General features: G+C 36.3%; 1 protein-coding gene across 2 annotated transcripts; it reads left to right on the top strand.

Annotated features, from left to right (window-relative positions):
- The first annotated feature begins 9,822 nt into the window (after positions 1-9,822).
- LOC104225374 (protein ILITYHIA) lies at positions 9,823-51,614 on the top strand. Of its 2 annotated transcripts, none has more exons than XM_009777149.2 (59): positions 9,823-10,152; positions 12,732-13,108; positions 13,197-13,328; positions 13,458-13,839; positions 13,933-14,079; positions 14,199-14,510; positions 14,682-14,755; positions 15,253-15,329; positions 15,459-15,495; positions 15,585-15,751; positions 22,151-22,379; positions 23,494-23,571; positions 24,115-24,234; positions 24,320-24,379; positions 25,644-25,769; positions 25,858-25,957; positions 26,055-26,233; positions 28,206-28,502; positions 28,634-28,750; positions 28,838-28,939; positions 29,018-29,167; positions 30,254-30,418; positions 30,504-30,680; positions 31,182-31,304; positions 31,519-31,599; positions 31,694-31,810; positions 32,922-33,094; positions 33,908-33,985; positions 34,124-34,271; positions 34,840-34,962; positions 35,057-35,113; positions 35,202-35,312; positions 35,419-35,610; positions 35,689-35,862; positions 36,514-36,624; positions 36,719-36,788; positions 36,982-37,060; positions 37,278-37,380; positions 37,448-37,618; positions 37,732-37,854; positions 37,940-38,053; positions 41,897-42,003; positions 42,094-42,145; positions 42,240-42,346; positions 42,431-42,490; positions 42,577-42,691; positions 42,773-42,883; positions 42,972-43,109; positions 43,179-43,301; positions 43,424-43,495; positions 44,231-44,343; positions 44,509-44,667; positions 44,846-44,942; positions 45,033-45,215; positions 46,751-46,945; positions 47,674-47,853; positions 47,953-48,085; positions 48,560-48,638; positions 51,241-51,614. In XM_009777149.2, exons 1-59 carry the CDS (start codon positions 10,038-10,040, stop codon positions 51,281-51,283), a joined length of 7,935 nt encoding a protein of 2,644 aa, XP_009775451.1. In that variant the 5' UTR covers positions 9,823-10,037; the 3' UTR covers positions 51,284-51,614. The 2 variants fall into 2 exon arrangements, with proteins under 2 accessions (XP_009775451.1, XP_009775453.1); XM_009777151.2 differs by having other exon boundaries at positions 22,196-22,379.
- The last annotated feature ends 20,475 nt before the right edge of the window (positions 51,615-72,089 follow it).

A 72,089-nucleotide genomic window follows, 5' to 3' on the forward strand; every position in this document is an offset into this window, starting at 1 on the left:
GGACGAGAGACATGCATTATGTTGTGATATCTTTTCCTTGTGTATATATATTCAAGCCTTTTATCTTGAGCTATTATTGTTGTACCTAATTTTATATGTGACATTGTCGTTGGTGTTTTGTCTTTGTGCTCTACCTCAAATTGTAGTTGTATTATCCATGGCTTCTATCTACTTAACTTGCAAATATCATGTTTTTCCTTCTTGTTTTTCATACCTACATCTATGTCGTTCCTCACTTGTTGCACTTTCGTATAAGCCTTCTACCGTGTTAGTTATTCATGCCTTCTATTTGTTAGCTCATAAAGATCATGCTTTCCCTCTTTTTCTTATATCTACATCTAGGCCTTCTACCATGTTAGTTAGTGAAATTTATGTTCTTCTTTCCTAATTGTTGTCTTTACTTCTATGCCTTCTACCTAGTCTGTTACCGTTGTCTATATGTAACACCTTATTCCTTATCGCTACATGTGTATTTCCATTTTGTCATTACTGTTATTGGTATTCACCTGATTGGTACTGTTATACAAATACTCGATGAGAATGAGATAAATACACGAAGGGTGTTGCCTTGCCATTTGATTTGATATCTTGAGTACATGTCTCACACTATGAAAGTTATGGATTTACTACCATGGTTTATTGGTTATCGCTCTAAGTAAAGGATTGGTCGTGATATTGAGGAATATAAATCGTGAATTCTTCTAGTAATCATTTATTGCTTCGCATATTTGTTTCTTGTACTCTTTTCGGTTATGTTCTAGCATTGTTCTATTGCTAGTCTTCTACACAGGTTATATCAGTAAGTATCTTTTAACTAAAAAGCATCGCCAGTACTTCACCGAGGTTAGTCAAGATACTTATTGAGTACATTGGTTCAGTTGTACTCATACTATACGTATGCACCTTGCGTACAAATCTTGGAGCGGAGCTGTGGTGGATGGCGAGAGCCGACTCTAAAGATGTATGTGCCTTCCGAGTGTGGCTGCCACTTATCCATGTGTAGTTTTTGACTTGAATTCTGTTTATGTACATTTCAAATAGAAGTTGTATTTATTTCATATCAGTTTTTGCAATGATCCAGTCTTAGTAGCTCATGACTTGTATTACCAGTCCTTGGAATATTGTATGGAATCCAGATATATCGTTTTATTAGAATTATGTTAAATTGTTAATTGGTTGATCTAACGGATTGGGTTAGGTTCCATCACGATTAGTGAACTTTGGGTCGTGACAACAATAACCATTCATCTTTATCCTTATTCAAAAAACCCTAGTTTATAATTACCCATTTTAAAAACTAGTATTATTCCTTAACCAAATGGTAATTTCTATCTCATAATACATCACAATTACTTATCCAGTTGTTTTCTAGCATTGAATAGAGATTTTACCTCTTGGGGTCAAAACCCTAGCTTGAAAACTTTTTTTTTAAAGATTAGAGAAATTCCTATGGATTTTGATCCATTACAGTTTTAGCTATTGCATTAAATGATGTTACATAATCATTATTGCACCATAACCTTGAGGTGTATTTTTATTGAATATCCTTGGATGAGAGCTTCTATCTCTAGAGTCTTGCCTTTTAACATGGGAATTTATTTTCTCTTTCCCTGACCTCAGAGGCATTTTATAGGCCAAATCTTAATTTTGGCTTTTAGGCGATACAATTGGGGCAACCTTTGGGAGCATGCGACACAATTGGTGATACAGTCGGGGAAACCATGAGGTATGTGAAACAAATTTCCAGTAGCCAAATGTGCTGGGTAAACATATTGACCGGAAGTTAATTTTCATGGTTGTCAGGTATGTGGAATAAATTGACAGCAACCACTTTCGATTTTTGTATGAATCTGCTTGTGTAGTAGATAAATCAAATCAATAAAATTTATTTAGAGAACTCTTACAAAGAGTTATGGACTCCAATGTGAAGCTCAATTATGCTCGACATTGTGCTGCGAAGGGAACCAAGTGATTCGAAATATATGCGTGAGATTGGGTTGCATATTTGGTTACTTTGGTATGACGACCCTATAGGTCATATTTGGTTATTTCGGTATTATGAGGTCTCCATTATCTTCATTTGATATTTTTGGATTTGTGTGTGTGGTCCATGTCACTTTTTGATAAAGTTTTATGTGAAAATTTGAAAAAAAAACATGATTTTTTTACTTTAAAAATAAATTGAGTTGACTACGATCAATATTTTATGTAAACATTTTATGTAAACAACTCGTGATTTTGGACTTGGGCGTATGCACGAAATTGAATTCGGAAGTCCCTAACTTGATTTGACTTGTTTTGCCGAAAGCTAGTAACTTGAAGGTTTAAAAATTTCCTAGGTTTGACCGTAGGTTAAATTTATAGATATCGGGTTCTAATTTTGATTTTGGTACTTGGTATAAGTCCGTTTTGCTATTTGAAACTTGTCTACAAATTTTGGTGCAAACCGGAGTTGGTTTGTTAGGATTCGAACGCTGAGTTGTGATTTTTGAAGTTTTTGAGTTTCTTTGAAAATTTCATACATTTTGATGTACGATTCATAATTCTAGATGTTATTTTAATGTTTTAATCATGCGAGCAAGTTCGTATAATGTTATTACACTTGTGTGCATATTTGGTTTGGAGCCCAAGGGGTTCGGGTGAGTTTCAGAGGCGTTTCGGATGAGTTTGGATGGTTGAAGTCGACTGGTGTCTTTCCAGCTCTGGTGTTCTATTTTAGATCTCGCATTTGCGAGGTCTGGCTTGTGCGAGCCTCGCTTTTGCAGATAAAATTTGGCATTTGCGATCAAGGCCTGAGATTGGGTAACCTCGCATTTGCGAGGATTTTGTTCGCTTTTGCGAACTATGGCCCTTCGCTTTTGCGAAGGAAGTGGTCGCATTTGCTATCACATGCAACTTGAGTCTGCTTCACATTTGCGAAGCTTTTGGCAGCATTTACTATGGGTGGTTGTCCGCATTTGCGAACATTATGTCGCATTTGCGATATTTAGGCTTCTGAGGCAGGGTTTGCATTTGCGACCTTTGTCTCGCGTTTGCGATGCTCAGAGTTGCAAAGAAGACTCCGCAATTGCGACATCCGCAACTGGGTAAAAGAGGGAAAAGTCGAGACGTAGCTCATTTTACACTATTTCTCAACCCTAAGCATTTTGGAGGCGATTTCTCAAGAGAACTTTCTTCCCAAAATCATTGGTTATCAACTTTAATCCATTTCTTTTCAATTACCCATTACTTTTCATGTGTTTTCCATATCAAAACTAGGATTTTCATGGTAGAAATGAGGGATTTGGATATAAATTGAGAGATTTTGTAAAATTGAGATTTAGACCTCAAATTGAAGTCATATCTCAAAATAAATCACATAATCAGGCTCGGGGGGGGTGAATGAGTAATCCGGTTTTGGTCCAAACCTCAGGTTTGACCAAGTGGGCCCGAGGTTGTCTTTTGTTGAATTCTTCAAAAATGATCAAAATTGAACTTTTTTTTGTTAATGGGTAGTTTCTAAAGCTTATTTTGAATTGTTTGATTAATAATTTACTAGATTTGGTTGGTTTAGAGGCTTGCTCAAAAGGCAAAGCCTTGGTTGATTGATTGATTTGGTTGCAGAGTGAGATAAGTATCGAGGTTAACCTTGAATTAAGGGTTTAGGACATGTTAGCCTATTTTCTACGTATATTATGTGTGGGAATGACTTACATGTGGGGTGACAAGTAAATACGTGTTGTTATTTGGTTAAAACATGCAGGTGGAAATAATTTCTTTGTTCTAAGTTATTTCATTGACTATGTTTTTCATGCTTCGGTTAGATTATTAATTCTTTAATTAGTCGCCTAGTATTTATCGTTTTATTTTGAAGATATTGGTAATTTCCGCAAGTTGAATTGGTTACCATGGCTTTATAATTGAAGTGAAATTGCTTTTCGCCTCACATTATTAATTTGTATTTATATTGTTGCTTGGTGAGGAAGAGTAAAGAGCACGAAGGGTGTTGCGATGCTTTATTTACATTCATTATCATATATTGAGAGGTTGTGAGGATTAAAACACGAAGAGTGATGCCGTGCCATTTTATTTATGATAGTAAATAGTGAGGACAATAGTAAAAGCATGAAGGGCGATGCCATGCCATCTTTATTTCATTGCCTTATTTGATTTCTCGATTGGTGAATTACTTGGTTTCATTGTATCTTATTTCGAAAGGTGTTATTTGGTGATTTCGTACTTTCCGTACTTATGATATTTTACCTTTTGCATGCCCCCTCCCAGTTAATATTTTTATTGTTTTACTTGTTATTTTGTTATTTTCTATATATATCTGTTCAGAATTTTATGTAGGTGTCTTGTCATAGCCTCGTCACTACCTCGTCGGGGTTAGGCTCAACACTTATGGAGTACATTGGGCCGGTTGTACTCATGCTATACTTTTGCACTTCTTGTGTAGATACTAGTGTTGATCCTAGGAGTGTCAAATGGTTTTCTTCTCGGATTCAGCTACAATTGGAAACTTGAGGTAAAGTTGCACGGCGTCTGCAACCCTGAAGTCCCCTTTTTTATATATCCTACTGCTTATCTAGTTTCAAACGATTGTATTTTGTTTCAGACTATATATGTAGTATTCTAGTCATTTATGTACTTGTGACTAGGGATTTTTGGGAGTAGTTGGCATCGGATTACTTTTATTCACACCGTGTTAAATTATGAGTTTATTTCCTTTTAAATGACATTACTTTTTATTAATTGTTAAAAATTAGTTAATTATTTTATTAGCGTCGGCTTGCCTAGTAAGCGGGTATTAGGCGCCATCACGGATTCGAGGTTGGAAATTTCGAATCGTGACATTTGGTGAGAGATGGATTGATAAGCAGAAGCAAGCAATAAAAATTAGTTTACTCATCTTGTGTTCAAGGACAATATGACACATGTACATGATATCACTATTTCTTCGGGCAAATTTTTAATCAATTTTATATAAGATGTATATTTTTCTTCAAACTTCAAACAATTATTTTTTCTCTTGAAATAGCAGACATTATCTTTTCCCCTTTTGTTCTTTGTTGCCCCCAGAACATGGAAGATTAAGGAGAAGATCAGTACAATCGGTGAAACAAAAACTTCTTTCCCTGAGTAAATAACTTTAATTGCAAAACAAAATGTTCAAAAATTGAGCAAAAATACAATAAGCTATGTTGGGAAAAAAACTGCTAAAATGCAATGCGATATGGAAAGAAATTAGCTGAAACATTGAAGAAAAGGCACTAGTTGCTGGCTGGGGAGCTGCACAAGTATGACACCTTGAACGGGATACATCATTTAGTGCAAAAGTTAATGAAAATATTGGATCTTTCCAACATGAGCAACAATGATGATTGGTTATGTTTTGGATGATGGGAAGGGTATTGAATAAGTTTGACGTAAAAACTTTTAGTATCCTTATTTTACGAGGGAAAGAAACTTCAATCACTCCAAGGGGAAATGTAAGACTGCTCTTTTTTTTTAATTATCTACACTAATTTTATTTTGAATTTGAGACAGTTTTATTTTTGACCTTTACGTTAGTGCATAAGATTGGTATGAAATTCAAATATTTATTTTTTTGGTTTAATTCTTCTCAATGTGATTGCTAAATTTAGTCTCCAATACAGACATGTTTATATTATATTATTTTTTTCTTTGAAACAATTCGCGCACCGGACGAGTACGTATAGTAGTAGAATTGTTATTGGATAGAAATATAATGAAATCAAATATTATTATAGTTACAATTAAACATGTAAAACTTGGGATGAATTAATATTAAGATTTTTTTATTGCAATAAATAAGTAAGTTGTTGAATCAAGCAATTAGTTAAAAATCCAATTTAACCCAAACGCAAACTTGAAACAATAAGGATGAGACGAAGAAAATATGTATTCTAATGGGGTTGCCATTAATTACTGTTGATTATTTTGCATTCATTCCAACAAATATTTTTATTCATGTTATCTAACAAATCTTTGAATAATTGTGGTAAAACTTTTTTGTGTCACTTGTTTGTTTTCAATATTAAGTCACGTATATAATAATAAAATTTATAAGATATTTTCACATAAATCCTCAGAAATCACAATAACGGTATATGAAAGACTTCTTGTCACGACCCAAAACTAACCTTGTCGTGATGGCGCCTAACGTGGTACTAGGCAAGCCGACACACTACCAAAACTAATCAATATTTTTATTTTTAAGACAAAACCAAAGCTATTTAACAATAAACCTGCATAAGGAGTTTAAATCAAAACAACAATGCGGAAAGAAAGCCCGACATCGGAATGTCACTAGTCATGAGCATCTACTATAACCGTCTGACAACATCAAGACTAACATAGCTTGAAAATAACTGAATACAACTAAGGGAGGATAAGGAGGGAGAAAAGCAGGGCTGCAATCGTCAGGCAGCTACCTTGCTAACTCCGATGGACCTGCCACTGAGTAATTAACACCCGCTACCGGGTTCAGAAATACCTGGATCTGCACACAAGGTGCAGGGAGTAATGTGAGTACACCAACTCAGTAAGTAATAAAAGTAAATAGAGACTGAGCAGTAGTGACGAGCAATAAAAGATATACAGTTCATATCATGAAATCTCAGTAAAATACATCAGGCTTTTAAAATCAGGATTTTGAATCAACTCAACTCATTTAAATCCAGTTTCAATAAAACCATTTAAAATATCTTTCAACAGTTTTCAACGAAGTGATGAAACAATAAGTAAAAATGATGAAAACATAAACAACCCCTCAGGCAAAACTCACTCGTATACAGCCCCTCGGGCAACATAAATCAAAAGCAGCCCCTTGGCGAACATCACTCGTGAACTGCCCCTCGGGCAAACATGAATCATAAATAGCCCATCGGGCAAACCTCACAGTTACTCATATACACCCCCTCGGGCATTACCTCACAATCGCTTGTAAACAGCCCGTCGCGCACAACATGAATCAAGAACAGCCCTCGGGCAAAACATCGTATCACTCACTCAGGGTACCCGTGCTCACTGAGGGTGTACAAACTCCGGAGGGGCTCCTACAGCCCAAGCAATATAACAAGCCACCTCGTGGCATATATCAATCAGGACCTCGGCCTCATAACAAGCCACCTCGTGGCATAAATCAATCAGGCCCACGGCCTCATAAAAATCATAAATCAATAACAATATGCTGCGGCGTGTAGCCCAATCCCATAATATCCTCACAACACAGACCCTCGACCTTACTTAGTCAGAAACATCTCGAGCCACTCGGGCTATCAGTAAAACAGGGTGCTCGGCCCAAAATATCATTTTATGCATCAAAACGGAGTGATAAAGACTAAGTTATGAAATCAGTAAACATGACATGACTGAGTATAGATCTTAAATAAAAAACAGTGAGAGGATAATAAGAAAAATCCCCTAAGGGTCCAAACAGCTATGGCACAAGGCCCAAATATGACATTCAACCCAATTTATAGGAAATTATTTCTAAAACACATAAGTATCATATATTTTAAGTCAAATATGCAATTTTATAGTTGCTACGGGACGGACCAAGTCACAATCCCCAACAGTGCACGCCCACACGCCCGTCACCTAGCATGTGCGTCACCTCAAAATAGTAAAGCAATGTGAAATTCGGGTTTCATACCCTCACGACAAGATTTACAATCATTACTTACCTCAAACAAGCCAATTCCAATACCGAGCAAGCCAAGTGATGCTCCAAAAATGCCATCTCGCACGTTCTTACCTCTTAACAGCTCGAAACTAACAAAAAACAACTCAAATACATCAAACAGTTCTAAAGCAACCAATCCCAATCGAAAATGGTCGAATCTTTAATCAAAAGCCCAAAATCGACCAAAAAGCCCAACCCGGGCCCGCATCTCGAAACCTGACAAAACTCACAAAATCCGACAACCCATTCACTTATGAGTCCAACCATACTAGTTTCATCCAATTCCAACTCCGAATCGATGCTCAAAACTTAAAAATTCACTTTATGAAACTTTAGGCATAAACCCCCAAAATTCACTTTGAAATCATCAATCAAATACCAAAAATGAAGTTGGATTCATGAAATATAAGCAAAATCAAGTAGGAAACACTTACCCCAATACATACGGTGAAAATCGCCTCCAAAATCGCCCAAATCCGAACTCCCCAACTCAAAATATGATCAAATGAACAAACCCTTATTTTATATATTTTTTGTCAACTATTCTGCCTCGATTCTCGTACCAAATAATCCCGAAACTCATTTTTGATACCTCCAATAGATTACTTGTGAAATTTTAGTCAAGCTAGGCTCTTGAATCACTCTATTTGACCTTATATTGAAGGAGATATGTTGGTTTCAATATTTGAAAATAATGCATATTTTTAAATACGAATTCAATGGCAATTTCGTAATTAATCTGAAAAAAATGTAGTAATCCAATTCTTAGTAAAATGATGATAAAATACTCATACGATATCCAAATTCAATGATTCTTTTTTTTTTCTATGGCTCTGTAATTACGATACAGATCTAATGCTTAAATAAAAACAGAAATCGGTGCTAATTTGCTTAATGTAGTACCATTTATGCTTGAAAAACGGCGTCGAAACATAAAAAGCGATCGCAACACAACCCAAACCTATCCGAAACTCACCCGAGCCCCTCGGGACCTTATTCGAACATACCAACAAGTCTCATATCATAACACGAACCTACTTGAGGCCTCAAAACACATATAACAACATCGAAACGTCGAGTCACACCTCAATTCGAAATCAATGAAGTTGAAACTTCAAACTTCCACAACCGATGTCAAAACCTATTCAAATCATGCCGGATTGGCCTCAAATTTTGCACACAAGTCACATTTGATATTATGGACCTGTTCCAACTTCCGGAATCGAAATCCACCCCGATATCAAAAAGTCCACTCCCGATCAAACTTTCCAAAATTCCAACTTTCGCTATTTCAAGCCAAATTCTACTACAAACCTCCAAATCACAATCTGGACGCGTTCCCAAGTCCAAATCACCCAATGGAGCTAACAGAACCATCATAAATCCAATCCGAAGTCAAATTCTAAAAAGTCAAAACTTGGTCAAACCTTTCAAGTTTAAAGCTTCTAGTTGAGAATCATTCTTCCAAATCAATTCCGAATAACTTGAAACCAAAACCGACGATTCACATAAGTCATAATACTTCCTACGGAGCTGCTCATCCCCTCAAACAACCAAGCGAAGTGCAATTGCTCAAAACGACCGGTCGAGTCGTTACACTTCTAAAGGGCAAGATTTCTTCTTTATTGAGTTAGCTAAATGGAAGCAATATTCATCATTTTTAGGAACTTACACTTTCTAAAATTTTAATTTATAACTTAAATATATTATTTATTACTATCTATATAATTCTTAAAAACTATGCACTTATTAATATAGGGCACACAAGCATATCCTAATACTAGTTAAATGATCTCGCACAATAATTATACATTACTATTCAAGGTATAACAGTCTCTATATTATTATTTCTATATATTAATACCTAATTCACAGTATGTTATTACTTTTGGATAATAACCAGTACTATAATAACTGCATAGCTAATATGTGAAACAAATGACCCTAATTGTTTTTTTTTGTTGCTAATTCCATTTTGAAAAAGAATTTTAAAAACACTATTATGCAAACTACTACTGAGTTTCAGATTTTCATTATCCAATCAAATAATTTCCAATCAAATCAAATTAATAGGGAGAAAGAAAAGGACAAGGACGACACAGGAAATACCCCCCTACCTGCTGGACACTTTTCAACGAAACTACTAGCAGCCATCTTTGTTGACACTTGACAGCCATTTGAAACCCTAAAATCTTATTCCAAAAATTTCATCGTTAACAGTTTCTCTCTCTATTTTCCGTCATATTGAGCTCGCCACTACGTCCAACTCCGCCGTTCTCGGGGATCGCCGGAGCGAGAGACTACTGCGTCACGTACGATTCAATCTGAAATCAGCCTCAGCTCCAAAATGGCGAGTCCAGTCGAATCATTAAATTCCATTGCTTCGTCAATCTCAACATCATCCACCAAACGCCGAATTCAGATTTTCCGAAATGAGATTCCTAATATTCTCAGTAATTCTGGTCAGCATTTTCTCTCTTATGTTTTATAATAAGTAAGACAGTATTTTCAATCTGAAAGTATCATCAAAACATTGCCCGTACGCTCTAAATTTCACCATTGCTTTGTACATAATCAAACACTGGAAAATTAATCCGGAAAATGTTCTCTCAAGGTATAATATTTTCCATGGGGAACATTTCTCCATAGAGGTGTACTCCATAGAGGAGAAAGATATGGTTCTTTCACAAATTTTTCAAAGTAGTTTGATAGTTATTTTTTTGATAACCGTGGTATCTGGGCGTGCTTGCGTGCACCTCGACTAAATCCATGTGATACCTGTTAGCTCTGTCCACCAAGTCTTGAATAGACGGAAAGAAATCACCCAGTATTTTTGCCTCGGCTCGAATTTAAACCCGAGACTCCATGGTTCTCAATCCACTTCATTGATCACTAGGCCACACCCCGGAGTGCTTTTATAGTTTATGAAAGCTAATATTTCTTCTTTTTGTTGAGTAAAAGTTCTATTGTTCAACAATTGAATGGGAATATTGGAACAAGAGGCATCTAACTCTGATAATCCTTAGACTGAAATATGCATCCCTACAAAGAACAACCAATCATCTATAAGAATATATTAAGGGAAAAGGTTTCAACAATCTGTTAGAAAGTGTTCTCAGTTAACTGAATGCTCTGCCGTTTCTTTTGTCCCTCATGGTCACAATTGAAAAGTTATATGCATGTGAAGTAAATGAATCACCAGTTTCTAGCGGCCCTAAGGATTCAAATGGTGTGTGATGGAAGCACCTGTTTTCTATATTTGGGAAAGTTGCTTTATGTTAGGCACATTTAGTGGGCGTTTGGAAATAAGAATTGTAAAATTCCAAAAAGAAGTGAATTTTTTTTTTCGAGTGAAAATGGTATTTGAAAATTAGAGTTGTGTTTTGACATGAATAAAATTTTGGGTTGTTTTTTTAATTTTGTGAGTGATCTGAGTGAAAATTTTGAAAAACAACTTTTTGGAATTTTTTAAATTTTCGAAAAATTCCCAAATTCATCTTCAAGTGAAAATTGAAAATTTTATGGCCAAACGCTAAAATTGGGAAATATTCTTATGTCCAAACGGGCTCTTAATTAAAATTGAGATTATTGATGAAAAAAAGGGACACCAATGCCAGCTTGGTGCGTACATTTGATGGTTTGATTGGTTATTTGCTCACCCTGGTTAATTATTTGCTCATATTATTTAGATGGAAGGGTCATAGCATTCTCTTTTACGTTAGATTTGGGTTGAGACATTTGGAAAATAGACCATGGTTTAAGAAGCTTAATGCAGTAAGTAGTATGGGATATGGTTATGTTACCATTGTATTGCAGATTTTAAGTATATATATGTGTTCCCTTTAGCCTTCAATGTGACATTTGAAGCATCTTTAACTTACAGGTGTTATAGAAGAGGGGAATGCTTGAGAAACTAGCATTTCTGTTTTCACATCTGTTCCATGTTATGCATTGTTAAGATCTCTACATAGAATTGAATTGTAACTGAATCATTATTTGAACAAGTTCTGCCGGGGCTTTTGTCGGATGATATTGCATTCCTCAATCAAGTCTTTAAACTTCCGACATCTAGATGACTCACTGCAGCACCCACACTGTAATTCAGCATAATCTAAACAATGATCAAATAGAGATACAACAACAACAACAACAACAAACCAGTGATTTTTCACAAGTGGGGTTTGGGAAGGGTAAGATGTATGCAGCCTTACCCCTACCCTGAAAGGGTAGAGAGGTTGTTTCCGATATACCCTCAGCTGTAGAAAGAATGGAATGATCAAATAAAAATGATTTTGGAATTTGATTCTATCGACATTCAAGTTTCATTTTTGAATGAAGTTAGACGATACAACTCTTATTAGATTAACAAAGAGTTACTGAACGAATCAGAAAAAAAGAGTCACTCAATGAATCAGGGGATGGTTATGCCAATGTTTGTTATGATAGCATGATAAACTAGCAACCATTATAGGATAGGAAACGAGAGACTCTACAATGGAAAATCAGACAATTTGCTGTAGGATAGAATTGTTTACTTTACCTCGTTTAACATCATCTTTGTAGCCTTCTTTTGGTTGGGTGGTGGGGGTTGGAGGTTGGGCTGATAGAGTAATCTGTCTTGTTGTTTTATTCATTATGTATGCATTTTCAATTCCCTCTCATACATGTTCAAATTAGTGAATAAAATCACACGAGTGCTGGTAATATATGTCTTTCCTCTACCATAAGGTGAAATGGGTATAAAGGTTGTTAGGCCACTCCTCTAAAAGCAAATTGTTGGTAATAACTATTGATTGCACAGGGTTGACATATGGACATGGTAGAGTTAGTGCAATGTTGCTTATGTGACATATCCGACTCTTGATAGAAGTTGTAAACATTTTTGTTTTTGAATGGGTAGCGGGTAAACACTCTTTTGTGGTGCATTTCTATAAGTTCTTTTGGTGAAGTATTCCTATTATAAATTGAATAAATATTTACTCTTTCTAATTTCAGGATGTAATTTTTATGTTAAGCTCACTGTTGGCTTTGAATTCTACAGAGATGACAACTGAAATTGCTTCCCTGTTGGTAGAAGTAGTTTTCAAAACAGTATTTATTTATGATGATCGAGGATCAAGGGCCGCAGTGGATGATGTGATTATCAAAGCATTGGGTGAAATTGCTTTTATGAAAGCTTTTGCTGGAACCCTTGTACAATTCATGGAAAAACAGTTCAACTTCCAATCCTATATAGGGTGCCACAGACTCTTAAGTTGGTCTTGTCTTCTCCTAACTAATAGCCAGTTTTCCTCTGTATCAAAGAACGCAGTTTGTCGACTAGCGCAAGCACAAGCATCAGTCTTGCATATTGGCATGCAAGGATCGCCCCATGTCAGAAAGACCTGCAAAAAAAGCTTATTCTTTTTGTTTTCAAAGGTTTCATCTCTTTTGATTAATCTGCAGGTCTTGATTGAAGCATGGTTTTAGAGGTCCTAAGTTTCATTATAACGTGTTTCTTTTTCAGGCACCAGATATTTACAAAACTTTCATGGAGGAACTAAGGGATTCAAGGATCACTTACAAGGATTGTCCTGAGCTTATACTCTTGATGCTAGAATTTTCAAGTGCAAATCCACCTTCATTTGATCAATGGAAGGTATGAACTGGTTTTCAAGCAGCTATGATGCCTCTTGTGATGTAAACGTTATGGCACGGCCAAAGATGTTAGGATCCTCCTAGGCCTCTATGCTTTATCTTTACATATTGTGTTGTTTTTGTCTTGCAGCAAAATTTTCTTGAGATGTATGTTAAAGCTGTTCTAAATGCAAGAGAAAAACCACCAAAGGGCCTCAGTGATGCTTTCATTCCATTATTTTCTCGTTTGACACATGATGATTTTAAGAACACTGTCATTCCCTCATCTGTCAAGATGTTGAAACGAAATCCGGAGCTTGTCTTGGAATCAGTTGGAATCCTTTTGCAATCTTCCAAACTCGACTTGAGTAAATATGCCGTAGAGATTCTTTCAGTTTTATTGACACAGGCGAGACATGCAGATGAAGCTAGAAGGATTGCTGCGTTATCCATCGTAAGGTGTTTAAGCATAAAATCTAGCAGTCCAGATGCTATAGAAGCGATGTTTAATGCAGTCAGATTGGTTATTGGAGGTTTGTGCTTCTGACTTTATATGTTTTCTTTGACTTATTAATATGGCGTTTTACTAATTAGCTAGCAATTTACTGGATCTGGAATATTGACAGGTTCGGAAGGAAGGCTTACATTTCCCTATCAGAGAGTTGGCATGATAAATGCACTGCAAGAATTATCAAATGCCCCAGAAGGAAAACGCCTTAACAGCTTGTCAAAGACTATTTGTAATTTCCTTCTGTCCTGTTACAAGGATGATGGTACGTTTTGGAATCTTTATCTCGTTGATGTGTGTGCCTAGCTTCTCTTACACACTTCCTTTTTCCGCAATGTCTTCTTTAGCTTACAGATCTGTGTTATATTCTTTATGCTTATCCAGGTAATGAAGAGGCCAAGCTTGCATGTTTATCTTGTTTGGCTGCTTGGACCACACGATGTGCTGATGCTATTCAGCCGGATGTCATATCTCTCATTGCATCAGGGCTCAAAGAGAAGGAAGCACTTAGAAGAGGTCATCTTCGCTGCCTGCGAGCAATGTGCCAAAATGCTGATGCTCTTCCACAGATGTCCTCTCTGCTGGCAGCTCTTATACAACTTGTTAAATCTGGTTACACAAAAGCAGCACAACGGTTGGATGGAATTTATGCATTGCTCTGTGTGGCTAAACTTGCTGCAGTGGATGTTAAAGCAGGTGTATTAGGACTTCACTTTTGTGGTGCATGAATAATGGTTAATGACCTATTGATAAGAAAAAAATGGTTACTGACCTAGATTTTGGGTTCTGTGATACAATTCAGTAATTTCTTTTCATATGAATATTTGTTTATTACACATTCTAATTTGCCTTTGCTGCTGTTGTTAGATGAGACTATAATAAAGGAGAAAATTTGGTCATTGGTATCACAGAATGAGCCGTCAGTTGTGCCAATTCCTCTGGTGAATATTCTGAACTATTTTTGGTCATCTTGATTGATTATTATCTCTGTTGCCCACTTAATAAGCGGTTGTCTGCATTGTTAGTGAATATGCAATTTCTCATGGCATTCTTTTAGTCCAAACAACTAATGAAGTAAAACTCTCGGCTTTGAAGTTGATGCTCTTTTCCTAGGCTTCATCTCTTCAAATTTCAACGGCCTTCTTTCTTACTTCTGCTCTTCTTGGGAGGTCTTAAATTTTGTGTTTTTTTCCCCACCATTTATCGCCTGGCAGTCCAGGGATGTTTATTCCCCCCCCCCCTGACATTTTAAAGTTGTTTAAGCTCGTAAACATCTTAAGAAGTTTGCAACAGTGTATGAGGTGTAATATTGTATACAGAGATACTTCTATGCCTTCTTAGGAGGACCTATATATTGATACCAGATGCATGTGAAATCCTTAAGTGTGTGTTCTGATTTCATTAAGATTCTCTTAACTTGCTTCTACACTCTTTCCAGGCCTCAAAATTATCAACCGAGGACTGTTTGGCTTGTCATGACCTTTTTGAGGTGATGCTGGTAGATCATTCACGAAGGTTAGTTTTACGGTGCACATAGGAATCCTACTTTTGAGAAGGTTCCTACTCTCAGTTTGCTATCTGTGTATATTTTTTTAGTGTTGCCAGGAAGTATCATGATCAAAGTTGAATGTCCGTTTTCTGCAGGGTATTGGAGACTTTTGAAGTTAAGACATTAATGCAGGTTAATTGGCGAGGCAGTTTATCTAATTGGGTGTCATTATGCTTTTATGAATTTGTTTTTATTTCTAACTGGTACTTAATTTTTCACAGTTTATACTCTTTTTACAATGCCATCCAAGTTGGGATATCCGGAGAGTAGCTTATAAATCTACGAGGAGGATACTTTCTGCTACCCCGCAGTTATCTGAAACTTTAATGGTTGAATTTTCATGTTACCTCTCTGTTGTTGGTGAAAAGGTTCTTCAAATGAAGATGAGGTGAACTTTCTACACATACTTACACCTTGCACATTCTCCACCTTGAACCTAAAGATGAAGGGATTTAAAAGAAAATTGATGTTAAAAGAACCCACTTTGCCTACTATTTCCAAAAAAAAAAAAGAAAAAAGAAAAAAGAAAAAGGAACCCGCAACGTCTTAGAATGGACCTTGTTTGCATTGTAGCCATGAAAAAATAGAGGTTATCGAGGTTAGATGTTCTATAGGAAATGTGGATCATATGACCCGATTTGGTCCAGGATGCCTAGATCTTAGCTACAAAACATGATTGAAAATTATAGGTAACATATCTAAGTCACGCTTCAGTATTCAATTGTGCTCGATCAACTTCACATGCACATGACCATATTATGTGTGTACTTTTGACTTCCTTGAGTTTGGTGGTTGAGTAAATGCTAATTGGCTTCAAAATCTTCCACTAGGTTAAAGGGTTCAATACTAGTATGAAGAACCCATCAAATTTATCCTCATACTTGTCTTTTACTATTTCATATCTTCGTTTCAGATTGATATTGCATTGCTATTATTAAGGATTTACTTGACTAATTTTTGGAATGAGATTATTAGTTAGATTAATTAACTTCCTTAAAAATAATACTTATATGTTTGAACACGTCATTTAAATTAGAACAAACTATGTTTTCACATTTTAAAAATAATCAAGCAATAATATCTGTGATAACTGAGAAATCCTCGATGATTAGTGGCGGATAGTTTGAAACTCAGTGGGTAATGGGCTTGCTCCTCTACCCTTCTCCACTTCAAAAAAATACTTAAACAAATAATTAGAACATTAGTTGAAGATAATCAAATTTTTATTCTCTAAAATATAAGGACAGCTGAAACCAAGGAAGCGCAAAGTGAGAAAATACTGGCTAGGTTCATGGGCTTGAATTGAAAAGTGAGAAGTGAAGCACACAATTTATCAAATTAAAAAAATACTGTACATATAGTTTTTGGTGTAGGTTCTCTGCTATTTGGTTATGACTTATATATGTGGTTTTTCCTTCCATTAATAAAATTACTTACCTTGTCAAAAAATTAACAAAATAGTACTATAATAATCAACATGCAACTAGAAGAATTAATTTCAGCATCCAATATACAATAATGCCGATACTTTATAAAAAACAATACAATAATGCCAATATTAACCCTGTTCCTCAAAGTTGAAATTGAACGAATGAACTGCTTTTCGTTGGGTTTAATTGCGCATTATCATTTGAAGCACATATTTCTTTATGGCGTGTGGTTTCTCCTTCAGTGAGAACCTCTTGGTTCACATGGCTTTTAATAATATTCTTACAAAACTTATGAGGGACTTATTATTGGATGGATTGAATGGTTACAAACGATCTGCTTAGTGAGCCGGGAATTGGTTATGACACTATTCTGGACTCTGGAATAGAGTACTGGCATCCAAAGATGAACCACATTTAATTGAGCACTTGTAGGATTAGTTATGGTGACTTCTATAGGAGGAAAAAGTCTCACAGAAGGAAAAAGTCTCACAGAAGGAAAAAGTCTCATGGAGGAAAGCAATTAAGCTGAAGTATGTTGTAAAATGTAAACAATATAGGGGGTTCTTAGACAAGAGATGTCACCGTATGATGCAACTCCATGAAAAGGGATTATGTAATAGAATATATTCTTTAAGAATTATAGTATTCTTGGTGGGGAATGGGAAACAAGTTTGGTTTTGGCTCGATTTTGGTGTGGCGATATGCTCTAAAGATGAGATTTCCCACCTTTCTCCCATAACATTTGCAAAACAGTTCACAGTTGCAAAAATTCTTAAAAGGGATGAAGGATACTATGCATGGAGCATGCATTAGAAGAAGCATAGTGGTTTGGGAGATTGAAGAAGCGAAGTGAATTCTAGCGGAAGTATATACTTGTAAAATATTTGGGAAAGTTGGTAAAATGACATGGAGGGTTCATCATCAAAATATCATACTGTGAAGTCATGATTTTAGGTGATCTGAGACTAATGTCGATGTCGACATGGAGACGGAAGGCACCCAAGAAAATCCTTACGTGGTGCAACGTGGGCATCGACTTTGTTGTTAGTTGTTATTTCTTGTGCAAAATTTGGGAGAGGATGTAAAAGTTAGAAGACCTACAAATTGGATAGGCAAAATACATAAGTTACCACCTTACCTATGGACCAAATCCCCGTTACACACTTTTTTGTGGACGAAAATAATTTTACACACAACCTTTTCAGAGTGTGTCTAATATACACTACTCTTGCTATGTGGCAACGCACGTGTTTAACAAAAATTATAAGCGTGTTAAACAGAAGAATTTTGTCCCAGTTCTTACTTAAAGGACACGTGTCAAAATTTTAATTTTTGCTTTTTTTTTAAAAATATTTTGTTTCCCTTCACTTTTTACCCACCCCCTCCCTGTTCTTCTTCCCCAGAACCCCTCCCCTATGTGTTCGTTGCTGACCTTTCCCCCTTTCCCCATTTTCGTTTTCTTCCCTACTCCTTTTCCCCATCTTTTCTGTCCACAGTTTTAAGAATAACAATAATATATAAAGGCTTTGGAAGAAATTGATTAAGAAAGTTAAAAGGAATCTATGTAAGAGAATTTTATAGATTTGGGTTTGAATCTTAATTTAGTAGTAACAACTTAGGAACACAGATTTAATGTGGTAGTATATTAATTTGGTGGTTGAGGGATATCAGATGAGCCAAAAGAAGCCGAGATTTGAATGAATTTATCAGAGTGAATCGAGCAGCCATGGATTTCGCCATAACCAATTTTAATGGAGTTTTGAGTTTTGCATCCTATTTCTTGTGTTCGATTTGAATGTGGACTCACAAAGTCGTGTAATGTACTTGCGTTCCTGATTTTGCTTTGTAATCGGAAGGTGATAATTGTGGATGTTTTTATGGTGGTCGGCGTCAATGGAAATTTGGTGGAGAAGAGAAAGAGATGGAAGGAGAATAGTTGAGGGGTATCTATGTAATTTTACATTAATTTAATTTATTTTATTTTAAAATTAATGACACGTGGCACTATATTATTGGTGTGTGACATGCCTCACTTTTTCTGAGATGCTTAAATATAAAAGTAGTGTGTATTAGACATACTCTGAAAAGGCCGAGTGTGTAAAGTTATTTTGTCCGCAAAAAGTGTGTAACAGGAATTTGGTCCATAGGTAAGGTGGTAACTTATGTATTTTGCCAATTGGATACTACATAAAAAACCCTACAAATTGGATACTAGAAGAAAAAGGTTATGGAAGATTGCTCTTTTATGCATTCTTGTGCTAGTATGGAGAGAGACGAGATCATAAGAATTAAGAACTCAAGTATTAAATGTCAAGACTCTTCTTTTCCTGTTAACTTTTGGTGTAGATGAATTTCCTTGTACGCTCGGTATGTTGTTGGATGTTTTTAGCTGAAATAAGTGATATATCATTAGGCATCAAGAAGATGCAAAGATTACAAAAGAGAGAAATTCTCAGCTAAAAAAAAGACAAAAAATACTATCACAAAACTAGTGAGCTGATGAATTCCACTAAAGCATCAATACTAAATACAAGAGTGGTTAAACCAAAACCAAACGTCTAGCCTTGAGAGTACGGGTGGGAGTTGAGATGCCGTCAAAACATCTTTGGTTCCTTTCTGTCCATATGCACCATAAAATGCAAGCAGGAACCAATGCCCAGTTCCTTTTGATGGACTTCCTAACTTTTCATGAGCTCCAGCTCACAAAGGCCTCTCGGATATTGCCTGGTATAAGCCATTACAGCCATAAGAGTGACACAAACATATTCCAAATATTAGCTGCAGCTAGGCACTGAAGAAATAAGTGGTTGATAGATTCTGAATTGCTAAGGCACATGTTACATCTGTTGGCTAGCTGAAAGCTCCCCCTGATAAGGTTATCCTGTGTTAAACATGCACCATTTAGGGTGATCCAACTAAAACACCATTTAGGTTTTCCTGTGTTAAACATTTTGGAGGTTTTACACATACTTGTTGTCATTTGTCTTGTATTTTCAACACAAAAGCATATTTGAAATTGAAGAAAAAGCTTACCTATCAAATTAAATATCCAAATTCCTTTAGGGCTGTCCAAATATGTGTCCGCTTAGTTCATCTTGAAGGGAAGGAGACTACGTGTGGAGTGCATGCTATAAAGAATGGGAAGGTTGAGGAGAATACAAAGTTTTATGAAGATGCTTCCCGAAAAATGGAGAGCTTGAGTAGTTTTGGATGGTAATGTGAAAGTATGGCTGAATGAAGTTTAAATTTGGAGATGTAAAGTATGATGATCCGTTGGTTTTAGTTTTCTAGTCTTTTATGACACTTTCATTTGGGGGTGGAGTTTGGAGGAATATTATGAAAGGATGGGAAGACTTCATCCGCAATATAACTTTCAGAGTGGGAGATGGAAGTAGATAAGCTTTTGGAGTCACATGTGGTGTGGAGAAGAGACCTTAAGAGACATTCCTGACATTATCTCCAGCTTGAAGGAGTCAACAATATGACACATTTGGATTTTGGAGGGGGGCGGGTGGGATGAGTTCATTGGGATATAAGTATTTGGAGGAATCTTCAAGATTGAGAAGTAGTTGAATTCTTAGGCTTGGTTGAATTGCTTTACAAGTATATCAAATATATATTAGTCAGAACTTTATGGAGATGGGGAATGGGAAGCGATGAATTTTTTTCATTTAAGTCATACTATCATAAGCTTTGGTGAGAAAAGAATCGATTTTTTTGGACTTATCGGTTTATTCCTAGAGCAAGAAAGAAGGTGTATTTGTTTACTTGATTAGCTGTGAGGGGGACTAACCTGACAGTTGAGAATTTGTGAAAAAAGAGGATTAAATATGTTATTTGGTGCTTTATGTGCAAATGTTGAGATGAAGGTGTGAAACACTTCTCCTACATTACAGGTGGTAACTCGTGTGTCTGAGATGCTGAGATGGTTCCAGCCGCAGTGACAATGCTGGGCACATTAAAGGAAGCATTCATCTAGTTGGACTTTCAGAAGGAGGTGAAGTCAGAGAGCATCAGATGCTGCACCATTAGCACCCATGTGGGTCTTGTGGAAGGAGAGAAATATCAATCGTATGTTAATAAGAGAGTTCAAATGTGTTGCAATAAGGAATAAAAAATCTTTATACACAAAAGAGAATGATTTAGACCTATTGCGGGTAGTGTCAAATGCGGCTTGAAGCAAAGTACAGGTGCAATGTGTCACTTTTAATGTGCTTCAGTGAAGATGCCAAAGCGCTAAGCTGTGCACATCCGCAAAACTACCCAACCAATAACTTCTTTGCAAAATTTTAGGTTACTTTATGATGCTCACAGCCTCTGACTTGAAAAAAGGCAGCAGTAACCAATACATATAGCCAACAAAATAAAATATTAGTGTAAATAAAACACTATGGATGGATTAAAATATCTAGCGTAGGGATAATAAATTATTTCCTCTATTTCAAAAAGATTGACATTATTTCCTTATTAATCTGTTTCAAAAAGATTGACACCTTTCAATATTTCCTTAATAAGAATCATTTATAGCCACACAAATGCTATGGCAGGTTTCAGACCACAAGTTTCAAAAGTTTTACAGCCACACAAATGCTATGGCTTATTTAAGATCACATATCTCAAAAGTCTTCCCTTCTTATTAAAGTTTGTGCCAAGTCAAACTAAAACAATCTTTAGGGAGTATGAAAATTTTAATTTATAAGAAGGCTAGCTTCTAAATCTTCTATCAAGGAAAAAAGAGCTAGTCACTGAATCTGAATTTGTAGAAAATAATAACTGCAATAAAATTTAAGATAGTCTATGCAGTTGGTAATTTTTTATAACCGAGAAATCTCCGAGAGCTAGTTGCACACAGTTCTAGACTAGGTGTATGATGGGCCCTCCTCTCTAACCTTTTTCACTTTAATACCAAGCTTTTGTCAACGGCAAGGTTTGAATGTGATGTGCCCTAACCCACACATCATGAGCTGAATTCTTACCGTTCGGCCAATGCCTTGGGGAAAAATAGCGTTCTCTTAACTAGTACACCGGCACCTCCTATTAGTCTCTGCTCTTTTTTTAATGGTTTTACAATATATATTTCATTTGATTTCTTACCTGTCTTTTGTGGTTTATGAGTAATCTTTTCTTGTTTTTTTTTTCAATGCATATATTTTTTCCCTTTATTCTGCATACAAGTGCGCTTTAATTAAGCTTTGCACTTAAAGTCCAAATACCTTTTGTGCTCTACTCAGTATGCTTGTTGTAATATTGATCGTGAATTATCCTTTGGGTCTTTAATATGTGATTATTAGCATAAACTGAAGCATACTTTAATTAGCAATGATATATCTAACTTTTTCGTGTTCATGTACTTAAAGATCTCTTCTGTTTCAAAAAACATCGGACCAATGGTTTGCTTGCAGCGAAAATGAAAATTTATTGGATGCTCAAGTTCCATTTGTTCCATCTGTTGAGGTTATGATCAAGGCTTTGATTGTAATGTCGTCTGCTACTTTGGCTGCTGCACCAAGTGCGTGTTTGCAAGTTGTTTTTTGCTCGCATCATCCATGCCTAATTGGCACAGCTAAAAGAAATTCTGTGTGGAGGGTAATGTACTACTCTTGCTCGATCCTTCTCAATATCTGTTGATTAGATTAGATTTCTCTTTGACACCTCCAAAGAAGAAAAAGAAAAAAAAAAGAAATATTAAGCTGCTCTTTACCTGATGCATCCTAAAATGAGTTAATATTTCCTTTTAATTCTTCCTTTTTTTTTCTGTAATTTTTTTCTGGTTTGGGAAGCAAGGAGGAAGAGTAGCTGTGGGAAAAGAAGCAATGTCATAAAAGTACTCACTGTAACATTAATCTACAAAATACTAAACAATATCTAAAACCTGGTCATATCCCTGTTTCTATGAACTTATATGATCTAACTTTCTCTCATCCTCAATCACTACAAACATTTCCTCACCCTGGCTGGATGAGCCCAAAGGATAAAATATTAATATATAGATAGGATTTAATTCATTTACCAACGATGACACAACTTTCTTAACAATTGCACAAATTCGAGAGCACATACTTTGGTGTGTACCGTTTAGAAATTTAGCACTTTGCTCTTAACAGTGATAACAAGTAGGGCGATTAAATCCACTAGAATCTCTGATAATCAATTAGTTAATAGTTGTAATGTCAACAGACAACACTCTTGACTCTATGTTTCTGTAATACTTTTGATAATCATACTTTAGGAGGTTTTAATGCTTTTAGCTAAATATTGCTGAAAAGTATATAAGGTTTGCCATATGTACCACTACAGTTGTATCTTTTCGAAGTTTATGAAGATTATCCTAATCATCTAAACTGTTTAAAATACAGCTTATCAGGAAAGTTGACGAGAATGGTAACGTGAAAGTGTCTTGTCCTTTGAAACATATAGTTAAAAGTTTACTTTTAGCTTTTCTCGTTGCCACACATGTTTGTTTGCCACACATAGTTGGAACTTCTTATGAATATAATAAGTGAGGTATTTTACCAGACAATTGTATGAGGGGTTTTTCTTGCATAGTGTTTGGCCTTACCAGGTTTTGTTTAGATGAACTTATTCTTTTTCCGCCTCTTTTGTATCCTTTAATTTCTAACTTTCCTTCTAGTTGAGCAATTATCTTAGGCATATTTCACTTAATCACTTGTCTAAACCTCTTTTGTTTTTGTTTTGTCAGAGGGTGCAAAAATGTTTGCTAAAACATGGTATTGATGTCATTGGTCTTGTCACAACTAATGTGGTTGGCTTGTGCAAGGTGAACTGCAACTTCTTTGCTGTTATTTTCCTTATTTTTGTGGAAGAACATTGCTGTCTTTAGAAAGATCTACATATCATTGAGGAATGCTGAGATGGAAAGTTTTGGAAAATAATATTGTTTATACACATTGTCCTGCATCATGTCAAAATCATGCTTACCTCTTTCTCTCCCCTCTTTTATTGCCTAATAACTTCAAATGGAATTGGACGAGGGGAAGTAAAAGTAGAGGCTATGGGCTGCTTCTCTTGCTTGGTAAGGAAGTGAGAGCGAGAGGACGTTAAAGTGTAGGAATATCCAAGCCCTCCATGCCAGCTTTTTAATCCTTCCATAACTGGGTGGGAAGGTTGAAGCACTTTTACTTCCTATCAAATGCATCAAACAACTAAAAATAAATCATCAATAGTCGCGTAAATGAAGTAAATGAGTACTCCCTTTCACATTTCTCTCTCCTTCCTGGAGCCAAACAGAATGTTATTTCAACTGGGAATCATCCCTCATTGACATACGGTCAGTAACTTATCCCATAATTTTAACTTTCAGGGTTTGTTGGGATCGACGGGTCTGCTGAGTGGTAATCATTTTGAGCAAGAGGCAGCAATAAACTCCTTATCAACTTTGATGTCCATGTTACCTAAAGAAACCTACACGGAGTTTGAGAAGGTTATTTGCATGGTTTTGTTGAAGTTATTGTTTGTCACTTGTTATTGCTTAATCTGGTTATAAATTCTTTAATTCTCCTTGCCAGCACTTCAACAATCTTCCAGACCGTAGCACACATGATATGTTATCTGAAAATGACATTCAGGTAATATCATTACTTTTCCTGTTGCTAGATTCGATGATGATTGCAACTCATGATCTTTAGAATTTTATGGATCATATCATGGTGATGTATCTGATAGTTAACACTCTTATGCTTGTATACACCGTATAATGAGTATGTGTGCAATTTAGTGCAAGTTACTTGATCTGTATTTAGGTATGTTATCTTTGTATCTTATGTCTGGCATTTAAGCATGTTCAAGTTTTAGTACATGTCAATTGTATGAGAACTTTGGCGAGAGAGAGAGAGGTAGAGACATTATATGGGTCCTCTGAACTTGTGATCTTGTAAATATCCCCCCCCCCCCCCAAATTAATGCTGATACTTTTCCACAGCCTGGATTGACAAGCTCTTTTAGTCCGCTCAAGGGGTTTGCTTGTAGCTTATTTGCTATATTTTAGTTAATTTTGTGTTTCAGGTTGTAACTTTTTTTCTTTGATTATACTTTGTTACATGCCTAATCTTCTTATCCTGCCCAACCAGCTCAATTAGCTGCAAAGAAACATCTTGTCATTAATCAGATATTGTAGGACTAATAAGCCTGTTGATGCTCTTTTATCTGCAAGTCACAGACTTTTATATAGATACTAATGAAAACAAATTTGCTAATTATTTATCATAAACGGCTCAGGATATTTCTTTTGGAAACAGTAAAGTCCGATTGTTAAACCATGTTCCTAATCATTTGAATCAGGCCTGTGCAAGAGACATTAAAATTTCTTTTACCCTATAGATTAAAGCCTGAGGAATTACTGCCCATGAAAATATGCTGGTGAAGCAATGACCTCTAACTGACCTGAACTCTTGGCCTTTGGAAAACTTACCTCTGAGATCCTATCAAAGAAGCTTATGTTTTGCCTGCTAGATTTTCTAGCAGAGGTTTTAATGCTAACTATTATTATTATAGTGCTGACAGCCGAATGTCAGTGGTCATATCTCAGATTCAAATCACCCAACTCTATGGCTCCTCTTTTCTATCTTTTTTCTTTTTCATTTATCTTGAGTATTTCGGTGGAGCAGGAGGGGAAGGGGTTGTAAGTTACCGAATTTTCAAATATTTTTTGAAACACATTATTCTCTCCGATATCGTATAGAGCTATTGTTTTCTTGCTTCCTAATAAGTGTGCTTAAAGTCATTAGCCGTTTATTTGATTTATATCCTATTTTGGCTTTGTTTCACCGGTTGTTTTTATTTTCTTAATAGCTATTTACTGACTAATCTTCTGATTTTGCTTCTTGCATTTAGATTTTTCAAACTCCTGAAGGGTTGCTTTCTACTGAACAAGGTGTTTACATTGCTGAATCTGTTGCAACTAAGAACACAAAACAACCAAAAGGCCGTTTTAGGCTTTATGATAATAGTGATGGCCCTGTGAGCATACAATCTATCTTTCCCAAGTCCAGAATTAAATATCTTCTTTATTTACTTCTCTTAAGGAAGAGATTTCTTTTGCATACAGGACCAAATGAATTCTAATCATACTGTAAGGCGTGAGCCCTCTAGCAAAGAGGTTACTGGAGTGGCGAAAAAAGATGGTGGAAAATCATCAAAGAAAGCTGGTACCTTTTTTGATATTTTCTGTTTCTGTTGAACTTATTTTAATTGTAGATATTTTTGTTAATCATCTATTCCATTGTGATATTTTATTTCTTTTAGATAATAAAGATAAGGGAAAAAGTGCAAAGGAAGAGGCACGGGAGGTGCAGCTAAGGGAGGAAGCATGTATACGTGAAAAGGTCATGGTTGTAAAAGAGAATCTTTCTTCAATGTTGAAAGCTCTGGGAGAAATGGCCATAGCTAATCCTGTTTTCACTCACAGCCAGTTACCTTCCTTGGTTAGTGTGCTCTATGCTCTCTGCTATCCAACATAATATCGTCTGTACATTAAGAAGGTATCATCTAATATATATTCTACTCAACCAAACCCCCATCCATAAGATAAAGGCCTATGTTTCTAAGGAAGAATGTAAGAAATATCAGTGGTGTGGAAATTTCAACTATTCTCTCCAGTTCGATCACTATGAGTCTGTGACTGTCCAGAGGGGAATATTTGGATTATGATTTCTGCTGGTCTTATTATTATTATGGTAAATCATATAATGAGGAATGTGCATCTTAGAGTATCTTTTCATTGTTCCTTTTATGTCGTGCAAAAATGTTGCTACTAAATGGTAACAGTTTGATGCAACTTTCTGTCGGTTAGTTAAAGAAGAAAACGCTTGCGCTGGTCGGTCAGCAAAGAGGACCACAAGTGGGTCTTTGAGGAAATCTGTACTACAAGTGCAAGTAGAGCTAAGTTTGGTTTGTCTCTAAAGTTGAATTTTCTCAGAGCTCTAAGGAGGGTGGATTTTTCTCAGAAAAGCACCAACTCTTTCTTAACCTATTGTGGCATACTTTGAAGTTCAGACTTCAGACATGTTAGATTTTGATGGCCCTCGATAAAAACATCAATTGTCATATTTCCAGCTGGTGGTTGAACACCTACCTGATATTGCTTGATTTATTTAATATTAATGAACATATGGGCCAATTAGACAAGTGAAATATTATTCTTGCATTTAAAATATGCAAAACTGTACATAGTTAAGCTGCATAAAGCAATCATGCTTGCAAGACAACTTGCAAAAGAGAGGCTACAACCCAGTTATTTCTATCCATGCTAAAGAGAGATGGAAGTAACTGCGGCATATTCGTGCAGTGCAAGGTGAGAGCTAAACTCTGGGATATGCTTATTAATATGCTAAACTTGAAATGGGCAATGCTATAATCTCAAGAGCTACAATTTTGATGGAATACAAAAGTTACCACCAGTCCACCACGAAGAAAAGAATGATGTGGAACTAAATCCCTGCATGCATATGCTGGATAATTTGGAAGGAGAGAAACTGGAGTCAGATTTTCCGAAATAGAGCAACAGCCCATCAGTAAAATCATGATTGACTGCATAATTTTTATAAAATGGAACTAATAGAGAACAGAAAAGCTCATAGAGTTCATCTGTGTTGTATAAGACTAGGAAGTTTTTGGTGTAAACAGGAGTATTTAGAAGAATGTGAATGTATTTTTGATGTTTTAGACTTTTTATGAGATTTAACAGAGAACTAGACTAGAATAGAACAAGAATCTCTTCTGTACTCCCTCTTGTAATCATGGATGGATACACTGGTTTAGTGTAGGCCACCTTTTATATTAATACAAACATGTTACCTTTTCAAAAAAAAAAGACTAGGAAGTTTTCCTTTTGTCCTCATGTAAATATCCACACGCCCAAAACCTTGTAGACTATGTAGGTTAGTATATAAGGAAGTTCAGTGCAATCTTTTGCTGCAGAGCACTTTCTTGGTGCTGCTTATTAAGCTTTACTTTTCCTGATAAACATCTATATAGTTAAGCTGGAAAATAGATGTTGATTGTTGTACAAGGGGAAGCGAAAAAGTAGGAACACTAATTTAGCTATGGGGTGTTGAGCCGAATAGTAAACATTTCTTTCATCTTTGTTGAGTTTATCCGACTTCAACTATCGGAGCAGCTCATTTGACCCTGTTCTACCCTGATTCTCTTTTGGTAGACTGGTATCTTTGTGTTTTCGTGAACTTAAGTTAGAGACTTTACCCTAACTAATGTCTAATAGTTATCTTCTGGATTTTTCTGTCTTATCAAAATGATATAATTCCACGTGCCTATAATGCCAATAGAAAAGAAATCTGGGCCGGTCTGTAACTTTTCTTGTGTATAGGAGTTGTACTTTTGAGAGTCATACCCTTGTATGTTGCTGTCTTTAACTCTTTTGTTTGATCTGATCTTTAGGTGAAGTTTACCAATCCTCTACTACGGTCACCAATAGTTGGTGATGTGGCGTATGGAACGCTGGTGAAGCTTTCAAAGTGTACTGCTGCTCCTCTTTGTAACTGGGCTCTTGAAATTGCAACAGCATTAAGGTTAATTATGTCAGAGGATGTTAATGTCTTATGGGGTCAAATTCCTTCTGCTGGTGAGGAGGTATCAAATGAAAGGCCTGGTCTCTTTGAGCGTGTGACAAATGGCTTATCCGTCTCTTGCAAAACTGGTTCTATCCCTGTGGATTCGTTTACTTTTGTTTTCCCTGTAAGTTTGTGGTCTGATCATGTATAGCATACTCCGATAACTATACTTTTCTGGTGGTAGTTATTCTTTCCTTGACATTGACATTCTCTGATATATATATTTTTAATTTTTCCTTTTTGTTGCATGCCTAGATAATGGAGAGAATATTGTTATCTCCCAAGAAGACCAGACTTCATGATGATGTTCTCAAGATAATATTCTTGCATTTGGATCCGATTTTACCCCTACCTAGAGTTCAAATGCTCTCAGTTAAGATCATTATAGCTTCTTGTTGTTTATACCTTGATAATCATTCCTGTATCTATTTTTCACGTGTTATCTTGGTGTTTTTATAGGTTCTTTACCATGTCCTGGGTGTTGTTCCTGCTTATCAAGCATCTATTGGACCGGCACTAAATGAGTTATGCCTTGGGCTGCGATCAGCTGAAGTGGCATCTGTATGTGGTGTGGTTATGATTTCTTCTGTGAGTTTCCACATAAGACTCATGATCTCTTGTGTTTCATGCTCTTTGCAGGCTCTATCTGGTGTTTATGCTAAAGATATCCATGTAAGGATGGCTTGCTTAAATGCTGTGAAATGCATTCCTGCTGTGTCTCGTCGTTCTGTCTCTCAAAGTAGTGAAATTGCCACCCGCATCTGGCTTGCTTTACATGATCCTGAAAAGGTATTACAAATTCTTGCAAAAGTTTCTTTTCTAGTGATAATTGCTCTAACTCTAGATTTTCAGTTCCTTAAATATTAATAAGATATGTTGTTCAGATCTGCACAATGACCCGTAAAGCATTTTACTTTGGTCAAGTATAGTTCCAGCACATATATTAAATGTCTATTTTTATTATGGTTACACTAGTGTCTAATATATAGGGGAAGCAATGAACACTGCCATCAAGTACAATATGTTTTCAAATATCAGTAGTAATAAAAATTCAAGATTTCACGTTAGAAAAGAGTTTAGACTTTTAGTCTAGCTGAACATTCCACATCATTAATGAGCTCCAATATGTGCTTGCCAAGGGCAGGAGGCAACTGGATTTACTTCCTTTCTCTTCTGTTTTCCTGGAAAGCTGTTTCGGTTCTCCTTGTGAGTTTCGGATTATTAACTTTATCATTTATTCTTGTGACATAAAACATCCCTTGTCCACCTTTCAAATTGTTAAACAGCTCCCGCATCATTTAATTGGGGGAATATGTGGCAGATATGTTGTCCTTTCTAGTGTCCGATTGAAGGACTTGAAAGTCCAATTTACAAAACATAAACTAGTAAAACAAAGAAATTAGAAGAGATATGAGTACTCTACGAAACGTTCTCCAACTTGTGTTGCAGTGCAAAACCAACATGGAGCTAAATATATTGGGTTCTGTTTTTCATGGTATTGGTCCTATGGTTTGGTTCCTCCCGTTACCTGTCACTTTGAAGAAATTGAGCATTTACCTGGCTAACAATATCTTCCTGCCCACATTATACAGTCCCGCACTTCCTGTTAGTTGAAAGTGACAAAAAGCAATGATTTGAACTTAGGTAAATCTTATGACCTTATTAACTTCGTATCTGAACAGTCTGGTCTTATGATATTTGCTGAATTAGTTAATCGACTATAAGTTTGAGTATCTTAAGTTAGGTTGTCTATGTAGCAGCAATTCAGACATTCGTTTCAAAATTTTGGTACTAATTGTTGTTCTGATTCAATATTATTATTCTCTGTCCAAAATGTTATCGTGACAGTATGAACTTTATGTGTTCTCTATTCAGTGTGTTGCTGAAGCTGCTGAAGACATCTGGGATCATTACGGATATGACTTAGGGACGGATTACTCAGGCATCTTCAAAGCTCTTTCCCATGTTAATTATAATGTGCGAGTGGCTGCTGCTGAGGCCTTGGCTGCTGCTTTAGATGAAAGTCCAGATACGATACAGGTTTATTTAGCTTCTATATTCTGTTTACTGGAAATGTATTGAAAGTTCTCACTGACAATTTTGGAATGATAAACAATGCTTTCAGGAATGTCTTTCAACTTTATTTTCTTTGTACATCCGTGATGTTGGTTCTGGTGAAGACACCATCGATTTTGGCTGGATAGGCAGACAAGGAATAGCATTGGCTTTACTTTCTGTGGCAGATGTTCTTAGAGCAAAGGACCTTCCTGTTGTTATGACATTCCTAATTTCAAGGGCACTGGTAATAATTTCTTTTTTCTGACTAAAAGGTGTTGTTAGTTATGTCTAAGTTTTAATATATCATACTAGATGATAAAACCTAAGATCTGCAAATTTGCTTTTCGTTAAAACCTAAAATCTGCATTTTTTCTTTTCATTCTCTCTCTCTCAAGATTGCTAGATGATATCACTAACAGGTGCATGGAAGTTTTTATTTACTTTGGCGCATGCTGATTTTGGCAATGAAGTTCTTCACGAGTTTGTCTTGCTATCATGATACTAAACGTGGCAACTCTCTTAGAATTGAAATATCCTTGCCGAAATATTTTTTTCTTGGCTTTTAAGGAGCTCCCTCCTTTTATTGAAGGCTTTAAAGCACAGATCACTCACAATTTGCTGTTTTATGAAATTTCGTGCTTCACTTAGTTTTGTAAACCGTCGAAATAAACTTTTTGGAAAGATATGAAATTTCATAAAAAAGTTATATCATTTGGGTTTGACTAATGTGGCTTTGGAATCGCAGGCGGATCCTAATGCAGATGTTAGAGGAAGAATGATAAATGCCGGTATAGTTATTATTGACAAACATGGAAGAGATAATGTCTCACTGCTATTCCCTATTTTCGAAAACTACTTGAACAAAAAGGTATGGCATTTTATTTTCCAACATCATCTATTTGGTTTACAGTTTACTGTCTAGAGGTTTTATACCTTTGGGATGGGGATAAACTATCAGTAGTTGAGTTTTTTGTGTTGACTCCTATTGCCCGTTTGTGGATGTTAAAAGCTAGTTATAGTCTCTTAATATATATCATATGTTAAAATATCGTAAAATGACCAACTGATTGTTGATTGGGCAGGCTTCAGATGAGGAGAAATATGATCTGGTCCGTGAAGGTGTAGTAATATTTACTGGAGCTTTGGCAAAGCATTTGGCCAAGGTAACTGATCTTCCCTCTTATAAACTTGGTCCACAGTAAAGAATGGTGACGTCTTACGATTCTAGTTCCTAATACCATGTCTATTTTGGAACAGGATGACCCTAAGGTTCACGCAGTTGTGGAGAAGTTGCTGGATGTACTCAACACTCCTTCTGAAGCTGTTCAGCGAGCTGTCGCTACCTGCCTTTCTCCACTTATGCAAGCAAAGCAGGTTAGTTAAGCATCTTCTAGAAAAGCTTCTGTATACCATTTAACTGGAACGAGCTCGAATGATTGCCACATTTCAAGAATGTAATTCTTGAACAATCTGCAGTTATTAAACTCCTGTTATTGCAGTAACAGGTGTTTCTTTTGTTTGTTGCCAGGCTACATAGACTCTCTATAACATACATGTGTCAAAAGGATATGATTTGGCTTGGTTACTTTGTCTAAATCCTACATAATACACCAGCTTGCTAAAATTTAGATGTGCCCGACCAATTAAAAAAGAAGAAGACACGTGCCTGTACCCATTCCATGTCCACGTCCACGTCCACGTCCATGTCCATATTCAAGTCCACATAAAATAGGTTTACTGTATGGAATGATATATCATATATTCTTGTGAATTGTGCTAGCTTTACATCTCTCCTCTAGAAGGGTCTTACTTTTTAGCAAAGCAAGTAAAAAGAACCATCGTGACAATATTTAGAACCATCTGTTTCTTCCTACTTTGCATGAATCTTGCAGTCAAGCCTTTCAATTTTATGGCGAGTAAAATCCAATATATTAAGCTATCTTGAATTTTGGTTCCTTTTTCCTTCAGGCTATCAGTGTTCTGAGGTGGTAACTGGTGACTTATTTGGTTAACTACAGACCTATTCTCATGTATTTACCATGCCAATCCTGATAGTTCCTTGAGATTTTCTGAAGGACTTCTTGTCTCACTTATTTTAAATTTGTTTGTAATTCAAAATTTCAAATTCCTGGAAGAGATTTTGTTCTTTTCAACCTTAGCATCTATTTAAAAGGATGAAAAGTAATAGTGGGGAGGAAAGTGGTATATGATCCCCTCTTTCTCTTCCAATCTAGTTCGGGAAGCATTCTCTCTACTTCTTGTTCTGTACTGCGTAAAGTCAGGGAAATATGAATTATTAGTTTGTGCCCTAGTTTTGTTTCTATAACTTTGACCTTGTTTTTCTTCCAGATCTTTTGTTTGTGATCTTACTTCCTTAGTCGTCTCTCTTTCTTTCTGCTGTCCAAACAAAACCTTTTGATAGTTTTTACCTTATTTGCAAGCTGAAACTGGACTCTCTTTTTTCCCATCTCTTCTCTTGCACCAGGAGGATGCACCATCTCTGGTTTCTAGGCTTTTGGATCAGCTAATGAAGAGTGACAAATACGGAGAACGCCGGGGTGCAGCATTTGGACTTGCAGGGGTGGTTAAGGGATTTGGAATAGCTTGCCTGAAGAAATATGGCATTGTAAAAGCCTTACATGAAGGTCTTGCTGACAGGTTAGTCTTCTGGCATGTTTTAATCGCTCTAAAAGCTGAGGTTGAATCATGGTTTTCAACTCATGAGACTTTCTGTCCTTTTCCAAGCATGCGATGAAGTGTCATGAATGACAACTCAGATGAGACATCATATAATGGAATTAGCGAGAAGAACTAATTCTTCTAATTACTTTTATCTTTGTGTGCTAGACATTGTTGATGCGAAATCTCAAGGTTACGATCGCTTGACATATACCATTTTGTATCAACAATGATTATGTCTTTGTGGTCCAAGGATGTGTGTTAAAATAGATAAACGTCTCCTTGGCGTAATTTGTGAATTAATTTTCCAAGTCGGTACCTGCCCGCAACCAAAAAAAAGGGGAAAAGTGACTTTGTTATCTTTCAGCTCGCCTCCTCTTTTCGTTTTAGGTTTAAATTTTGAGCTCGCCACTTATAGGACATTTTTATGAACTGTCTACATCTATTAGCTGTGTTCTTACCATAGATATATGTTTCTGTATGATCTGGGAGTTGTTCATGCAGTTACCCGATAATACATTAGTATTGAATGGAATTGGACGAATGGATAAACAGGACTCATACAGACGATCCCAACTAATTTCGGATTGACGTGTAGTTGATTGTTTTCTATTATAATACAGAAATTTTTGGATTATTTCTTGACTGGCAGTTTAGCTAGCAATAGTTGACATTGACATTGTTTCACCGATATCGCTTTGTTACGAGGTTGCTGATTTCATTAAATTTCAGTTACTGCACCTCTGCATATGAATTTCTCCTTCCAGGATCTGAATCGATTTTTATTTGCAGGAATTCAGCTAAGAGTCGTGAAGGTGCACTGCTTGCATTTGAATGCTTCTGTGAGAAGCTTGGGAAGTTGTTTGAACCGTATGTCTGCATGCCCATCAATTTATATTTCTTTTCTCCGTAACATGATGCAAGTGAAATGCTTATCCTCGTATGTAATTTGAACTTGGATATGGAATAATCAATTTTGATTCACTTGTCTCCCTGTTTTACCTTCAGGTATGTAATTCAAATGTTACCTTTCCTCTTGGTTTCATTCTCTGATCAAGTTGTCGCGGTGCGTGATGCTGCTGAATGTGCTGCTCGGGCAATGATGTCTCAGCTTAGTGCTCAAGGAGTGAAACTAATTCTTCCATCACTTTTAAAGGTTCTTAATTTAACTTTTCCCCTTTACCTCGGCTCACTGCAACTGACACTATCTGTAATATATTGGTTGAGCGATGTGATTAACTGGATGATGGAGTAATCTTGCAGAATGTAATTTATGCACACACTTGGAGTGCACTCTTATGAAGACATGCTCAAAATTCTTTTTCAATGTACATCTATTCCTACATGTTTTTGTAGTTTATTGAGACTCTTAGAAATAGGAAAAGTTATAGGTTTTGAGACTGCTCTTTGATGACGAGAAATTGTTGCACACTGCACTACGTTGGTTAACGTTGAGGACTGTTTAGCTGTGTAGGAATAGAGAAACTGTAGCTGTAATGCATGCTTGCTCTTTGATTTTTGAAGAACAAGTCTAACATTTCATGAATGCTTATATTGTGGGTTTGTACTACCTCTTAGCATCCGTATATTTCATCTGAATTGACAGATTGGATCCTCAGTTCCTTTGTTGATAAACCTACAATGTGTTTTGGATTCACAAAACTCATTTATTAGTTAGCCTTCATGACATGAGACCTATGTTTACTATTACTTTTCTGTGTCAGGGCCTTGAAGATAAAGCTTGGAGAACCAAGCAGAGTAGTGTACAACTTCTTGGTGCCATGGCGTACTGTGCTCCACAGCAATTGTCACAATGTCTCCCTAAGATTGTGCCCAAGTTAACTGAGGTTTGTTCTTCTGCATGCAAACTTAGTACTTACTGTCTCTGACTACAGGGCCATACTGGTCTCAGTTTCATACTGCTTTGGTAATACTGTACAGGTGCTTACTGACACTCATCCCAAGGTTCAATCAGCTGGACAGACAGCCCTTCAACAGGTTTTACAATCTCCCGATCAAGTTTCTCTTACTTCTAAGTTCTACTTCTTGCTATTTATTGTTTTGCTATGTCGTTTGTTGAATATAGGTTGGGAGTGTTATAAAGAACCCTGAGATATCTGCACTTGTCCCTACTCTTCTAATGGGTCTTACAGATCCCAATGAGTATACAAAATACTCCCTTGATATTCTCCTCCAGGTAAATGCGTTTTCTGATAACTCTGGTTTCCATGTACTTTTTTTGATAGGTAATCTGGTTTACATGTACTTCCTGATAAGCTAATTTCTTATTCCAATTCTTGCAGACAACCTTTGTGAATTCAATTGATGCTCCTTCTCTCGCTCTGCTAGTACCAATTGTACACCGTGGGCTTCGAGAAAGGAGTGCTGAAACCAAGAAGAAAGCAGCACAAATTGCTGGAAATATGTGTTCATTAGTGACAGAACCTAAGGACATGATACCATACATTGGACTACTGCTACCTGAAGTTAAAAAGGTACTTATGGAAATAATTGGAGTAACATGTTATGATGAGCCCAAAAGTTGACTCGATATTCTTTTCATGTGATTTCAGGTACTTGTGGATCCAATTCCTGAAGTTCGATCTGTTGCTGCAAGAGCCATTGGTTCTCTTATACGGGGGATGGGAGAAGAAAATTTCCCAGACCTTGTGCCTTGGTTGTTAGATACGTTGAAGTCTGATGGAAGCAATGTTGCACGTTCTGGGGCTGCACAAGGACTAAGTGAGGTATAGTTATCTCATTCGGTGTTACTTGGTTATGGTCTCTCTCTCTCTCTCTCTCTCTCGTTATAAGGAGTTGAAAACCTCCCTTTGCTGAGGATTTTCATTTCTAGAAGAAGCTGTCAGTGGGGGCCCCCAATCTTAAGCTTTTTCACTTTAAAATAAGTTTTGGATTTTAAATATTAAGTTAGCATTAACATGGTCTCTTACCTGTGCTTTTCGATCAAGAGGTAACTATAATAGATCTTTTTTGGACTTCAAAAAAAATTCTTCTTCCATGTTGGCAAGATTAAGGTTTTATGCTGTGTGCACACTTTGCTTGTCTTCTTGTTTTGGTTTAGTATGGTGGTTTTAACTCTAAAATAAGTTAGTGACATTGTTTGCATAAACTAGTTGAAATGGTTTTTGAGCATCTTTATCTTATTGGCTCTTCTTTCTCTTTCAAACTTGGTTGTCGTGAAGTGCAAGGACCAAGAAAAAATAATTGACAAGTATGGAAAAGCCTGTGCGTTTTGGGTGCAACATCAAGGAGTTTTGGGGGTAGTGGTAGGTGGGTGGGTCGGAGCCAGTAATACAGAATGGAGAGACTGTGCTTTTGAGCTGCTTAGGGTTCTCGTTTTCACATTCAACCTAAAAGTGTTTTTTCCTCTTTCCCAGGTATTGGCCGCATTAGGAATAGAGTACTTTGAGAATATACTTCCCGAGATCATAAGAAATTGTTCTCATCAAAAGGCATCAGTTCGTGATGGCCACTTGGCGCTCTTTAGGGTAAGCACTTGCCTTTTTTGAAGTTTGTGTTTAGAAAGACAGATAACTTTTTCTTCTGTAAATTTTCTCATATGAATTATTTGGCTGCTTGTAGTATCTGCCAAGATCTTTAGGCATCCAATTCCAGAACTATTTGCAGCAAGTTCTGCCAGCGATCTTAGATGGTAATTTCTCTCTCTCTCTCTCTCTCTCTCTCTCTCTCTCTCTCTCCCCTCCCTTTTCCATACACACAAACACATGCAGTCACACAGAGATAAACAAAAAATTAGCATTCAGTTGAAGTGTTAGTTTAGTGGGCGTCTTTTATGTTTACTTGCGTTGAGACATTCCTTGAATTAACATTACTTTCTACAATAGGTTTGGCCGATGAGAATGAATCTGTGCGTGAGGCAGCACTCAGCGCGGGCCATGTTCTGGTGGAGCATTACGCAACCACGTATGCGTTTGTCATCTTCCACATCTAGTTTTAAGCTGTCTCCTGAGTTTACTTTGGGGTCCCTTGCCATAACAATATAATTAATTTATTTGGATATACACAATGAAAGAGGCTATGATGAAGTGAAAAAATCATGCTGTTATAGTTAAAGTTTGAATGATAATTGATCTGCTGACTATTTGCTACTCTCTGCTCTTCCTTTGTTCTATAAATTTAGATCTTTGCCTCTGCTTCTTCCTGCTGTGGAAGAAGGTATTTTCAATGATAACTGGCGTATCAGGCAGAGTTCTGTAGAGTTGCTGGGTGACCTTTTGTTCAAGGTAAGCATTGCACTTTAGCATCATATTATATAAGAAGCAGGTTTGTTAATGTTATATTTTCTTCTAGGTTGCTGGGACATCTGGAAAAGCACATCTTGAGGGCGGTAGTGATGATGAGGGTGCCAGTACTGAGGCTCAAGGACGGGCTATTATTGAGGTACTTGGAAGGGAAAAGCGCAATGAAGTCCTTGCTGCATTGTATATGGTCCGAACCGATGTCAGCATAACCGTGCGGCAGGTAGTATTTGTTTCATATACTATACGATGCTTCAATTATGGTGGTCGACTTGTTTTGAGATGCTAATTATAGTAATTAATGAACTTTAACCACTTTGTATTTTCTTTTTTCAGGCTGCTTTGCATGTATGGAAGACCATTGTTGCAAATACCCCGAAAACATTGAAGGAGATAATGCCTGTACTGATGAGCACATTGATAAGTTCTCTAGCATCTTCATCCTCTGAAAGGAGACAGGTGTGCTGGTACTCTTGTTTATAGTGAACAAGAATGTAAAACATTTGTTCTGGAAATAAGAATTCTGTGGTCTAAATATTTGCAGGCTTCTGGACGAGCATTGGGTGAGCTTGTTAGGAAGCTTGGTGAAAGAGTCCTTCCTTCGATTATCCCAATATTATCACAGGGTCTAAAAGATCCTAATCCAAGTAGAAGACAAGTGAGTACTTTACATCCTCCACATGCTTCCAGGTGTTTTCTTTAAGCTCTCCGAGTGTTTTCAGTCATAGAGTGGTTAATAGATTTTCTCTTTTTATTTTTTATTTTAATAAAAGGCACCGCAGTGGTGGGGCTAGTCAGAGTCCTACCAGTTTACTGGTATCAAACAACAAATACACAGTTTATAAGTATCTTGCATATGTTTATTATCAGTATTTTAGTTATGTTAAATGCAGTATTTTATGACGATCTTAATTCATCTCTCCAATTTTGGAGTTGCAATTTCAATGCGAATTGAGGTGGGTTTATCTTAGTGAGACGACTTAGTTATAGCTAAATCGTATTTGGGGCAGTGATGATTTTGAGAGCTTCTGTAACTATCCGGATAACATCAAGAACAACGAACCCAGTGTAACTATACAGATAGTAACAACAAAATAATATGAGTGTGCTTCTGTGTGAGAAATGTTCTGTAAGTCTTGTTTATAAGAAAGAGAAGTGTTATCATTCTCCAGAAACATACTTCAACTCTGGCTTGAAAGACTTAAGTCTTCAAAATTCAATTATTCGCAAAATATGTTCGACAAGCCCCAATAAGGACTACCAGACAAGAAACCCCATCACTTCCGCAGAAGCAATCAGAAGTAGCAGATGGCCAACCAATAGATAGCAACCCAAAAGTGGTGTTAGAGAAAGATAACAAAATCTTATGTAATGGAAATCTCCTCCCATACATAAAGACCTATTGAACGTCTGCATAATTGGAAGATTTGAAGAGAACAATCAAGAAATCCTTTATTGCTCAGGGATACCAATAGATAGCAACCCAAAAGTGGTGTTAGAGAAAGATAACAGAATCTTATGTAATGGAAGTCTCCTCCCAAACATAAAAACCTTTTGAACGCATGCATATTTGGAAGATTTGAAGACAACAATCAAGAAATCCCTCATTGCTCAGGGATACGAAGATGGCTGCAGCAGAAATGGAGAGTTCCTAATAGAGTGAGTCTTTGAAATGAATGGGCTACATTTCCTATTCAAAGTACTCACAAGGCAAGAAGCTGAAAGAGTTATGGTGAAGATGGAAACATTGTCAAAATGGTGGTCGCCAGCAGCGGGGTGTATTCTGTCCAGCTTCTAGCCAGAATAAGTGTGGGTTAGACTTCTTAGACTACCTTTGCACCTCTAGTTCCAAAATATTCTGACAGTAGAAGGTGCTACAGTTTTGTGGAAAACCATACCAGCATGTAGTGTTGTTCACTGGAAATTGAAAAATCAAACCAAACTGAAAATTCGATCAAACAGAAAAATGACATTTTTTGGTTTTGATTTTTAATTTTAGAAACCGATAAAATTTGGTTTTGGTTTTAAACAATAAATAACCGGAAAAAATTGAAAGAAACCGACTATATAAATGCCTATTTAAAAATTATGTATATATGCACATATATAAATATTTTAAATTTTATCGTATGTACTAATTTTTCGCTCTCTTGGTTTGTAGTCTAGTTCATTGCCTTTACAGTAATCTAGTTCTTTACCTTTACATTTTTTATGAGGTAATAAGATTTCATTAATAAAGGGCATAAATACCCCTATACGAGAAGTATACCAAAACAATAGAGAAACCTCACAAAATAATATGGTTCTCTACGAAAGACACCCAAATCATCTATGCTTAAGGGAATCTCATGGGTGCACCGAAACATAATAAGAGAAAAAAAGGCTACTCCTCAAATGTACAAAATCCTCTATTCCATCAAAAACTCCCCTATTTCTCTCTCCAATAGTCCACACGAGTGCAAATGGAGCGACATCCCAAGCCCTATGTCTTCCTCTCCTACTTCTGAAAGTCCAGCACTCCAGCTGAACATTACTTGTTTAACCGTGCCTGGCATTACCCACTGTATATATATATATATATCTTTAAAATTTCACTTTAAAGATAACTTGTCTTTGAGCTGTTAAATTCAATTATCGTCAAGATATCTTGGTAAATGACATCACTTCAATTTTTTGCAAAAAAAAAATTTCACAGTAAGCAGTTATTTTAGGTTTCTTGGAAATGGCTAAATTCTTAGAGAATGCGTATGGTTTTCTGAAAGGGAGCCTTGGAGCAATGGTAAAGTTGTCCCCGTGTGACCTATGGGTCATAGGTTCGAGCCCTGGAAGCAGCCACTAATTAGGGTAAGCTAACTGCATTACACCCCCTACGGGTACCCTCAGATCCTGCGCGAATGCGGGATGCTTTGTGCACCGGGCTTCCCTTTAATGCGTATGGTTTTCTGGCTGAAGCTACATATGTAACTTTTTAAAATGAAGTAAGGTGTTTCATTAAAAAAGAAAGCATCGAGAAGATGCAATAGTACAAAAGTACAGAGAAAGCAAAACACAGTTGGCTCCTTAACAGTATATCAAGCTATGACTAGGGAGCTAACAAAGTCCAAAAAACGGTCAGTACTAATTACAAGAGCTAACTCTTGCCCAATTAAAAAGATTAAGCAAACATCTAGCTTTGAGGGAATGATTGGAGTTAAGATACCATCAAAACATTTTCGATTCCTTTTAGTCCACGAAACCCAAAAACCTGCTGCAGGGATCATTAACCAAATTTTCTGGATGGTTTATCAACTCTCTGTAGACTCCAACTAGTGTAAGCTTCTTTCACATTTTGTGGAATGACCCAGTGAAGTCCAAAAATAGAGTAAACCATGCTCCATAGCTCAGCGGCATTCCTTTCAGTCCACAAAACCCAATATAGTTGATCATTAACCAAATTTGAAGCTACATATATAACTTGATTACATATGTAATATCTTTTTTTCTTAAAGAGTAATTGGTTTAATAGTGTTATGCTGAAATATAGTCGCTGAATATGTGCTAGTCAGTGTATGTCGCATTTAAAAATCGATAAAAACCGAAGTGATGAATAATCGACTTAATTTGTTTGGTTTGGTTCCCAATATTTTAAAAACGGAGTTAATTGGTTTGGTTTCTTTTTAGAGCTAAACCAACTCAAAACAAGCCGTGAACACCCTTACCAGCATGCATCTGGTGGACTATGTGGAAGGAAAGGAATGCTAAACGTTTGGAAGACAAAGCTAATTCTATCCAATAGATTAAAGTTTAACTGTACACTGTTTCTTTTTGTAAAGAGGAACTTTTAAATGCAGTAAAATCAATACTTAGCCTCTTAGGATCCCTGCAAGATTGGAAAAGGATTCTTTCTTTGGTTTTTGCTCACTTGTATATTTCAGCACCTTCTTTAGTGATGCAGCTATAATCTCATTCCAATTTTATTGGTTGTTGCCGAAGACATATTTACTATTTCTGAAAAGAGTAGCTTAAGCATGTAAGTGAGACAGTTCACACAATGCAGGGTGGTATTAGAATAGGAAATTGTCCTGCATTTGAGGGTCATCACCACTTATCATAGAATACTTCCACGTGCTTGGCCCAAGAAAAAGAATTTGGCCTGCATGTGAGGGGGCATTGTGCAGAGCTAAAGTAAATAAATGTGTCTCATCTATAAAAAGAAACTTCATGTTTTCAGAAGAGGCAGTTCAGACTCTTAATTTTCCCAAATATGTTGCTTGACTTATTCCCCTATTTCTTTAGTGGCACAATATAGTTGTGACTTCATGGTGACTGGAGTGTATATCTTCTGTCTTTGGTAAGATGAATAATAGTCTTATTTATACTTTTCGTACAGAAGCTGTGAATCTCATCCTTTTTCCTTCATTTGACATGGGTTTTCCTTCGCACTTGCAATCAAAATTTACCAACAAGATGTAGTTTGTTTCCACTTATAATTTCTCGATCTTCTATACTTTTTCTATTTCAGGGTGTCTGCATTGGTCTAAGTGAAGTAATGGCCAGTGCTGGCAGGAGTCAATTGTTGAGTTTTATGGATGAGCTTATCCCCACAATTCGGACAGCACTTTGTGATAGGTGTGATATCTTTTGCTTATATTACTATGAAAATGGCAGTTTTTTGCATTTCCAGTCTGAGGTAATTCTTTGGTGTTCCTTATTCAACAGCATGCTCGAGGTTCGTGAATCAGCAGGCCTGGCATTTAGTACTCTTTACAAGGTAAATCCTACAGATCTTGCCAATATTTGAGAAATTTCATGTTTATCGAGAAACTTCTCATCATTAAACTTGCACTTGGTGGTTCGTAACGTAGAATGCTGGAATGCAAGCAATCGATGAGATTGTTCCAACACTTCTTCATGCTCTGGAGGATGAGGAGACCTCAGATACTGCTTTGGATGGCTTAAAACAAATTCTGAGGTAGTCTATTATTTGTCTAGATAAGTCATGTTTCTATGCATTATCTTATCCTTATGTCCTAAATTTTGTTGCCACGTATTTCAGTGTCAGGACCACAGCGGTGCTGCCACACATCCTCCCAAAGCTCGTTCATCTTCCACTTTCGTACGTATATATGCTTTCTGCTCCCAATGTCTTTTCTGTACCTTGTGGTTCTGCAGTACTCACCAAATATCTGCGTGCACCTACAGTGCCTTCAATGCGCATGCTTTGGGAGCTTTAGCGGAAGTTGCAGGACCTGGTCTTGATTCCCACCTTAGTACTATCCTTCCTGCTTTACTGAATGCAATGGGTTATACTGACACGGTATGCCTCCTCACAGACATGTGCATATGTTTATGTGGTTTTCACATTCATTTTTTAATTTTTCTATGGAATAAAATACAGGAAGTTCAAAATTTAGCGAAGAAGGCAGCAGAAACTGTTGTGTCAGTTATTGACGAAGAAGGCATGGACTCTTTGTTGTCAGAACTACTGAAAGGAGTTGGGGATAGTCAGGCATGATCTTTCTTTGTTTTCTTGTTATTTTGAAAACTCGTTTATTGCTATTCTTTTCTCTCATGCTACTGTATGCTTGTAATTCCAGGCTTCGATTAGAAGAAGTTCAGCGTATCTTATTGGATATCTGTTCAAAAATTGCGACATATATATTGGTGATGAAGCTCCAAACATGATATCCACCCTGATAATTTTGCTTAGTGATCCGGATTCTGATACAGTGGTGGTAATGTCAGGATCACTGCATTTCTTTTGTATGTTAATTCGTGTGGGTTATCTGACGACTTATTGACAGGTTGCATGGCAAGCTCTGTCTAGTGTTGTGAGTTCAGTTCCTAAAGAAGTTCTTCCAACATACATCAAGTTGGTTCGTGATGCTGTATCTACATCAAGAGATAAGGAACGTAGGAAGAAAAAGGTTGCCATTTTCTATTTCAGACAGCTGTAATTTTATGTTTTAAAAGCATGGGTGTCACAATGTTTTCTGTTGTTTCATGAGTCTATGTTGAGATTTTAACGTTCTTCTTAATGAACATGTAGGGAGGACCAGTTCTTATACCTGGATTTTGCCTTCCGAAAGCTCTTCAGCCATTGCTTCCTATTTTTCTCCAGGTATTCCAGCTTATTATTATTATTGTTGTTGTTGTTGTTATTATTTTTTTAAAGGTACTCTGGCTTATTTCTTTGTAAATTCACAGTAGATATCGTTTCTCTTTTTGATGGGTGTTTCTGGGGTGCTGGTGTTGTATATTTTTAGAGGAAAATTCTTCTGAGAGTACATCAGAGTATCAGTCTTCAAGTTTAACACACATTTATATTTTTTTTTGTATGCTGTGGCAGGAGGTACATGGGGATTTATCAAACTGCATTTCAGAGTTGATATACAAATATCCATTGTAATCCTAGGAAAGAGAAAATAGTACATAGTGAAAATAAAGGAAATTTGTAAAAAGGTGTTAACATGAGGATACCAAAGAAAGAAACAGAGAGAAAGACTGAATTGGAGAGTAACCTAAGCTTCTGTTCCTTCAATACTCTTTTTCTTAGTTCCTTCTTCACCAAAACAACGCTCCCTAGCTTTCCTCATTGTTTTTTATTGCTACGTTTCATCTTAATGATAAAATTGTAAAATTATCCTAGCCGACTGGCCCGAGGCATCAAAACCTTAGCCTAGGCACCAAACTTATTTCTTAATCGATGCGAGGCATCATCTTAATTCTGCTCTATTGCTTAATACTGGTAATTACAGATTGTATTAACCTCCTAACAGTCCTATGTGGTATTTTATTTATTGCACTGCTCCTTGAATTTTCTGTTAACCAGTGTGATTTTCCTTTTGACCGGCAGGGTCTCATTAGTGGATCGGCAGAATTAAGGGAGCAAGCAGCTTTGGGTCTTGGGGAGTTAATCGAAGTGACAAGTGAGAAAACACTAAAGGAGTTTGTGATTCCTATCACAGGGTATGTAGCATGTATATTAATACAACGTTTTTACCAGCATGAAGAAGATTCATATAGGCAGATATCAAGAGGATTATGTTTTTTACTTTCTAGATTTTGTATTTTCATTTTCTCTGAAGTCAATCAGTGTATACTGAAATTGTCGTACTATGCTTTCAATTGCAGGCCCTTGATTCGTATTATAGGTGACAGATTTCCTTGGCAAGTAAAGAGCGCAATTCTATCAACTCTGAGCATCATAATACGAAGGGGAGGAATAGCCCTAAAGCCTTTTCTTCCCCAGCTTCAAACAACATTTGTCAAGTGTCTACAGGATAACACGAGGTTGGTTCTATAGTGGTATACCCTTTTTGGCTGTTAGAAGGGGAAATGATGTGTTGTGAAACTGATGCCCTTCTGATCTGTTTTCTCTGACTGCTTTATGACATCTATTGCTTCTTGAAGCGATAACTTCAGTTCTTTGTGATCTTTATTCCTTAAACTTATACAAGTTCTATTATAGGACAATACGATCTAGTGCAGCTCTTGCGCTTGGGAAGCTTAGTGCTCTCAGCACCAGGGTTGATCCTTTAGTTGGTGATCTGTTATCTGGTGTGCAGGTGATAGTTGTACTTTATTCTACTTCTCTATTGTCGCAATTCGTCTCTTTTTAAGAAGCAGAGTTATTCTATTGAGTTATGGTTCAACAGACATCAGATGTTGGAATTCGTGAGGCTACTCTGACTGCTTTGAAAGGTGTGATTAAGCATGCTGGTGGAAGTGTCAGCATTGCTTCTAGAACACGGGTGTACACCCTCCTGAAGGATTTAATACACAACGATGATGATCAGATAAGAAGTTCTGCTGCAAGCATATTTGGAATTATTTCGCAGGTTAGGGTCGTTCTACCCAGGAAACATTTCTTTTCCTTTATATCAAGATTTTGTGTCCTGCATTTAGCATGTTTTTAATCATCACCGAGGTGCTGGTAAAGGTTATTTGGTGATTTATTTGATGTGGGGTTTTGTTCAGAATAAACAGGGTGTATATCATAGCAGATTGCCTCCTTTTTTGCTCCAAAGCAGGCTGCTTCATTTTGAATTGGCCTCTTGCATATTCTTATGTTCCTCTAGGGGATAATGCTCAATCTATTGCTTTTCTACCCTTTAATTCAGATGTTTTAGTAGAGGAACTCTTGTCTAATTTGTTGGGGTGCATCATCCTCTCAAGTCTATTATTTTCTTTATCTCTGAATTCTTTTTCATTGGTTATACAAGATTGGACAAGATTAGAAATGACCACGTCAAGCAAAGATTGCAAGTAGTTCAAATTGAGGATAAAATGAGAAAAAATATTGAGAGATTTCCCCCCAGATAAAGTTGTGTTTGTATATCGGACTTGATCTGAATCAATGGGTTTCTTTCATAACATCACCTTAGCTGAGGTAAGTTTTAGTGGATCTGTCTGTCTTCTTTTTTTCAGACCTTTTATTAGTACTCCCTCCTTCTCACTTTATGTGACATATTTTCCTTATTAGTCCGATTCAAAAAGATGGACACGTTTCTATATTTGGAAATAATTTGACTTTAAACTTTCCCTCTTACCCATTTTGCCCTTAATGAGAAGCTTTTATAGCTACCTAAGTTGCGTGGACTCTTCAGGAGCGGGATACGTCCCGGATACGGTCAACTGACCGGAGTCCATCGACAAATTTGGGAGAAAAATTGAGATTTTGATTTCTTAAAATAAAAAATAAAACAGATTTAGGAGAATGAAAGAATAATGTCCATCTTGGAGAATGAAAGATTGAATTCTACAATATTCATGTAAGTTTTTCACAGAATATCTCTCAAAATTTACAATATTTTTATAGCTCTATTTTTTATTAGCTGAATCCCCGCATCCGTACCCCCAATCTTAAATTTAGATTTTGCCGAATCCGATACTCGGATCCGTCCCCGTATCGGATACCCGCACCCGAGTCCGAGCAACTTAGATTGCCACCCAAATTGAAGGCTCCACAAAAGCTTTTATCCTTGAGCTTTTAAGGTGACAAGTTTCAAAACTCTTCCTTTTTCTCTTAAACTCCGCGCCGAATCAAACTATGTCACATAAATTGAAATGGCGGGAGTAAAATTTATTTTACTCTTATCAGAATTACAAAATAATGACAAATGAGGCAAAAAGTGATTCTGGATTGCTGCGGGAAAACATAAAGCACCAATACTGTGGATGATAATGTTTCATGGCTTTCTTGAAAGAGAATCTGGATTTACAGCTTTATATACGACAAACTGATTGCGAAAATCATTAACCAAATTTTTTTATGTAAGGCTTGATTTTCTTATTAGATTGATTTTGAGGCAGTCTCATGGACCTAAAACTGTGAGATTTATTGTGATTTATCCTGCATTTTATTATTCTACAGTACCTAGAAGACGGACAAGTTGTTGAAGTACTTGATGAGCTATCAAAATCAGCTTCATCATCTAACTGGTGCTCAAGGCATGGATCAGTACTTACCATTTGTTCAATGCTTAAGCGCAATCCTGACATAATTTGTGCTTCTTCATCATTCACATTGATTGTGAACTGCCTCAAAAGCACCTTAAATGATGAAAAGGTATGTCTGATATAAAAGTTATTTCACTTTATAATGTAATTTGTTTTGGACAAAACTGCATTCTGATTGTTGTAGAAACTTAAAAATGTTGTTTCATATATATTCTTTATCTAATTGTGGAAACAAAACGAATTCCACTTTTCATTGCATTTTCTCCATAGTTTATATTGCCTTTTCTGAAGGGACGGTGTTTGAACTGGAAATCTATGAACCTGTGCTTTTTTCTATTAAGTAAATCAATAAATCAGTGTTATACACCAACAGAAACTTTTAGAGGTCTTTTTATTTTTATTTTTTCATCTGAAGTATCTCTTTCCCATTGAGATACTTCTCTACTCTTCCATTTTCTGTACGGAAAACATCCACGAGAGGATTCAGATTTTCATGTTCTTATTTTCTTTTGGTAATTAAAATTTTATTTACCAGGGGAAAATGTAGGTACAGACAAAACAGAAAAACCATAAGTTGGACAGGACCCCGACTTATAACAGCAAGAAACAAAAAGAAAAAACTAATCACCTAATCTCCCAGTTCTCCCCTCTCAACTGTGCTAAGATTTCTAAGGATAGAAATGTAAAGTTCTAAGCTGACCAGCAATTCTAGTGTAAACTGCAGATGAAAGCAATAAAACTGGAAAAGCTTGGTCGGTTTAGTTTTTCAGAAAGAGCGAAAGTTAATTTATTTGGAAATCTGATGGTTTTCTTTGTGGTTGCTTCTTTATTTGTTAGTTTCCTGTTCGTGAAACATCAACGAGAGCGTTAGGATTGCTTCTACGTCAACAAATCCTGAGTGATCCGTCAAATTCTACTGCACATGTGGAAACTCTGGGATCCATAGTGTTGGCCATGCAGGATGATTCAAGTGAAGTCAGAAGACAGGCTTTATCTGCATTGAAGGCAGTTTCGAAAGTTCGTGCTTCTGAAATAACTGACATACTTCATTCATATATTCTTAATAGGCTCAACCTTATTTTTTTTGAAGTAAACATTGAGGTTTCCGCCTTACAGGCTAATCCTGATGCCATTGCCATCCATGTTTCAAAATTTGGCCCTGTTCTGGCTGACTGCTTGAAGGATGGAAATACACCTGTGAGGCTCGCTGCAGAGAGATGTGCACTACATGCCTTTCAGTTGGCAAAGGGTATTACCTCTGTATTTTCTGTTCTGTTGCAGCTCTAATTGAGATGACTGTAGTCCTTTTCTGATTCTAATACGAATCTCTCTTCAATCCTGTCCTTGGTCATATATTTTGCTGGAATGCTTGTTAAGCTGCTTTCGGTACTTGCTAATCCTTTTTACATAGATTTTAAGTAATGTATACCGCCAATGTACAAAATTTTTACGCTAATAGGTCACCTTTACGTGTTGTAGCAAATCCTATATTTTAAGGAGGCTTACCTGTAGTATGTAGATATTCTTTGGGTGACTTGATAGTGTAAAAAATCTTTACACTGACAATGTACAAAACTTTAATTCTTTTACATATGTGTTTGGCATTTTCGTTGTAACGCTTAGAAAGCTGCTGCTTCAAGTGCTTGCTAATCCTTTTCAATTTGATAGTTCTCTGGAGCTTGGCATGGTAAGCGTCTCAACATTCCTTTCTTGGTGTTTGCAGGTACAGAAAATGTTCAAGCTGCGCAGAAGTTTATGACAGGCTTGGATGCTAGACGAATAGCAAAGCTCCCTGAACACAGGTGAAGTGTTTTTAATTACTCCAGATCTGTAGCCTACTGTTTGCAGATTGTTGCTTTGGATATGCTATTCTGAATTTTTCTGTTGCATTATGGTTTAATGTCTTACCATTGTAAGTACAACATCTCTGTATTATTGAGATTCATTGTGATTTATTCTGCATAAATCTCAATAATGCAGCTATTAACCATTATTTATCCATTTTATAAAGTGTTGTGCTATGCTGGCCTCTCTTTGTCTTTTCAAATTCCACAGTTCAGAAAAGAGGATTTGTTTAAATAATCCTCCAAGAATGTCACTCTGGTCATCTAAAGTAATGTTTCTTAAATATTATTCTGCATCTTCGAAGATTGAATCTAGAGAATCTTTATATGATAAAGATTAAATCAAGCTCGTATTTGACTAACAAATAACAACAGTAAGTTTGAAACCCTTTTTCTTTTTGTGAGAAATTTCCAATGCATATACTAACATGTTTTTATTTGCATGCAAAAGGTGAGTTAGTCTGTTCATTTTATGTTATTGAAACAGCTCGTTAGTCTGACAATAAAAACATTGAGGAAGCTGAATGATTTTTTGTTCTTTTAATCCCCTCTCCTCGTGAGGGCTCTTTTTCTTCTATTCTGATGATGTCTAGGAGAGAAAAAATGGTAAGCTGTAAATAAAACGCTTTAAATAATTTAGGCGAAATACATAAGCAGGCACCTAAACTTGGCACCGTTTTTCGCTTAGATACCTAAAGTTAGGCCTGTTCCTATTAGACACTCGTATTACTTTTGAAGTGTGTCTATTTAACAAATACAGCTAACATGTCATATTGTGTGAACAATACTTCTCTTGAGCGCGTGAAGAGCCAAATAAAATTTTAGTTTTAACTCCAATTCATCAAAAATCCACCACGGCCACTCCTTAAAATCTCCAATTCCATTCTTTACAGAATATCCAGGGGAACAATTGCAAAGAATCACTTTTTGAAAATTTCCTTAGCTTGCTCTCAAATTTTCTTGGTCATAGCGCTGTCAAAGCTCTCATTGTCATTGCCAGAATTGAATCGCCGGCAAGATTTTCCCATCAAACTCGGTGGTTATCTGATTTGATTTTTGAAGGAGCGTGTAATTTTTAAGATGTTTCTGAAATGAGGAAATAAGAATGGAAGGAGAGAGATTGTCGGAGGTTGTAGTACAAGATCGTCGGAGAATAAACTTTCAGCTAAGATCGAGGTTTTCCGGCGGTTGCTGTTGGTCGGAATTTTTTTTTGCTCTCGCTCACTGTTGCTATGGTTCTTCTCTGGTTGTAAAAACGTTTTATAGCGGGTTTTTAAATTTGTCTATTGAAATCAATATGAGAGATGAAGGAAGTGCTAAGGTTATAACTGATTGAAGATTTTTGTTTCTGGTGGGTATGTGAAATAATGGTGGTGTTGGTGATTCTCTATGGGGGTTTTGGTGGTCTGACAACAATGGTGAAGGAAGAAGAATTGGGATGCAACTGGGTTTTGTTCCCCGAGGGGGAGATGGGAGGCGGGAGGGGGATTTTTAGTGAAAATATTTTTTTCCTCAAAACAAAATTTTAATAGTGATTTAGGGTCAAAATAACACGTCTTCATTTCATTCATTGATTTGCCATGTCATCCGCGAGTGGATTACACTCACTTTGTTTTTCCATGTGATGGTCAATTAGGTGTTCAATAGACACATATTTAATATACTCGAAGTGTCTAATAGGAACAAGCCCAACTCTAAGTGAAAAGCGGTGCCAAGTTTAGGTGCCTGCTTATGTATTTGGCCAAGAATTTATCAAAGATTTTTAGCTCATCAGGACAACCTGAGAGCATTTGGTATAGTTTTAGATTTTGGAAAATCTTTCTGCTGAAGTCCTATGCAAGAATTGCTTGCCTGTCAATGTTCTTAGAATTTTATTTATGCTTCTAGGATACCCTGTTTTTGCAAGTTCTTCTAGGTTACATTTAAACATCTAAAATGATTTCTCAGAAGCTCTCACAATCACTCCATCGGTATATTATTTACTTATGTTTCATTTAGTGTTTCCTGGACTGTAAGGAAATAATATTTGACATAGCTCGCATCTTGTGGTACAAGAGACACTGATTAGACTTTCCTTGGTTTAAGATAATGTATTTTCCTGTGGATCTCTCCTGGATTTGATGTCCGCTCTCCTCTGGATTGCAATTAGTGTTAACTATTTGGGGCGGTATAAGGTTCCTATCTCAACCCTCACAGACCAATCTATAGATTTTCCTTTGCTTCTAATCCAGAGTGAGAATTTTTTTTTTTTTTTTATATTCAAGAAATCATCCAACTGCGAATCGTTCAAAACTCGCTGGTAATGCCCTGCTCCTGTACCCTTTCCCACTTAAATACTAGGCTTTTAGTCCAAAACAAGATTTGAACTCGTGATGTACTAGGCCCACACATAACGTTTTTTTGGCTCTTTCCGCAGAACCAAACCCGGGGGCATTTTGTCGTTCTTGTCTCAGCTTATTTATTCTGTGCGCACCTTTTGGCATTTATTTTACTTCTTGTAGTTGGTTAGCTGCGCCATTAACTGGCTCGTGATATTCTGGCTGTTTTCCTGTTGATGCAGCGATGACAGTGGAGATAGCGACAATGACACCTCAAGTGGCTGACAAGCTTATGACTGTACAGCACTTTTTTGCCTTCAAATTACTTTAACCTTAAGGGGTCAATGAGGCAAAGAAGTTAGAAGCGGAAATTTTGCTTGAGATTTGATATTTACAGTAACCATCACATACATATAGAGATGCGTAAGCAAATAAGGATGAGTTTCATATTTGCCAAATTTTGACACCGAATGGATTGTTGCTTTTCCTGTTACCTTTTGTAGTTGTGTATTATTGAAATTGAATTGCCCTTGAAGAAGGAAGGGAGCTCGCATTCATGTATAAATTTTGTAAATTTTCTACAGATATAGTAAATCACCGTCTTCATTTCCACCGAGATGCTATCCATTTTTCCTTTCAGTGGCGCAACTTTTGTGCTACGAATTTATCCACTTTGATGACTAGTATAGACTATAGACTAGAGAAGCAAGACTAATAGGGGAAGTATATTAAGGAAGGTGGACAGGGTTCCTTTCATTGAGATTCAATTCTGGTATAAACTTTATTGTTACCTCTAATTTCTGGAGAGGACATGTCATTACAGTGCAGATGTCACTTTCAGAAAATACTGTTTTCTGCTTGTTATTCACGTATGAAGAAATATAAGACTTTCGTTCAAGAATGGTAGGAGATAGACTTCCTCAAATGAATTCATTCCTCAGCATTTATCTTTCATCCGTGAGTTAGCACTTTACATTCGCTTGAAAGTTTTAAATATATGAAATTACATCTATGTGCTGGTGTACATAATCTTTGTTAAATGGTTTTCTGTTTTCGTTGCCAAGTTGGTTTTTTAGGTACGCAGCTTTTGCATTTTTCGCAGTGAGAGGTGCCAAACCACTATGAGCTCATTTTCGTCAACATTATATCAAGAATCATAACTATAGATGCTGCGGTTTAACTTATGTATATTAGTAATTTGTCCAGTTTAACGTATTCCAGCTTCCCTTTTTTAATTTATTTATAATCAGTTAATCGGTTTCAATTTGGTGAACTTATTTTTTTTAATCCACTTGAAAAGGAATGACCTTATTCTAAATTTGTAAACATCTTAACTTAAACTTCCCATTTTAACTTTGATGAAATGTTTTTGTAGTCTCACAAAGAGATTTAAAACTATAAATTTCGAAAGTCATGTTTTTTCAAAATTCAAACCCAATTAAATATTGAAATAATGGGAATAACAGTGTCATTGGTTCTGTTTCCCGTTTTACTCAACTGGGGGTGGTTCAAGCTAATGATGCTGTCCAGCAGCATTTTCTACTTGCTGTCGTGCTTTCAATTTGAAAATAAAGGTCACGGAAGTATATCGTTAATCGTAATGAGCGAAACATGTTCATTTTTTTGTTTGTATTACCCTTGCTCTTAGTCTTAGATAAAGCAGTGTTCAAGAGTAGTTGTTCCTAATGACTAAGAACTGATTTAATTGCAAGATTAAATTTGGATTTGGAGTTATTTTATGTGTTCTAGTTTAATTAAGCACACAGTTTAAATATAAAGAAGATATTTGAATCTTGTAGTCTTAAAATAAAAATGTATATAACATATCAAAATAATCTTTCAATATTGTAATCTTAAAACACTGATGACCACTTTGGCAATGAATTTGTAGCTCGATGACATCCCTTATTAGAAACATGGGTGACACTAATCAATGTATATGGTGATCATGCAAACACAAACACACTGCGCCTTTTTAGTTTTTACTCAAGTGGTATTTGGTTTCATGTCTAGTCCGTTGAATGGATGGAGTGAAGATGGCCTTTTCAAATATTTGGTGAATATTAATAAAAAGCAGTTTTGATTGGTAGAGAAATACTTCAGGCAAACTTAAAATTGGTGTTTTTGAAATTGCTTCAGGATACTGATGTTGAGAAATTATCGAAAACATTACTTGCCCACTAGACAGTAAAAGGTAGTAAGTGTTGCCATTCAAATACACGAGCTTCTACTCATTAGGCTTCCTATCAATGCAAATTAGATATCACGACCTAATACGTGATCGTAGGCTATGCTTTCAAATCTCAAAAGTATAAAATATTACAGTCACCTTTACATATCTAATACGTGATCTCCCCATAAAATATTAAGCATTTTGAATATGCGTATGCAAGTATCATGCTTTTATAAAAAACAAGCACTCAATAACTTAAAAGTCTCACTTACCTCGAAAGCGGTAAGTTTCTCAAACGGGTAAATCTAGTATCTCCTCTCAAACAACTTCCAATGGTCTCAATTTATAACAAACTAGAAAATTTATCAGCACTTCCCGCAGTCATAAATCACCTTATTGAACTTACAAAAGATCTTTCCCAACGCATAAACAAAGAAATAAATTCTTGTAAAACCTCAAATATTGAGAATACTCCACACATAAATTAAATGAAAGGACCATAACACCTATAATGTGGAAGGAAATTGGGATAAGATGGAAACATATTTATCTAATAGAAAATTTCCATCTAAAAAGTGAAATATCCAGTTGTGTGAATATATGTATACTACTTATTTAAGATGTAAATATAAAGTACACAGGATCTGACAAAGATAAATATGAATTGCCTTCTCAAATGTAAATGCCTTTTCAATGTAGATTTATCTTTTATAATAATCAAGCATCAATTTATTCTATTTTTCTCTATTAAAACTATAAAACCTTCAACTTCACGATGTGAAGAATATCGTATTCGCGTTCTCAAGAACTTCATCGAGAAGTTCTCCTGAAATCAGTTCCAATTCAAATTAATGATGAATATACATAAGCAGGATCCAAATTTGTATTTGAGTGTCATTTGACTCCTTTTTTAGAATATTTACATATCAATTTCACCTTAATTTGCACGTGAGTATATTAAAGCTTAAACTTTTTCAAGCATTAAATCTCCCTATCAAAACAAAGATAATATTATTCAAGAAAAAAGATAACTATTGAGAGAGAAAAATACATGTACTTCATGCACCGCTTACACATATGAATATTTTGCTAATCGATTTTAATTCTTGGGAGTAGAATTACACACCGACAAAAATTCACCGCCATATTCCAATCAATTTGGGTAGTAGAAGAATTAGAGTGCAAGACGTTCATGAACCTAGTAGTAGAAGAAAAATGAGGAAAAGAAAATAAATTACAACACAACAATATGGACGAATGCATAATTAATTAGGCTGGACACGTTCACATCCCACGTAGTTGAAGGAAACAGAAGAGAAATTTTAGGAGAAGTAACAAATAAGGATTGATTTAAAACGGTTGTTTTTGGGAGATTTGTGAAACAACTGTTTCTTTATCTATTAAAGACATGCTGTTAAAGCTTTAATTGTTTGGATGAATTGTTTGAACCGGGGCTTTAGCTGTAATTAAACCTTAATTTTTTAAATTTAATAATTAAGTATTGTATTAAAATGAAAGAAAAAATTGCCAAATCAGCACTCTTTGACCCTCATATATATATATATATATATAACAACGTATTCAGTTAGGCTAGTAAAATTTTTTCATATTTCTTTTTAAAAAAATTCAAAATTAACGGTCAAAGTCAACCCTCTATCAACTTGGTCAGGCCGCGAAACAAATTATAGAATCTAATTATCCATTAGCTCATGAACCAAAATCTATAATAAGATTCTTGATTAGAGTTCATTTATTCATTTAAATCTTCAAATTACTCAATTAGGAAACTAAATTTAAAATTCTCAATTCCCATTCAAATCTTATGTTTCTATGATTTAAATTCGGCCAAATTTAGTATAATTATCATGGGGTGTTAAATAATTACTTTCCTTAAGGTTTAAGGATGAAATCAATTCATCATTATCCCACGAGTTTTTTCCCCACAGATTTTCCAAAATTGCGCATTTCATAAAAAATGATCTATTTATATGTCACGACCCGGCGGATCGTTTTGAGTATTTTAGCCCCGTTCTCTTATTTATTGCCTCATCTATGTTATATTGTGGTTATAGGACTTGCCAGGGTGGTTGGTTTGGGTTTCGGGTGAGTTTCGGAGTGGTTAGGACACTTAGTCCCAAAGTTGGAAGCTTAAGTTGAAGAGTTGACCGGAGTTTGACTTTGCGTAGACGAATACGAAATGAAATTTTGATGGTACCGATAGTTTCGTATGGTGATTTTGGACTTAGGCGTATGTCCGGATATTGATTTTGAGGTCTGTAGATCGTTTTGGCTTGAATTGGCGAAAGTTGGAAAGTTGAAGGTTTGGAAGGTTGAGAGATTTGATCGAGAATTGACTTTATTGATATCAGGGTCGGATTCCGATTTCGGGAGTTAGAATAGGTCCGTTGTATCATTTATGATTTGTGCGCAAAAGTTGAGGTCAATCGGAGTTGGTTTGGTATGAATTGGCGCTAGTTTTGGAAGTTGAATGTTCATGGATTCAATAGGTTTGAATTGGATTACGATTCGTAGATTTGATGTTGTTGGATGTGATTTTAGGCCTCGAGTTGGTCTGTTATGTGATTTGGGACTTGATGGTATGTTCGGACGCGCAGAAGTGGCTTGGTTCCGCAGAAGCTCAAGCGTAGATGCACTTAAAGATCCGCAGAAGCGATTTTTCTTGGCTTAATGAAAAGCCACACCTGTGATAGATTTTTAGCTGGTGTGGAGCCGCAGAAGCGGTTGTTGGTACGCAGATGCAGAATAGTTGGGCAGAAAAGGGGCTGGATAGAGGGTTATAGTGATTTTTCATCTTTGAGTTGGTGAGCTCGGTTTTGGACGATTTTGGAAGGGATTTTCAAGGAGTTGATCGAGGTAAGTGTCTTTTGACTCGGATTTAATTATTATATATGAATCCATCATTATTTTTATCATCTAATTAGTGTTTTGAGTTGGAAAAATTGAGAAATTTTGTGAAAACTTCCTAACCTATAAATTGAGGATTTGAAGGTCGATTTAAGGTCGGAATTGGATAATTTTAGTATAATTGGACTCGTTATTGAATGGGTGTTTGAATTTTGTAAGTTTGTTCGGGTTCCGAGATGCGAGCCCGAGGTTGACTTTTTGATTTTTTTTTTAAAGATTGTAACTTTATTATCCGTTATAGTTTCCTATGGTTTGTATTTATGGTATTAAGTTATTTTGGCTAGATTCGAGCCATCCGAGTTTGATATTGATAAGTGGGGATTTTGACTACTTATTAGGGCCTTTTAACTTTCGTTTTAGTCCAAAAGCATTTAATTGTATTCCCAAAAATTGATGAAATATGCTTAATTGCAGGAGTATTGGAAAATGAGACACTAAGATGAAATCCAACTCAAGAAGGAGTGATCTAACTCAAGGACAAAAACAAGCACAAAAGCTCAAAGTGCGGACTGCAGATTTCCATCTGCGGCCGCAGATTGTAAAGACAAGCTTATCAGAGACAAGTGCAAAGTGCGGTCCGCACATGAAATGTGCGGCCACAGAAGCTAAGCAAGAGCAAAAGTTTAGAGAGTTTTCATATCGAGTACGAAGGAAGTGTGGACTGCACAATTATTGTGCGGCCGCAGAAGTCAGTTATGCGACCGCACTAAAAAATGTGCGGTCCGCAGAAGAGCCCTACGCGGAAGCACCCAGAAATGTGCGTACTCCAGAAAATGAGAGATGCGGTCGTGGTTCCGCAAAGATTCAATCCTGTGAAGCTGAAGCAAAATGCGGACCGCAGAACCTCTGAAAGGGCATTTTTGTCGAAAATTCCAGCTTTGTATAAATAGAATAGTTTCACGAAATTAGGTCAAGTTTTGAATATTATAAGTGCTCTAGCCGTTTCTTCTTGCTTCTTTAGGCAACTTTAGCTTATTTTGGTAATTTAACATTGGATTTCTATATTTTAATCTTTCCATATGAGTTTTATTATCTTTTCTTCGTTGCTTTCTTCTATACCCACTATGAGTAGCTAGATTTTTTACTAGGATTTGTCACCCAACCCTAGTGTTAAACCTTATGTGTGATTAATTTTATGCTTGTTTATAAATGGGTTTTTGTTATTTAGCTAGGTTTATGCTTCAATTGTGAAATTAATGGTTGCGACTATTGATTTATGCCTATTTGACTTAGTCTCTTCTTGAGAAAGAGAGACCTAGTCTAGGTTAACCTAACTAACAAGGAATTGGATTTGATTGATTGATTAACCCAATTAAAGGGTTCAACCTAGAGATAGTAACAACTTGACTTGAGCTCTTATCAACCATTTTGGTAGATACCCATTTGATCTTGAGAAAGCTAAATTGGGAAAAATCACTCTCTGACCGAGAGATATTGAGTGGGAAATATAGTGTTGTGAGCTATAATACACCTTAGTCAATAAAACAACATAAAAGTCTCTATCCCATTAGACAAACACCTAGGTCATGGTCACAACCCTAGGCCTTTTTTAATCTTTGAAAAACATTCAAAAACAATCGTCTCTAGTTTTATACCTTTAGAATTTCAATCCTTAGCATAATTTTAGAAGTATAAAACAAAACCCTATTTGTGGAAGTGCAATCTAGATACTTCGCGTACTCACTCCGAATATATACTACTAATTCCCATCTTAGCTCCCTGTGGATTCGATCCCGACACCTTGTTGTGTTTTATTATTACAAACGACTGTATCATACCTCGTTAGAGGCGTGATTTTGGACGTGATCAATTTTTGGCGCTGTTGCCGGGGAACTATAAATGAATTTAGCTATATATTTGATTTTGTGTGTGAATTTTCTTCTTTTCCTTCCGTGTTTCTAATATTTTTTGTGAATCAATTATAGGTGCAACAATCTCCTTCAACAATGATCAACTCGGAAACATGCCTTTGGGGGATGTGGATGTTGAGGACGACCAAGTTGAAGAGGTTTCTCTTGAACCTTAAGCAAATAGACGAGGCCGACCGCCTCAAGACAATGTTCCAGTTCCACCTCCACCTCCACCAAGAGGGACTCCACACCGGGTGTTGAAGAATGAAGGATATGCAAGTGCCATAATCCCGCCCCGCATTAGGGCAGGCAACTTTCAAATCACGAATGTAATGCTCACATTGCTAGAGCAACAAGGATTCTTCACCCGGGCTCCGAATAAAAATGCATACAAGCACTTAAAAGGGTTTGTGGACACTTGTTGGGGGAGCAAACAGACAAACGTCTCCGAGGATGCTTTAAGGTTGAGGCTATTTCCTTTCTCTCTACGAGGGAAAACCTTGGATTGGCTAGAAAGATTGCCAAACCATTCCATCCATACATGAGATGAATTGGTGGAGAAATTTATTTCCAAGTTCTTTTCTCTCAGGCATAGGGCTACTCTTAGAGACGAGCTTCTAGCATTCAAACAAAATCCCAATGAGACGTTGCATGAAATATGGAAGAGGTACCGAACAATGGTCAAAGAGTGCCCCAACAATGACATGACGGAGACTATGATTCAACAAACTTTCTGTCGGGGGATCAATACTACCAATCAATCCGTGGTCAACCAACTTGTCGGTGGAAATTTCATGAAAACTCCGTATGCGGAAGCTTGTGAGATTTTAGATGAGATAGCGGATACTTTATCGGCATGGAAAAGTAGAGAAAATGTTCCTCAAGGTGATCCAAGCGTGATTGACCTACATAAAGAATTTCATGATCATGGGCAAGCCATTGCCGAATTGACCACCAGAATGAATCAATTATCCAAGGCTCGACATCAACAAATGCAAAATACTAAGCAAGTAAATGCAATGGAGGGAGTTTGTATGATGGTGAACAAGAGAAGGCAAAAGTTTCCATAAGTGCAAAACCGTGTGGAGAATTATGTGCAAGAAGATAGTGGGTTTGATCAAGATGAATCTTACAATGAACAAGAGGAGGAAGTACAATATGTGAACAACTTTCAAGGGCAAAGAAACAACTCTCAAGGCCCAAATCAACAATAATAGCGACCTCAAGGTAATCAAGGGAATTGGAATTCTAACAACCAAGGTGGTAACAATCAAGGGAATTGGAATAGTAACAACAATCAAGGAAATTGGAGTGGCAACAACCAAGGATATTGGGGAGGCAAAAACTAATAGGGATGGAATAATAACCAAGGCAATCGGGATCGGGATTTCAAAGGCCCCCGATGTATCAACAACCGAGAAACCCGCCTCCTTATCCTTCCCATGGTCCAAGTTGTTCCAACAATGAGATGTGACGAATTGAGAATATGTTCAAACAAATTATGGAGAAGAATGCTGACTCCAATGCCCAAGTAGCCTCACACAACACATCAATTCACAACTTTGAAGTTCAATTAGGGCAAATCTCTCAAGCCCTAAACACTCATCCTAAGGGGGCACTACCAAGTGACACAGTGGTGAACCCAAAGGGTGGGAACAACAGGGACCTGCCATGGTCGTTACTACAAGGAGTGGAAAAGGTGGGGATGTACCTACCTCAAGTCAAAGGAAACTTGTGGATGATGAGCAAGTGGTACAAGAAGATGAGACCCCGAACAATATGGTGCAAGCAAATGATGAAGTGTGGATTGATATTGATGACAATGTGGAGGAAGCTCAAAAGGAAGTGAATGCGTCTAGAGAGCACATTATTGACATACCAGAACCGATAGTGCAAAAGGCTAAGACACCAATGCCTAGGCCTCCTCCTCCATATCCTAAAAGGCTTGCCAAGCAAAATGGCGAGAATCAATTCAAAAAATTCATTGAAATGATGAAGAGTCTATCTATTAATGTGCCATTAGTTGAGGCTTTGGATCAAATGCCCGGTTATGCAAAGTTTATGAAGGATTTGGTGACAAAGAAGTGGTCGATAAATTGTGAAACTATAAAGATGACTCATCAAGTGAATGAAATTGTGCATTCAATGGCTCATAAATTGGAAGATCCCGACGCTTTCACAATCCCTTGTACCATTAGAAGTGCCGAGTTTGCTAAAGCTCTTTGTGATCTTGGGGCAAATATCAATTTGATGCCCTATTCAGTGTTCAAGACTTTGGGAATTGGGCAATTAAGATCCACATCTATGAGATTGCAAATGGTCGATTGTACCAAGAAGAGACCATTGGAAGTGATTGATGACGTATTGGTTCGTGTTGATAAATTCATTCTTCTGGCGGATTTTTTCATTCTTGATTATGAGGTTGACTATGAGGTGACGATTATTCTTGATAGACATTTCCTTGCTACAGGGAAGGCTCTAGTTAATGATGAAGCCGGAGAACTTACTTTATGGGTTGGTGATGAAAAAGTGGTTTTCCATGTGTGTAAGTCTATAGGCAACCCAATAGCAATGCAGTGTTCTCTTTTGTGGATTTGATGACCGATGTGATTGTGGATGAAACAAGTGTTGTGATGAATGTATATGACATATTGGAGCCCGTCTTGCTCAACTGTGATGATGAAGAGATGGAGGGTTACGGGAATGTGTGTACTCTTTGTAAGGAATGAGATCGTACACTTATGAGCCCAGCAAATTGTCCTTGGATCTTAAAAATAGAACCACTCCTCCAACAAAGCCTTCAATTGAGGAGCCTCCTATCTTGGAGTTGAAGCCATTGCCTCCATATCTTCGGTATGATTTCTTGGCCATTCTTCTACTTTAACAGTTATTTTTTCATATTGTTTAACTAATATTGATCATAGGCTATAATTACGTATTTTAGTCGCTTATTATACTCTAATTTACTGCACTTTAATTGAGTTTGAGCTTTAGTCGCTAGTGTTTTGCACTAATGGTGTGTTTTATACCTTGTAGGAGTGATTCCGAGCTGTGTAGATGTTATGGAATGAATTCAAGTGATTTGGAGCTTTGAAGTCTGAGTAAAAGCCGAAGGAATTAAGTCGGGATCGTGTTGGGGGATCAACAGATGATAGTTAAGAATGAACGAAGAATCGAGCAGGTATATTGTGCATTGTCTAGTAAAATACACATAACGTTTCGATCAGAACTCCATTTGGGCTCCACAATATATGGTTGCAAAGATAATTGAAAGGGATATAACTTTCATGTTTTACGTTTTTCCAAATTTCAAATAGAACAGGGTGAAAAGTTTGCGGTTGCGCACTGACCGCACATGTCAGGCAGAACACTGGTCAAAATCCGCGGCCGCACACGTCCTATCCGGGAAAAGTGTCCTTTTTCGCGTAGGAGAAGGTGTAATTGTTTGGGCCCAACCCTACTTGGTATATATACATGGAAAAATGGTATTTTGAGGATTTTTGAAATAATTTAGACCTAAGGAGGCTAAGGAGACCGGGGATTCGACCTAAGAAGGCAAGAACACAGTAGGAGCAAGGCGGAGAAGTATTCCACGAGTTTTTCACTTCCTTCTTCCTATTTCCATTATTGGTTATGAATTCTAGTATTGTAGTTTTACATACTATTATGAATATCTAATTTGTTATCTAGGGTTTTGATGGATCCTCTTGAAGGATGATTTTCTTGTTACGTTAATATAGGTTTACCGTAGTATTTCCTCCATTTGTTCAACTATATTGTGATTGTTGTTGATTGAAGGGACCTCAATCGACTGTACCTATTTAGTATGTATTACTCAGGAGAGAGTGCATATTTAGGTAGTTGTTGAACAACACCACTCCTAACGTATATGAGGGATCAATACGAAGGGTTTAAAGGTGGGATTAGGGATAACGAAACCTTGGGTGTGATCTAAGTGAGCTGTACTTAAGGCTAGATAGCATAACTCGGGAATATATGTCTAGTATATTGTTGTAATTACTCGGGAGAGAGTTATGATAGTCAGAGTGCTCATGATCGAAAGAGGAGACTTAGACAAATTTATAGGAAACGTAGCGGAAAGGATTCCGACAATTGGGGAAATCATAACTCTAGACCTCCTTAATCTTTTCTCCAACCCTTAGTATCCCTAGTTGTATCTACTAATTTAATTTGTTAGTTAATTAGATACAAGAATCATAATCTTTATAATTAGGAAATTGTTTGGACTTATGTTTCTTAGTGATATTGAACAACTGTAGCTAAGCCTTAGTTCTCTGTGGGATTCGATTCCGAACTTGTAAAACGGATTACATTTGCAATGACCGCTTAGTCCTTTTTATAAGGCATAGTTTGGTGTGATTAAATTTTAGCATCGTTGCCGGGGAACTAACGGTGTAGCTGTAGGTGTACATATTGCTAGATTTCAAGTTTGAACTTTTATTTTTATTTTTATTTTTTTGTTTTACTTATTAATTTGAGAAACATGGCATCTTGGAATTATGAGAGTTTTGATGTTGGTAATTCTACTTTTGATCCTCCTTATTCATTTAGTGGAGGAAACCACCCTAGGCAAAATTATCAAAATATTCCCGAGAGCGAGTTATGTGCACCAAGTCAATCTTTTGTGTGGAATATGTGTGATATGTGTGGTGGTTAAGATGGTCACTTTTATGATTGTGCTTATATTTCTTATTTCCCCCAAATTCCTTACTTTGATGGCTCTTTTTTTTTCTTGTGAAGTTAATAGGAACAAAGAACCCAGAGATGATGACCTAAAAGATTTCAAGGATATGTTAAAGTTCCTTGTAGAACAAAATAATAAAATACAGTTGCAGATAGAAAGGCAAAAGGAAACTATTAACAACCTGAAGGCACAAGTTAGTCAACTAGTTGAAGCATTTAGTGCTCAACAAGGCAATATTGTGGATAGTATCCAAGAAGAGTGTGAATTAGATACATGGATTGAGGTTCTAATGGAGGAAGTCAGAGCAGAACACCAACAATCAATCAAACTAGATTTTGAGAATGCCAATGTTGTAGAAGAGATACTAAAGTCAACAAGGACATTAATGATACGTATTTAGTTGACTCTAGTATTATTGGTATTGAGGATGTTGACAATCCCAATGTTTATGTAGTTGAGTGCATTGGTCCACACTCCAAGCATTTTTCCACATTATTTTTGGATGATGATATAAAAATAGAGTAATCTAATCCACTTGAGGAGTCAAGGGATGAGGAACAAGGTGCTTACATTCTGGAATTCTTCTTGCCAGAAAGTCGGGATTAAATACCTCATCTAAAGGCCAAGAAGTGCAGAATACTACATTATTTTATTCTACCACCCCAAGAGCATGATCATATAGCATAATCAAAACTTAGGGTCCAATTCATAAGTTCAAAGTGGAGGCAGAAAGTGATTCGCGTCGTGCCGCGAAGTTAAATCAAGCGCTTGTTGGGAGACAACCCAACTTTACAGCTTTCTTTTATTTTTTTAGTATTTTTTTAATTGTATTATTTTTGTCTTGTTGATTTTTTTAGTTTTTAGAAGCATGGAAAGAAAATCTATTGGAAGGATGCAACAATAAACTAGATGGTTGGAACTAAGTGTGGTACCCGCACGAAGGACCAAGCATGGGAGAAGTCTGAGTACCCCATGAGCTGCTAGTTCTTCGGCCTTTGGCCTACCAGGGAGATTCTTTTACTCTCTTATTAGTTATGGTGTGCATTGGGGACACTGCACAATTTTAAGTGTGGGGTGAGGAGATTGTCTGGGTGACTTTCTATGCTATTTTACATGTGTTAATTTAATTGAATAATATTGTTTTTACAAATATATTGGACTTTTCCCGACGATGGATATCTTAGACTATTTTTCTTGAGGGACTTAAGTCTAAAGAAAAAGGACAAAAAGATTTTCTTTGTAGGTAGTGTAGTAATTCCCCCTTGGTTTTTCTTTGTGTCGCGATTCTTTTCCAAGGGTTTTGTTTGAACCAGATGTAGTTAGTTTTATTTTTGTTAGGAGTAGGAGCTTGTGTGAGATGAATTGAATTGCAGCAAATATCTCTTAACTTTGTTATGCCTTGAGAATAGTTAGTACTCTGGTTGTAACGCATAGGCTCAGTTTTTGACTCTAGTATAAGTACCTTAAATCGTAGATTCTTAAATTTGCTTAACTGCTTTGACTAGAGTGTCTTGATGATCTAATCTTGAGTGAGTCATGTGCCATGTGCGTATAAGGTTTGTTGTATTCTATGCATTGCATTTGATGTCTAGAACTTGCCCCGTGAGTTTGTAAAGTGAAATAGTAATTTTATTCAGTCTTAAAAGTGATATAGGAGTTTTTTTGTTGAGCCATATGTATATTGTACCCGCCTAATTGTTGTGTATCGTAGTTAACCCCTTTGAGCATGTAATCCTGTTTCCTTAACAACCACATTACAAGCCTTACCCTTTGTTTGAATTAACCATCTATTAGAACCTTTTCACCTCTCATGAGCACTTGAATTGTTATGAACTTTGTAAAAGTTAAAGTGTGGGATGGTTGGTTTGGATTTTGAGTGGAACTAATGAGATAAGGAGAAAGGTGCACTGTTTTGAAAAAGTAAGAGCCACTTGAATTGGAAAAGAAAAAGAAAAGAAAGAAAAAAATAGTTGTATTGTTGCGAAAATTATTCCTTGATATGTGATGGTTCTTGATGTAATTGTGCTTAAAGAAGTATGGGGTAATATACATTGATATGAATGTGGAGTTTTGGTTTGACATAAGTGGGGTTTTAAATGTTAAATTGTATGTATTAAAGTGCTTAGGGAGGTGTAGTCACTCTTATATCTAAATGTATCATACTCGTCTCTCAGCCTACATTACAACCAAATAAAGTCCTACTTGATCCTAGACTGAATGGTCTCGATTAGTAGAGTAGTATACCATGAGCAATCTTATGGTGCATCTTTTGTAGCATATGAATGTTATTTCTGAGAGTGAGTGAATTCTTTCTATAATTAAGTTCCTAATTGTTCTTAAACTTTATTGTGTGTGGAACTACTCTCTTTAGTTGTGTGAGGGCACTTGATTCATGAAGGAAAGGTAATGTCATTGACCTCTATGTTAGAGTAAGTGAGTGAGTTGTGAATAGTGTGTGGTACTTGTGAGTCAAATCTTGACGTGAAGATTATACGCTTTTGTGCTTAGCCTATTTTAAATATTCTTGGTGTGATGAGTTAGGAGAATTGTTTATAAAACGGTCGTGTCTATATAAAGTATAGTTTGATTGCTCGAGGAAGAGCAATGGTTTAAGTGTGGGGTGTTGATGATCGGCTATAATTACATATTTTAGCCGCTTATTACACTCTAGTTTACTGCACTTTAATTGAGTTTGAGCTTTAATCGCTAGTGTTTTGCAGTAATGGTGTGTTTTATACCTTGTAGGAGTGGTTCCAAGCTATGTAGATGTTATGAAATGAATTCAAGTGATTTGGAGCTTTGAAGTTTGAGTAAAATCCCAAGGAATTAAGTCGGGATCATGTTCGGGGATCAACGGATGATAGTTAAGAACGAACGAAGAATCGAGTAGGTATATTATGCATTGTCTAGTAAAAAGTACATAACTTTTCGATCAGAACTCCATTTGGGTCCATAATATATGGTTGGAAAGATAATTCAAAGAACTACAACTTTCATGTTTTACGTCTTTCCAAATATCAAACAGAACAGGGTTAACAGTTCGCGGCCGCGCACTGGCCGCGCATGTCAGGCAGAACACTAGTCAAAATCTACGGTCAATTCGCGGTTGATCCGCAGCCGCGCACGTCTTATCCGGGAAAAGTGCCCTTTTTCGCATAGGGGAAGGTGTAATTGTTTGGGCCCAATCCTACTTGGTATATATATATGGAAAATGGTATTTTGAGGACTTTTGACATAATTTAGACCTAAGGAGACTAAGGAGACCGGTGATTCTACCTAAGGAGGAAAGAAGACACTAGGAGCAAGACGGAGAATTCTTCCACGAGTTTTTCACTTCCTTCTTCCTATTTCCATTATTGGTTATGAATTCTAGTATTGTAGTTTTGCATACTATTATGAATAGCTAATTTGTTATCTAGGGTTTTGATGGAACCGCTTGAAGGATGATTTTCTTGTTACGATTTACCAAAGTATTTCCTCTATTTGTTCAACTATATTGTATTTCTGTTGATTGAAGGACCCTCAATCGATTATGCCTATTTAGTATGTATTACTCGAGAGAGTGCATATTTAGGTAGTTGTTGAACAATACCATTCCTAACGTATATGAGGGATCAATATGAAGGGTTTAAAGGTGGGATTGTGGATAACGAAACCTTGGGTGCGATCTAAGAGAGCTGTACTTAAGGTTAGCTAGCATAATTCGAGAGAATATATCTAGTATATTGTTGTAATTACTCAAGAGAGAGTTATGACAGTCAGAGTGTTCATGATCGATAGAAAAGCCTTAGGCAAATTTATAGGAAACGTAGCGGAAATGATTCCGATAATTGGGAAAATCATAACTCTAGACCTCCTTAATCTTTTCTCTAACCCTTAGTATCCCTAGTTGTAATCTAAAAAATTAATTTGTTAATTAATTAGATAGAAGATTCATAATCTTTATAATTAGGAAATTGTTTGGACTTATGTTTCTTAGCGATATTGAACAACTGTAGCTAAGCCTTAGTTCTCTACGGGATTCGACTCCGGACTTGTAAATCAGATTATATTTGCAACGACCACTTAGTCCTTTTTATAAGACATAGTTGGGTGTGATCAAACATGCAGGTAGATTCTACATTGGCGGTGCTACAAAAGAGGAAGAAGGCTATTGGATGGACATTGGCGGACATTCTGGGGATAAGCTCCGCATTTTTCATGCACAATATTAACTTGGAGGAAGGTGCCAAACCATATATTGAACATCAAAGGATACTCAATGAAGTCATGCAAGAGGTTGTCAAAAAGGAGATCATCAAGTGGTTGGATGTCGGGGTTGTTTACCCCATTTCTAATTAGTTCGTGGACTTCTCCGATTCAATTTTTTCCAAAGAGAGTGTGTATGGACTATCGTAAGCTCAACAAAGTCACAAGGAAGGAATATTTTCCACTTCCTTTCATAGATTAAATGCTTGATAGATTGGCCGGCCGTGCTTTCTATTATTTCCTTGATTGGTATTCCGGCTACAATCCAAGTCTTATTGCTCCGGAGGATCAAGAGAAAACTACATTCACATGTCCTTATGGTACTTTCGCCTTCTCACGGATGCCATTTGGGTTGTGCAATGCACCGACGACTTTTCAAAGGTGTATGATGGTTATCTTTACGGACATGGTGGAAGATTACCTTGAAGTCTTCATGGATGACTTTCCGGTGGTCGGGAATTCTTTTGATGATTGAATAGAAAACTTAGATAAAGTGTTGGTAAGATGTGAAGAAACAAACTGTCGCACCTCATTTTTACATACCCGAGAGGGTACAAGGGAGTTTTCTCCAATTAAAGGACAGTCGAAACGGGATTTGTTTGTTTGTTTCAGAGTCGCCACTTGGGAATTTTAAGGCGTCCCAAGTCACCGGTTTTAATCCCTGAATCGAGGAGAATATGACTCTGTCTATTTAACAGTCTGCGCACCAGAAATCCGGATAAGGAATTCTGTTAACCCAGGAGAAGGTGTTAGGCATTCCCGAGTTCCGTGGTTATAGCACGGTCGCTCAACTGTTATATTCGGCTTGATTATTTTGATTTGTAAAATACATTTTTATTGCATGATTTTATTGTTACCACTTCTATTTATATTTAAAGACCCTTCTTTGAATCGAATCACACATACGTATATTCGTGTTATAAATTATATTTTTTTAAAAACATGCGGAGTTGTGTCACGCGCACGTGTACACAATAATATAGATAATATATTTATTAAAACAATTATTTTCGAAATTGTGCTTAAATAAAATCAAAAACATTCGCCCTTTTTGTATAATTAAGTAGTGAACCTCACATCTCGGGTTTTTATGAAATTAATAAGGATATTCTCCGAGGAATCCCTTTTATTAAATATTCGATCGAAGTTGCGCGAACGCATAATCCGAATTGCTTTTAGAAATATAATCAGGTTACACGAACATATCCCTAATCACAAAAATATTCTTGATAAGGTTCTCTAAAATCACGTGTACGTATATTCGTGTTATAAATTATATTTTTTTTAAAAACATGCGGAGTTGTGTCACGCGCACGTGTACACGATAATATAGATAATATATTTATTAAAACAATTATTTTCGAAATTGTGCTTAAATAAAATCAAAAACATTCGCCCTTTTTGTATAATTAAGTAGTGAACCTCACATCTCGGGGTTTTATGAAATTAATAATGATATTCTCCGAGGAATCCCTTTTATTAAATATTCGATCGAAGTTGCGCGAACGCATAATCCGAATTGCTTTTAGAAATATAATCAGGTTACGCGAACGTATCCCTAATCACAAAAATATTCTTGATAAGGTTCTCTACAAATTGTTATTACGTGTTGACCGCGAGCCTTATTTTACACATATGAATCATATATCTCAAATTTTAAAGAATTAATGGCGTGAAGAAGAAAACAGACAATATGTATCTAAAACTAACATTTTTTGTGGATACAACATTTGGATGTCCATAAATCGAATGGTGTATAAAATTGGGAAAGAACTTAAAATGATAAACAAATTAATAGTTTCTGCAGAATCTTCATTGTTTCATTTAAGGCGAACTCTTCTTCTATATATCTTTTACATAAAATGCCACGATTTGTTTATAAATCCCATGTCCTTCTCATGTATTTGTTTTAGTCCAAAGTTATAATTATTTAGTTGATTTTTTGATTACGAAGATTGAGTTTGAGATAAATAAACCAATTCTTATTCTCTGCCTATGCGAATATTTGCAAACACTAACTCTATATTTTGTAAAAAAAAAATCATCGACATTATTTCATACATTAAAAGAAATGAGTTGATTTAACTACGCCATTTGTTATTAAGAAAGAGAATTAATCTACCAATTGATTTAATAAGACGACATCATCTAGCCTTAAACAAAATTGGATATTTGACAAAATAAGCTAGTAATGTAATTTCTGGGTATTTCCGTACTATTCTTTACTTAGCTAACAATATCACAAGATTTAATTAATGGCCAATTTTCTGCAATGTTCCCTATCAATTCAAACAGTAAATGTCATCACTAGTCCTCAAAACATATAAGATTATCGTGGAATTTACTACTCCAGAAGGTTAATTAGTTAACAGTTTATCATGTCAAGTATAATACTATACTAACCAATTAAAACAAAACTGAAACTTAAACTAATAAAATTTAAATGAGTAGAAGACATCCTTATAATTCCAAACTTCATTTACTTGCCATGTTGAAGCTTTTCATGACATGAATTTACAGATATGTACCTGATATTGGAAGCAAAAGAAAATGATGATGAGAATCAGCAGCAGTAATAACAGTACAATAGCAACAACTGCCCAGCAACAGTAACAACCCAGTAACAGACCGGTGGAGTAGTAATCCCAAAAACAAAAGCTTTAAGCTTTAAATGAAACAACAACCATTAATACTAATTTCAAACAAAGAAAGAAAGCAGTAGATTTTTTAGTTTTATTTTTATTTTGAAAGCTTAAATATTTTTCGGAATTTTTCTCTCTTCTATTCTCTGTCCGTTTTTTCTCTTTATCTGTGTGTGTATTTTTTTTTCGTATCTCTCTCTATTTCTGTCATTGTCTTGTGTTCAAGACTTCATATATATAATCTCATCTCATAAATCTTTTAATCAATTAAATCAATACTTTTTCTCTACCCAACCCATTATCTTTCCACTCATCCCCATTACATTAAATAAACATATCACACCACCCCATTATATTTTGTCCCCCATGCTTCATTTAAAATAATGCAAGATTCCCCCTTTAAATTAAATCTTGTCCCCCCTTTATATTAAACAACTATATCACAACCCACCCCATTTCATTTTGTCCCCCATGCTTCAAATAAACAATTTCAAAATGTACAATTCCTAAACTACCCCTCACGACCTTACTGAAATTACCAAACTACCCCTGAACGTACTACAAATTTACCAAACTACCCATCAGCTATAACACATCAATTAATCAAACTTAACCAAAATATAGACAATATGATCAATTTCTAACAATGTTCAAACAACAATATGAACACGGATGAACATCATAACAACAATATCACATGAACACGATTTTAACAATATTTCAACAACAAATCACATGAACACAAATTGAACAACAAAGAACAACTAAAATTTGATTGAACAATATTTTAGCAACAAACAATCCTATTTTCGGATTCAACAACTACAACAAACAAGTATATTTAGATTTCTAACTTCAATCATATTGAACTTAAAATCAATTCTAACAACATTACAACCAACAATTCCTATATTAAACTTTATGAGATAAATTCAAGAAATAATCACAAATGGTAAACAAGAAATCAAGCTATACAAATTTCGGATTCAAGAACAAACAAACATAATATGAACATGAATTAAATCTAAAAATAAAAACGATGGATTCAAATGATTAAAACCAACATACTTCCCTTATTACAACTAAATTCTTTAGACAAATAACAAGATCGACGAAGAAACAATTATGAACTTAAACTTGAACTTAACAATATTAACAATTTCTAACAATACATAAACACATGAAACAAATTGAAGAAATAGTTAATTAAATTTCAATTTGAATCTAACAAACATCAAACTAACAAATATTCACTTAAACAATAATACAAACATGAAATGAATATGAAACTTCTATTTTGAAATCTGAAAATTAATTTAACAAACAACATGAACATGAACAAAACCAAAAATCAAATATCTAAGCATAGACATGAACAAAACAAACATTCGCCGATTTTAGATTCGAAAAATATCAAAACAAAATACGGACAAACATAAAACTCAAAATCTACTAACCGGATCGAACGACATACGTACGGACTGTTTTGACGACCCAAGCATCGAGCGAATGACGATGAACTTGGATGGAAACAATCTGTCCGGAAACGAATCTCGCACCAAGATAACTTGACGCCGAAGACGACCACGAACGGACGACCAAAGAAAGTGGTCGTTTGGCATCGTTTAAAAACAAAAAATGGCAGCCCGTCACAAGCAGAAGGCAGCAGCAGCTCGATTAGCGAAGAAGACGCATCTACGGCAGCCATGGATGGAGGTCGAAGCTCGAGCTTTGACGAAGAACGGAGAAGATGAAAGCAACCACCATGGATGACGATGGCAGAAGCTGTGACGGGCAGTCGCGGGGAGCTTGGTGTTGAAGATGATGAGCGCGATGCAGCAGCTCGGAGACAGAAGTAGTCGCGGAAATCTCAACTGTGAGCTTTCATGGTGGAGCTCGACGGATTGGTTGTTGGTTCGGTCGCGTTTGGAGGTCGTTTGGTTGAGCCGGGGTCGTGAGGGTGACGTGCCGTGTGTGTGTGAGTGTGACGTTGGGCAGCCATGGTTGAGCTTTGAGGGGGAAGCCATGGATGACCTTGGAGAAACTTGAGGAAGAAGAAGAAGATAGGAGGGGGGGGGGATGACTTCTTAGTCTTTTTAGGGTTTTTTCTTCTTTTTTCTTTTGTTTTGTGTTGTAAAATGTAAGACAAAGGGGTTTGGGTCTTTTGGATTATGGACTGGGTCGACCCAGTTCGAAATGGACTGGGTCGTAGGGAAGATTGGGCCATTTTTTGGGCCGGTGGCTTGAAATCGAAGAAGAGGCCCAATTCCGACTTTCTTTATATTTTCGCTCTCTTTTCTTCTTTTATTTCTCTAAAACTAAATTATAAAAAATACTTAAACTATTATTAAGAACTAAATTAAGTTATAAAAGCGCAAATTAACTCCCAATAACAATTAACGCACAATTAAGTAATAATTAAGCATAAAATTGTATATTTGGACATTAAATGCTAAAAATGCAAACAATGCCTATTTTTGTAATTTTTAATTTTTTGTAAACAAATTTAATTAGTAACAATTATAGAATTAAATCCTACATGCAAATG

Source organism: Nicotiana sylvestris, chromosome 5, assembly GCF_000393655.2.
Source record: "Nicotiana sylvestris chromosome 5, ASM39365v2, whole genome shotgun sequence".
Taxonomy (NCBI): Eukaryota; Viridiplantae; Streptophyta; class Magnoliopsida; order Solanales; family Solanaceae; genus Nicotiana; species Nicotiana sylvestris.

Coding starts and splice junctions, on each gene's coding strand:
- LOC104225374 (XM_009777149.2), top strand. CDS start 10,038: ATGGCGAGTCCAGTCGAATCATTAAATTCCATTGCTTCGTCAATCTCA. Junction 42,347..42,430: donor GGCTTAAAACAAATTCTGAG/GTAGTCTATTAT, acceptor CACGTATTTCAG/TGTCAGGACCACAGCGGTGC. Junction 47,854..47,952: donor CATTGAAGGCAGTTTCGAAA/GTTCGTGCTTCT, acceptor TCCGCCTTACAG/GCTAATCCTGATGCCATTGC.